Raw genomic sequence first — 71,612 nt, 5'->3', positions numbered from 1 at the left:
TCATTTTTAGAACGGTTAAAAAAATCACTATCCGGTGGAGATAGCGCTAACCAGCCTTCGTACAACCGGCCCCTTAAATTCATATTTTGGTTCACGTTTATATATACAATACAGGTGGTTTTGTTTAGCAATGGTAAGCCCTTTGGTAATTTGTATAATGGCCGAAATCATGTCACGTCACTGCTTCTTTTGCTGTCGTAGTTACTTGCATCGCCATCGGAGTCAAAATTATCCGAATAACTTGACTTCGATAAAACTTCATCAACATTAGAGTCTAAATTTTCGGAAAAAGTTGCATTCAAAACCTTGCCAATTGGCTGATTGATAGGCCTAGACTTTCAAGGGATAATCTACTGCACAATGAGGATCTACCAGGCGATTCTTTGCTGGATCCTTCATCGTTACTAGGAACATTACCACCTGGCTTATTCACTGAAGCGAGACTCCCATCTGATATTCTTCTGCCTGATGAACCAGATTCCTTAGTGGATCCTTCAGGGTTTACGTAAATTTGACCGCCCGGCCCATCACCCATATTTAGACTTTTTTCTGAAAATCCACCGTCAGAGGAAAGAGCCCTTTCTTGTAATCCATTATCATACCTTTCCTTGTAAGTGTATTTTCTGTTTGTTGCTATGGACACCAAATCTGATACATTTGGAACCTTACCACGGTCTTCGTCACTGAATAATTTATAAGCGTCTTCAATTTGATTTGATGTGGGAGTAGCACTTGCATCGCGAATTGCATCGTACTTGTACGTAGCACCTAAACACCGATGAAATACGGGGTATAAGTATATTGGGTTTTTGCTTCAGATGCCAAATACATTCCGGGCTGGTTTGATATACCTGGAAATTAGTCCCACACAAAACGAATACACAGTTATAATTAGGGTCATGTTCACCTGTTGTCCAACCAGGTTTTAACTCCCCTCCCTAAATCCAGCAGATGTTCATATCTGCAGGGGGGTGGTTTAAATCCGCTGTGACACAGGTATCATGCTCAAATTTGTGTGATATCTGTGTGACCAGTTAAGGTCATTTATATATGTATAGTTCTATTAATGGTTTATGTAATTATGTAAATATATCCACAGTTATTCATGTCCCAGTGCAAAAGCTATATCGACTTCGATATTCAATATTCCCCACAACCAAACCCCACATATCCATTTCACAAAATATCCATTTCGCTGAATACTTAGTTAAATGGGTAGAGTGTAGAGTGGAACTCTTGAAATGCAAGAATGCAGGTTAGAACAAAATAAAAATAGAAAAAAATGGTTGCTAGAGGTTTGGCTACACTATAATTGGACAAAAAGCAATGGTTTCTAGGGATTTGTCTACATTATTATTGGACAAAAATACTATACAAATAATACATACCTAGGCCAATATCATTACTTACACCATTATCAATACCATCAAATAACATGCCTTTGCTAAGACATTTTTGTTCTGTACTAGAAAAATTATCATCACTCATTTTAACTTGTATACCAAAATCCTGATATTCCAATTCACTTTTCTGCATCATTGTTGGATTATTTTCTCTTGATATCTGCTCAGCTTTCTGTTCAAAATGCTTGGCATATGAGTCATTTTCATCTTGTTTTGAACCATGTTCTGGCAACAATTTTCCAGCAGCAACATTTGGTTCCCCTATTTCCTTTTCAACCAGTTTAAAATTTTTCTTATTCATAGCTTCTCTTAATTTCTGAGTCCTAGTTGTCCCATATTTCAGTGAACTTTTTTTAAACTTTACAGGATGTCTGGAGATCAAAACACCTTTTTTAATGGGCATAACTGGTTTAGACACAATGGCACCCTTTCTGAATACTGGGTGTGATGGTTTCTCTTTCCTGCCAGATTTCTGTGTCTTTGGAATTTTTTGATCTTGTGGATAGTTTAGGATGACATGATCTTTCTCGTGAATCCTGACTTGTTTACTTTTATTAGGTGGTGTGCATTGTTCATGATTTTGTTCAGGTAAACTATCATTTACATATTTGGTCCTAACTAAGGATAGTTCATCAAGCAATGCCTCAATCAGAGGCAGGCTTAATTTTTTATCATGTGAACACTGAGTTGAAGCATTACCTTGATGGCTTTCAGATGTTTGTACGGATGCATCAATATATCCTGGCCTGAAATGCATTTCATCTTTAGGATGTTTTACTAATTTTCCTGATGATGTAGGCACTACTCTGGCCGCTGTAGATTCATCACTGGGGTTTTTAATCTGTCTTTCTGAGGACTTTAAGACTACTGGCAGTTTGGTGAATGCTGAAATGCTGTTGTAGTATAATGGTGGTGGTCTTGTAATATTATGATGTTGAATACTTAATAACTCTGGGGTGTTCAATTTTTCATGTAGTTTCATATTTTGCCCTATACTTATGTTAGTTTGAGTATCAGCATCAGCTAGCATAATGTGAGTGTGTTGTACTATGTTGGGTTGAACTGGAATCTCGTTGTCACTTGCAATGTGCTCATTTTGCTCAGGTGATGCCCTTATATCACCAATATTAGTAGCTTCCTCAGAGAGTGTCTGAGGTTCAGTTGGAATACTTTCTTTCTTCTTTCGCTTAATTTGCTTCGAAAGCGATTGCTTCACATGCCCGGTAATACCGACGCCAAAACTAAACATTCTGAAAGCTAGCTTTACCGTAGCAACACAAGAGCCCATTAAATTGTACATCTCGTATTCTCCCTTGTCTCCTGAAACAGCAGGCATGTCAAATCCATTATTTTCAGTATTTGCGCGTATGTTTTGAAAGGAACTTACCAAGGAGATAGTTGTACTCGCCAGAAGTTTGGTATTCGTGAAGGAGGCGTCCACCAGCATGATGTACAAAGGTGTATCTCGCAGTCTATCTCGGAGAATATCTGCACTCATTTTGAAAAGGCACGACTTTCCCGATTGAATTTCATACGATAGCTCGTTTGCATGGAATTCGCGTTCCGAACGTATAACAACTGTTGGGAAATCAAGTAGGCGAAAAGCTACAGCTGGCTTACGACAGGAAACATAAATATTATCAAGATTTTCGACGATAACTTCGAGGGAAAACAAACTTTCATCATCAGCCATTTTGAAATAGTTCGCGCGAAAATTTGGCGGGAAATACGAACGGTACACTGGCCTGTATGCATAAACTGGAGGTAGGCATCTAAATGCCCGTTGCAATTCTTTTAATGGACCTTTTTCATAATGACGTCAAACGCGGAAAGTCTGATGTTACACGAAGTTTGATTGGCTCGACAGTTTTGTGGAGCCAATTAAATTTCGTGTAACATCAGACTTCCCGCGTTTGACGTCATTATAAGAAAGGTCTATTGAAAGGGCATATATGCCCCTTTCTCCTCTAGGGTATAATTTCGATTTTCGATGCCACTTAGAGACACCACTTTTAGATATAATGTCTACAACAGCAATTCAAAGACTTGAGCAGAGCTGTTTTAAAATATAGATGTACTTTATAAAATCACATACAACAGTTCATGACTACAATCAGCATTATATCGAAAAATATTTAACAATTTTACAAAGCTCGAGTCGTGCTGCATTGATTCCATAATTTTTGTGTGACCGAATTGTATAATTGATATAAATATCGTCTCCACTATGCTATAAACGCTTTACGTGCTATATAGCTTAATGTAATAGACTTTTCGCATAATGACGTCAAACGTGGGATGCAAATGTGACACGAAGTTTGATTGCCTTCGCAGAACCGTGACAAAACTAACAGGCGAATCAAACTTTGTGTGATATCAGACTTTCCGTGTAACGTCATTATAGGAAAGGTATATTTTTCAGCACTAAAACCATATCATTTTTAGCTTATAACCAATTACAGCTGAGCCACCTCCCATATCATACTATAAATACTTTTTTATATTTGACAATGAATGATCATCCCACTACGTATTTGGCATGGGCCACAATGATTATTTCGCTACTGGAAAATTTCACTCATGACTGTTGCAGTGCCCTCCAACGAAGTTATATCACTTGCACTAACAGATCTCTTAGAACTACCGCTTTTATCAAATCTTTTCTCCTCCAAAGAGGACAATTCGAGATCAGATACACAGTGTTTAAGTTTTCGGGAAACAGATGGCATTGTTTCTTGCAAATATGTTCCCAGCCTACGTATTCGTGGCAATTTAAAATATTCCCAGCTCTTCGCAAAGCAAAAGTTGTCCCAAACTGAGCTCACATCTTGATGTAGTAGGGGTTCAGTTCTATCTGACGGCACGGGCCCATTTTCGGTAAATTTAGTAGCATTTTGTTTTAACCTATTCTTTTGTGAATTACTAGTCGCTTTCTTATTTACTATTTTTAATGATGTTGTCTTGCTCGATTCTCCTTCTTTTTTCGCCTTATTTACGAAATCTGTTCTTCGACGTTTTCTAACGTGGGTTATCCTAGTTGGTGAACTTTTCCTAGCCATTTGAATATCACTAAATGACAAGCTACCAGTTGTAGGATCCCTTACGGAGGCATCTGTTATATTGCTAATTGCTTCTTCCTCCATACTCGCAACGTCTTCAATGGTGTTAAACTCGGATTCATCGAATCCATCATCGATATTTTCGCCGATAATATTCACTTTCTTTACCCGTCTTTGAACTGTCTGAGATATTTTCGGTTGTTTCCTATGCAACCTTAATTTTACACGTGCCACGCGAGTGAAACGGTGCCTTTTAATTTCACTCGATGTCGACGGTACATTCTCCGGTACACCCATTTCTTCTTGCACCAGTTGTGATGGTCCTCTGGGATTCAAACAGACCGCCTCAACATTTGAGACTGGAGTGCCGCTAACAACTGACGGTTCAGCATTGGAAACTGGAGTGGTTGTGACTGTTGTGACTGCTGTTGAAGTACGTACGGTATTCAATTGTGAGGTGCTCGCGGGATTTTGGCATTGCACATTGTTAACATGTCGACGTTGTGCAACACTACTTGTAGTTGCTGAGGGTTGAGTTGTACTGGGCATAAATTGATTGATGCAAGCCGAGTAAAGCAGGGTAACAGTTATGAAATTTCCCAGAATGCCAAGAAAAGAAAACAATATTGGCCAGTTGAAAAAAAGATATCTGGTAAACGAGAAAAATGGTTATCAGCACATGGCGCGTTGTTATTTACAGCCTATTATGTTTAGTGCCTAGCCAAGGTGTAGTGGGCGTTGTCAAGGCGCATGCGCCAAAAAAATTGGAAATAAGCGTTTTGCAAACGCGTTGGGGGGAGGGGAATGTTTCTTAAATTTGAATACATGCACACGAAATATTAAGCTACAACAAACTTTTCGAGCGGCATGTTTAATCTAGTATCACATTATCCCCAAAAGTACTCAGTCGCCCGCTCCTCCCATTTAAAGGCTAGGCCTTATTTTAAAACTGTTCCGGAACACAATTTTCTAAGATTTTCATGCAGTGTGTACCTGAGCCCTGTAAATGAAGCTTGAATACGAAGCGTTGACGAGTAGATTTCAACTTGCTTCGTCATAATCACAACCTTGGCTTGAACTACGGGATTGTACTGAAATGAAAAAGCGTGTAAATACACACGATTAAAGTAATCAAACGTTGTTGAAACATCTTCAGGCTTGAAGGTTGGAATCACTTTCAATTACTTTAAAATTCTTCCATGCCCCAAAATGTTTGGATTCAGAATTTTCAGAACATTAAATATTCACTTTGAGAATTACGGCTTCAGTTATGGATACTGAAGCTCCGCTTACACTACACTCAATTTTTCGACACGGGGCTTAAATTTACTATTCGGTAACATTGAAGTACCTGCAGTACCTGCAATTACTGATAGTTACTATATTCGACTATATTAGAACTATCCCAACAAGCTCAACGTAATTATTCAACTGACCGAATCATCGATGTAGTCATCAAAGAATTTAATCTCCACTTTCTGTTTTTCCTCACTGATTCCAAGTGTGAGAGGAAGAGAGTAAAATATTGTTCGGAACAATCGGACAAGACTGGACTCATAATGCAGCATGCACTGAAACATAAAGAATGATGTTTGTGAACAGAAATATCAAAGAAAAAACACAAAAGGGAAACAGATGGGATAGGAAGGAGAACCAAGATACGCCTATTCAAGACCTTAGTTCGACCGGTCGTGCTATATGGCTGTGAAAAGTGGAAGATCACAAAGGCAGACGAACGAAGACTGAACAGTTTCAAATGCCCATGTCTGAGACGGATACTGAGGATTACATGGCAGCAAAGAATATTAAACAACAGAGTAGTGGAGATGGCAGATATCAACAACATAATTTGTGTGATACGACGGAGAAGGTGAAACTGTTTAGGACATGTACATTGGAAAGAGGACGAGAATGATTGCTTTACAACATTAGTGTGGAAATCAGAGTGACGAAGGGCAAAGGGAAGACCGAAGACTTCATGGAGAAGGACAAGTCAGTTGAGAAGGAAAGAGAGCAAGCAGGATGGAAAAGCTGGAATGTGGCACGCACAGAGAGCATTGGTCACGGCCACGAACAGAGAGCATTGGCAAAGTAGCGTGACGGCCTTATGCGCCTACTGCCGCGATGAGACAAGATGAGATGAAATGCGGAAATGGATAAGAATTAAGAAAACTGTTCCATGTAATTTGTCCATAAGTGTGGAAAGAAAAAATGCACTTACTGAACGAGAGGAGCTTTTCAAGACCGTCCCTTTGGAAGATAAAAATTTTACGTTTACCATGAACATACCTTGAAATAAAAAGAAAATATACAATAGTAGCCGAATTAGTTCACTGGAATAAGCAATTCGGCAGTGTGAATGGCTTGCGAAAATCTTTAATTGCAACCAATCCCGAATATTTGTTCTCACGTCGCATCCTATTTGGCATGTGGTTGGATCGCGTGGACAAGTTTAACTAGTGGAAAATCATAAGTTTAGAAACGCAAATGCCTTTCAAAGACTCTATACTAGCCTCTTTTTTAAACTATACGGCTGAGACGCTGAGCTTTCCTTTGGCTTCACGGTATAAATTTGTCTAACTAGTATATGCAAAAATCTTAGTTCCAGATGAAATTCTGTTTCTTTTATTGCATTAATAGGAAGATTGAGTGATGATTGAGCAGAAATTTTCAGTGACTTACCCAATTTTTCGTTCGTAGGTGATGGGGGCATTTCAAGATCTAGGAAAACTTTATATGCTTGTCCACGCATTAACATCTAAAAAAGAATTCATCAAAAACCGATGTTTAAACACATTCGCTAAGTCTCTCGTTATTTAAGGATACATATATAGAAGGCAGTAAGCCGAAAGGATTACTCAAACTCTGAGTGTAATTGTCGATATCAAAAACAAAGATGTCACTTGAATTTTTAATTATGTTTACAAATGTTGCATGCAAATTAGTCTTATGCTTGAATATAGACCAACATACATACAATCTTTGAAGCAAAAACTAAAGGTTTTTCTTTCGTTTTAAATCATAAACATAGCTGCTGAACCGATCAAATACGGTGCTAAAATGGTCCTAATTTCTGGCGGGAAATGGGTTTGAGTTTCAAACAAAATTTGTCCACGAAATCTGGCAATTCACTTGTCGTGCAGGAACTTGAATTAAACCGTGTGCTTATAAACCGTCTAGCTATTTATCAAAAACTTAAGCTGTCAAAGTGTAAGTCATATAAACTACAAGCAAATGATGATTGTCATGAAACTAACCCTTTCTTCATTCGCTTTGCTGGACGAAGTGAAAAATACATTTGCTTCGGGATATGTACACAAAGCCGTCGATTCCTCTTGCCCTTGGCAGTCCGAGCTACACAAACAATAGTTCACGGGAAAAAATCAGCACTCGGAATATTGTAAATGGATAAATCAGTTTCGTTGTTGTTTCCCTACCTGAATTGAAGATATACGGGTTTCACATGAGACATTACGGGCATATAGGCTTGGTAGAACGTGGCGAACATTAAAATAGCGATAAATAACAGTACAAGACCGGTTAAAAACGACGAGATGACACGATAAAATACATATTTGAACAACATCATAGCCACGGAAAAAATAGACTTCATTATAGTAAAAAAAGTTGACATTTTGTTCTCTGTTTTTATCAAATTTTTGCCTTTCTTGTTCAGCAATTCAACTTGTCATCGGCTTGTCATCGTTTGTCAATCGTCGCGTCCCGGTAAACACTGATCTTAGAAGGTTATAGGGACTACTGGATTAATTAAAGTTTATTAATTGGCATTCAAGATGTTACTTTTGGCGCGAAAATATCTTATTCTTAGCCGTAGACTTCTTTATTAAGCTTAATCCTTTGCCAATGAGTTGGCAAGTCAGTGATTCTGCAAGCTATATCACTTAAGCATTTCACATCGATCATTCTGCCATCTGGAAACTCGTTACGTGATTGCATCTGCAAGAAAATCGGCAATCAAATCTTTACCTAAACCAACGCATATAATAACTTTGTAAATCAATGCATTATAAGCTCGGCATATCCTCTGCTAAGATGTTGTTCCCGACGAAGAGCTCTTATATCAGACATTATACGAAGATCAGTGTTACCGTGAAATGAAAGTGGGCATAGCCGTGTTTTGTATTGCAAAATGTCACATAGCCACCTGTCTACGCAAGTAATATGTATGATTGGCAATCTTGATTAAAATAGTATATTGTTAAGAAGTTGTTGACTTAAGATATATTATTGGATATTCATGAACACGAAACTAACGCGATGAACAATAAATCGAGGACGACAAAGTGTTGGAAAATATTGAATTACAGAAACTGTTAAAACCTCATTGATTTCGAATCGGTGCACTTGTTCCATAAATTAGGCCATTTTGCGAGCATGGAGACCATGCCCGGTAACAATCATTAGTTATGCAAAGCATATCTCTTCTCATACCTAATTTACCCTACGTTTCGTCAAGTGAGGCCGACCAAGACTACACATGATATGTTATGTTAAAATTGATCAACAGCGGCATGTATTGTGAATTTTATTGCAAACAAAAACATCAATTTTCCCATTATATTCGATGACTATATTTGAAGAAAGCTTTCGTGTCTTGTAGGCAGGTAGCGAGTTCGTGCGTTCTAAGGCAAAATTAGAAAAAAAGCCAATGCCGTGCAGAGGCCCTCTGTAATTTTCAAAGCAAAAAAGTTTAAACTTATACATATGTATTATTGTTACTTTCGAAGTTCGGTCATTGGTGAACATCAAAACGGAAGATAGTCGAATGTCATGTAAGAAAGATGTATGCCACGCGCTATATGCCAATATGGCCTCATAAAAAAGGCAAGCAACTTAAAGGGATATAGGCACCGGAGGTGATAAACTGCCTAATATCATGATCGTTACTTGACTTCACTTCGGCGTAGCTGATCTTGTCGGGGACAATAATGGTAATGATGTGCAAAAGACGACACGAATTTTGCATTGTTATATATATAGTTTCTTGACGTGGCTTGTGATTAGTATTTCGAATGAAATGATTTAGCGGGATAAGGTATCTAAGGAACAGGTCAATGTTTACATGGCTAACAACAAGATAAATATACTAGATAATCCATCGTTGACCAATCCTTTTATTTAATCACAAAATTTTCCCCGTACATTGATGACTTTTGAAGTGCTTTCTTAACGCTATTGGACTTGTAAAACTGCGGAGGAAAAAAATGAAAAATTGCCCGCGTCAATGCTGGCGACGATAATTTAAAATAATGCTTGTTGTCAACAGGGGGCTGGCTTGATTAAAAAGTCATTTGAATAAAGCGATTTTATAGTCCAATTGTGGAAAACCAATATTCTCATATCACGCCATCAGCTGAGCAGCTGAGGGCTGCGGCAAACATAATGAAAGCCCGCTCGAATAGTTCGGTCAGCTTCAAGTTGCTCTGTTCTTAATTGATTTCCTGCCTGAGAAATATGGGGTTTACCTTCGAACCTGAATGAAAAAACGCTCGTTTGCCATCAGCAGGCATTTGATATAAAAATTAGCGTCGACTGGTAGCACCTCACGCGATATGTTCACGAGGATCCCGACATTTATCCCATCCGAAGGCTTGGAAGCCGTAAATGAACAGCCAATTCCTAGGAAAGAAGCGAAGAAGGCGACTTACGGCGTTAGCCAAGCACGTAGAAAGCGAACGAAAGCGATAAGAAAGAGAGTTGGGGTGAAAAAATCGGACGCTGATCATTGTGAAGAATTACCCGTAATATCAGGCCGGGATAGCAGAGCTCATACGTTACAAACACCAACGCGATTTAGCAAGTTAAGGAGTAGCAAACTTTTCGAAAGTCGTACACCCGCTCCGTATAGCCCACCATTTCAAAGTAAGGAAGTAATCTGCGAACTTAACCGAAGGGCGCATAAAACGTCGGAACAGTCTAGTCCAATGACAGCTGGAGTTGTTTCAAGTAGCGGAACGGAGTTGTCCGAAGAAAGAGAACTATTGACATACCCTACAGTACACACAAGATCTAGAAGGAAACTAACAGACGATACGCATGACACACGGGTCAAAAAGCAAGCAAAGCAATTGCTTTATCACCAAGAGGAAGCAGCGAGGATGGATTGTTCATCAAGACCACTGGATCATTCGCCGTTTAGCAAGGGGGAAGGAACTTCGGGTACCGAATCGAAGACGCCTTTGCTTATTGAGAATCACTCGCATTTCAAAGGTCCAAGGCAGACTCCTCATGAAAATGACGTGTTTAAAAGTTTCAAATCGAAGATCCCTGTACGCTTTCCTGATATACAGGAGAACAAAGGCCTTCACGAAAGCAGGGTAAAATACAGTCCAAATAAGCAAAGTACAACACTTCCGCCGATATTGAACCTGAATAGCAGTAAGGGCTCGCCTGATCAACCCGGACATGTGACGCAAGCAACGCTGTTCGATTATCAGAATATTGTTGAGCAGGACTTTAAACGGCTCGGAGAGAATTTGGAAAACACTTTTAGGCTATTACAGCAGTATATCAAGTGCAATACAAACACAAATACATTAGCATAAAGAGGTGTTAAACAGGCGGCCTAACTTATAAACCGTTTAATAAAAGTATGGTTTCTCATTAGGCAAGTAAGATGTATTTGTTAGGGAGGGATTTAAGCCGTAAATAAAGAATGTTTATCCTTTATTTTGACTTCTACGAGCCAGCATATTTGCAACAATCAAAATACGGAAACGCCATGAGATTATTTGCGAGAAGTATTTATTATGTCGCTTGGGCAACAGATCGGAAAGTTGCATATAGAATTTAGCTGTCTTGATGGGTGCAAAAGTCTTAAAAATACGGATGTCGTTAAAAACTTATTATTCGGCTAATAAATTTAAAATGGAGAAACGCTTGAGCAAAGGGAATTCAATAACTTTTCATAATACTGCAGACAATGAACGCCAAACGTTGCAAATTATTTATAAGTCTAACACAGCATGACCCCAAAGGATTCATGCAATATAAAAATTAAAAACAAGAAAAAGCCGTCTCCATGCATGAAAGGCTCTTCTTGTGAGATGTTTCTTCCCTCAAAATGATCTTACTGCATTTTCTTCCAAGGGCAATGACAATAGCTAAGTGCAATAACGCTATGTTGGGTCAGTATAAGAAACTTTGTCGACAGAAGTCAACACACAAATCTTTTGAGTTTTGACACGTGTTTTTATTATTCATAGTTTACTTTCCGCGAAATATGTAAACATACGCTGCAATGTCACTCCCCTTTTACGGTTATACACTATATATGAGAGAGAAATGATCGTCTACTAATTTAGTTCATGCAAATGAATCTTTAAACGGCATATATATTATTCAATTCGCACGTGCGAATTTTCACAATTCATCTTACTACGGTCTACAGAAATAAATAATTATAAGTGGTTTTCAACCATGCAACGTGTTACTGTTATCGACAGGTCGACCTGTAAATTATGAAAGCCGCTGGTATCAAGTCATATAAAAAGAATAAATCCATTTCAGGAAGATCTCTAAAAAACATCATCCACTATTTAAAACAATTGGAGCTTTCATATACTATGGGAACTATTCCAGCTGCATGTAAATATTTGTATTCGTTGCATGCACGATAAAATATGAAAAACAAAAGCCTTGTAGAATTTAAAATGAAAAACCAGTTGGATATCGCAGTCTGTTTTCTTAAATAAATTGAAGGTATATGTTTACAGGAGCTTAATATTACACATAACCAAAGCCACGTAATTAAACAACGCATGACAAGTGTCAAATGTTACTTTGATTGGAATGACTGAAACTCTTCCTTGGATGGATATTACTCTGATCATATCTTATCATCGCAAAACTTAAGTTTAGAACATACAAGAAATAGGCCAATGGGATATAGCCGGTTCGTTGTTTTGAATATTCGGAGTTGAATACATCACTGAGCTATATAATACTGCTGGAGTGATACTGACGCAAATACAACTTTTAGCAGACACTCAAAAACGTATATCTAGTAACTGATAGAAATATATATATAGCATTATCAACATTCCACCAGAGACTAACGCACTGAGAAAGTTACGATTGTACGAGACTCCAATAAAAACATTAAGATTCCTTAATCTTTGGTCTTGTTTAAAAGTAATAATAGCATGCTGGACTTTTGCTGTCATGTAATTATTTGATAAGAAGTTCCATAATTCATTTGAGACAGAAGACTTTACTAAACAAAATATGTAAATCATGTAGCTATAACCTTTTCAGATCTCCTAACGCGAGCGAGCTTAAATAATAAATGAAAATTAAAGCCCACTACACCGGCTAGTTCTACAAAAAAAGAAAATTACTTCCCACAAGTATTAACAACATACGCCACTGTGCATTTGACACAAACATTGCATTATATTCCAGGTTAATTCACGCTATGCCACAGCTATGCCAATCACGCTAAAGGCAGCATGATTTCCCACGCGAAATCTAAGGAGAGATCAGTTTTCCCGCTCAAATATGTTCAATGAATACGACAAAGGGGACGAATATTATCATGTCAGCGTTTGTTAGCCGGTTTTTTCAGACAGTGAAATATTTAAGAAATCAAGATGCTAGCCAAATGTGTTTGCCTTTCAGAATAACAAATTATAGGTTTAGACTTTTGACCCAAATTTACAATTTCACAATTTACATATACTTCATGTTATTCAATTATAAATATTTTCATAAATACTATTATGTCACATCTTTGTCATTTTCAGACTTTTCGAGAATGTTTAGGCTGAACGATCCAGGCTAAAACGTTTGCTCATATTAAAACCTTTTGGAAGGGCCCTATTGATTACTAATTATACGAATTTATTTTTATTTTTCTTTCTGTGATTCCAAAGAAAAATAATTCCCGAGATAAACAAGCCCACAAAATGCCCCACCATTGCACCAACAGCACAGGGTATTGGCCAAACCTAAAAAAAATTATTCTTGAAAAGTGGCTATGATGTCTTATGACACAACATCGTCTTCACATACAAAATGCCTGAATTTGACAGAAATGTTCAAGTATGACCCTTACTTGCCAGTCACGATCCCAGTCCAATGGTAGGGTGAAGGCTCCAACCCAGGCTCCTAACAGAGTGAGAACCATTGTACCACAAATACAGGATGGAAAATTGATTCCCCTCCTAACACAACACAATAGCAAGGCTACTTCAAACTAAATATTGTTAAAGAATATCTAAATACATTCATTAAACTACATACAAGTGTAGCAAGTAATTAGCTTGTCATAGGAGACATACTTCTGGTAAGTATTTGCCCAACCTCGTACCCAGGGTAAAGACGCTGGGTACGAGGTTGGTATTTGCCTAAGTTTGCTTGTAATAATATAAATATATTATTAATTTTATTAAACTAAATAAAAAACATACCCTTTGCCTTGAAGCACCATAAATATATTATCCGCTTCAGTCAAGAGGAAAGGAAGTACAACTAAAGTCGACATCATGGCTGACCACATAAATGTTTCCTCTAAATAACTAAACACAAATATATATATATATATATATATATATATATATATATATATATATATATATATATATTAGCCCAACATTTAGCACTGCTACACTTTACACTTAGCATTTAAGCATTTTGCTCTGTTTTATACACCACAAACAAATGTGACAATTAACAAATACAGTCATACAATGTCAGTCAACTCACTGATAATCTTTTTAGTAGCATTTTTGATTACCTTAGGAGTGCAGCACCATATAGAACAGCAAGACAATGAAATGTAAGCACCCCAATAAACCATTTCAGCAAAGACATCAGAATAAAATTTCCCTGAAAATAGAACTAATTCCTCATTCCATCCCTTCAGTAAATATAAAGAGGATTGCAGGTTCAGCCATTTTAGAGACAAATTTTGAAGGCGCCTTGTGTTACATCTGGATTTTTGGTACTTCTATTTCAGTGTTCTCATTGTCTAGATATTTCAGTGTCACTGAACTATACGTACATCAATAGTCCAAGAACATATCTAGCCATCAACATAGGCATACAGCCTACTCCCATTTCACAGGTTTTCTCACTTTTCTGGACATGCAATCTAGGTTCATTTTTAAAACTTCTAAACTCTCGCTATTCAACACTGCCATTTTCTAGCTAGCAGGGAATGTACTAAGTCACTGACTAAGTCAGTCTATAAGACTAATTAGAGTATAGGTAATAGGTATTCTGATACTATTAAATAGTATTATGAAAATCATACTATTTCATAGTTTTTCTGCTGTAGCTCACTGTTTCCTCAAACGTGGCTACGGCGACACGTTTCTACAGCTACGTGCGCATTTATCTAAACGAAGTGAGATGAAAAACCAGTACCTTAGTTTGTGAAGGTGACAGCAGCGTATTTGCAAAATTTTGGCCACTCATGAAAAGTAAAATATAATAACCTAAAACATAACTCGGGCAGAAGAACTTCAAACTGGTCACTGGTGACTTTATCAGCCCTATGTCATTCGTGAGGAAATTTGAAATGGTGAGAGAAAATATGAAATTTATTAAAAGAATTCCAACGACTTTTAGGCATGTCAAATCGTCCATATTGAAACCACGCGAGGTCAGGTGTGATTCCGCGGAAATCGCGGGAAGCCCACACTCCACGCGGAGATGTTTATTAATAAGACAAAAGGTAGTGTCGCAGCTCCTCACAAGAATGATTTTCATTGGCTGAACTTTACAATACATTTCTGTTTCAACCAATAGCATAGCTTCGTTCTTTAGAAAGCATAGAAAAGCATTATCCAATTAGACGAAAGCTTCCGAGAGCTGCGACATGTCCTGAGACAAGACAAAAATTGTAATCAGTCATCATTTTGTAAGCTCTTTTTAACTAAAAAATAGTTTGTTTAAGGCAGGTAATTTCACAAAAGTGCCATCATTAACGCTTTAACAGTTTTTATTGTTTCAGTTTAAACGCTATAGTTTATTACAATCAGTGCAAGGCTTTCATTTATAAATTATAACGTCTTTATATTCTCTGAATAGAATGAATAACGTCACAGAGTTTGTTGAAGTGCGCATGCAATTTGCAAAATGTTATATTATGTCTCATATTAAATCAATATAAAAATGTTTGTATGAAACGCTATTCAAGGTTTGGTGCTTAATAATTAAAAAATATATCTGTGCACTAAAATTGAGAGGTGCACTAATTCTGCCTTTAAATCAGTGAGGTACATGTGAGTGTGCTTTCTGAATAAGTGCAAATGGAACAACTAAAAGATAGCAAAATGTACATTATACCACAATACATCGCGAGCAACTAATAATTATAACGTTCGTTTGTCTTTCGAAAACCGGCACTAAGTCTCTTTTTTCAAAGAATTCTGACAGGAACAACGATGTACTCTGGCAAAATGCACATCGGTGCAATGATTTATTATTATGGTGCAATGGCAGGTGAATGTTCTATACACATTACAAAACAAAGGCGGATAAAAATCTCGCTTCTTCAGTCTTCACGGCACTATTTTGTCCGACAAAGTTCAAAAGGCCATCTATAACTCGCAAAATTTGACGTTGGCGCCATAAGGGATGTCGAGGAAATCGAGGGTTTATAGTATGCTTGATAAAGTGATGCGGGATAGGAATAGAAATTTGTCCATCTTGGTACCAGGTTATCCAGTTGTGATGTATACTGTACCGTAGGCCGTTGATAGCACATCGTACTCTGGCATGACCATGGAAGGTATTCAACATTGTGTAGCCTTGGTTTGCCATCAGTTGCAATTGGTGATTTTGTTAAGGGTTTTCCCTGGACGGCAATACATTGTTGTTCCTCACGTCTTTGTTTGGCCCGACGGTTCTGGAACCACACCTGTTTAAAGGAGATTATTAGAAATAAGACGCATTATATCATAAAGTAGACTTATAGCATACGCCCATCGAAAAACGATCGAAATGGATACTTTTACCGCACTTCCGGTTTAAACACAACCATAGATTAGACGAGACTTATAAACACATTTTATGAACAAACATGCATTGATAGTTTTACAAATGTTTAACTGCAAACAGTGACACTTGGGTAAAGTTTTGTTGGATTTTTGCTAAAAGCCCAAGAAATACGATAGCGATCGAAAGCGGCTGTCAATATTTCATGCACATCAAATTTCTTTATAGTTTCGCGATAGTTGTATATTCAAGTTAATTCAACACCATCCTACTATATGGACGTCGTTATTGTCAGACGAAAGACTTGTCTTTTGAACGATTGCGAATAAAATTCGCATGTTGTTGAAAAAGCAGTGAAGACTGATGCATGCGCGCTTTATCAGTTCAAACCAAAAATTACAACAGCACGATATGTAATGAAAAAAGAATGTATTCAAAGGCAAATTTACGAAATAAATTTCATGTAAAGACGAAGTGAGCAAATGGAAAAAAAACTGCCGGCGCTGATACGGTTATTGTATAGCTATATATATATAACGTCACGCAAGGCTTATATAGTCCTAAAGTTCAAAAGTCTAAAGTCCCTTAGTCCAAAAGTTGGAATAGTGGGGGATGTGGGTTGCATGGAGCGTGGGTTTCCGAAAATAAAATATTGGGTAGTTTTTATCATACTAAAATAAGAAGCGATATACTATATTGGCCTTTTCTGTTACCAAAATAGCATGTTTATGCCGGAAGCCGCAAGCCATGCAATCTTCATAATTTCTACATGCAACTTACTACGATTTCATTCACAGGCTAAATGCATCGGCTACGTTTATATCTATACGTTTTGTTGAATTTTTTTTAAAAGCGTATGGCCGAAATGTGAAAACTGTGAAATCATGTTTTTCAATTCATTCCGGCATTCCGTGAGGACGGTGTCTTAGTTTGGTCGTCTATAACCGCACGTTTACTAAACATCAATCCTTTTACAAGACCGTTTGCAAAACATAGAAGTAAACAATGTGTAATTCTCACGCAAGCTTACTGACCTGCACTCTGCCTTCCTCCAAATCCACTTTTTTTGCCAACGAATCTCTGGCCTCTACGTCTGGGTATTGCGAGATACGATAGGCAAGCTCCAGCTGTTCCAGCTGATAGCGAGTAAATACTGTGCGATGCCGTCTCTTCTTCTTTTGAATTTGCTCGTACATATCGTCGTCCGTTCGCTTCCTCTTACACAGAACTAAAGAAGCATAATCGAACGTAATTAAAGCTCACAAGAGCGTTATTAAAGGCTGAAGATCAAACTCCACCTATATTCCTCAACGTTAATCCGGTAAATGTGTAAAATCCGTGAAATCGTCACGTCTTAACTAGTATAAGAATTTCCGTGTGTAAATGTCAAAAAAGCAAGCCGCCAGAGTTTATCGCGTAGTTGAACAAGAACTTCGTGTTTGGCCTTAATGATTCTTATATGAAATGTTTGTTACAAACAGAAGGGATTTAAAAAAAGATTTTAGACTTAATTTACTGTAAATTGTCAAGACGCCGAATACAAATCGTAACGATTACGACATAATCGTTTCTGACCTGTCGAGTTGTTATAATGCGTCTATAATCATATTGATCAGTTTAATAACTGATGGGAATATAATCGTATTACCATGCATTAATATCGATAATTAGGTCAATATCTACAAAGTTGATAGCTGTGATAACTAATTTCTTAATTAGGCTCTTTGCGTAGGATGAATTAGTTCTAATCAAGGCAGACGTCTCATGCAAAGGTATTAATAAGAGCATCTGATGTGTCCATAGAATTCTATTACGGGAATTGATGTCTTTATACGATAAAATCATTGATCAAATTACTCAATAACTCTATATATTGAAGTAAACGTTACAGCGTTCTCGCGCTGTATTGACAACCAAATATTTATATTATCAAAATATAGTGCATGTCGAATTAACATTGCGCAGGAGGAAATTATCTAATAGAGGATGTTGTCACGCTTGTAAAATCACATATCGTTTAGCTGTGTAATAAAGTATAGAGATAATATTTGGACGATGAGCTGTAGGCAACATAAAGGACATATAAGACTCACCACTCATAGGCGCACATGATAAAGTTGGACTGATAACTGGACCGCGTGATTGTGCAATAAATTGACCTGCGTCCATCACAGTAACGCCGTTATCTTCTTCATTTTCGCTGAATGCTGTCATGGTGAGTTTATTCCTCAAATCTTGTGCTACGTTCTTTGCTTCTTCTCTGGCTCGAGTCTCGAAGTTGCTTTGTCGACGGCTTGCTTCAAAATGAACTGCACAGTGTGTTTATACAACGGGTTAATTGCGACAACTATTTGTTTAGATTTCTTTGTCAGGTAATTATGCCGTTCGTTAAATATTCAACACATAATTTGCCCCGTCAACACAAATTGTCACGAAATCTGCAATTATCATTACGATACGTTCGAATCGATTCTAAAGCAACCAAAATAAGCTTGGCTATATTACGGAGAATTTTGGATGAGAAAAAGACCTATAAGGCTTTCTTTGACGATTTTTTTGACGTAGGCTTGTAGCTTCATAGCTACTATATTTTGTTGCTAAACTATAGTTGCTGCTAAGCAAAAGTAAACATGACGCAGAAATAGCGTGCACGATTTCAAAACTTTCATCGGCTCAATAAAAACATCTACATGAACCACACAGACCACGAAAGCCTTCCTAGGCTAAATATTCCCCTTGAAGCATTCAGACCTTCGCTATAATAATAATCAATATTCTCGCAGTTAAAAGATTAAATTTAATCAATTTAGGCCGTACGGTATAGAGTAGTATATTAGCCCCACCTAGAGCTGCAAAACAAATAAATATATGAGTTGTTTTAAAACTATATACCGCTGTCTTTGCACTTTGAAGAAGCGGTATGCACGGTGAGGGACCAAAGCACTATGGTCAAAAGGATATTTTTTGAAGTCATAAAATACGTCGCTTTCCGAAAGCGTCACGCTATAGGCAGCGCAACCGCAATACCAAGTGCTTGCGTGCGACATATCCGCGCCATGCATGGACATTTTGATTCGGCGATGCGTATTCCAGATGCCGCCTAAGGGTCGACCGGTGCATTCCGCTGTCCCGCAGCACAAGCGTGTTTTGGCTAGAAAAGATGTTAACGTTTATGCTGTAATCATTAAAACCAAATTGAACATAATATTGATGCACAGGCTTTATTAGCAGCCGTTGGTTTAACTCTAGCAAACTGATTATTAAAAAAGCATTTTTAAATTTGATAATATCGATCACAAATATAGGGTTTTTTTTATATATCCCTCAGAAAATTTATATTGAATAAAGAATGAATGAGCTGGCATTTTCATCGTTCAACATGTGAACAACGGCGTTATTTATATAAAACAAAACGGTACATTATATCTTTTGGGCATTTCCAGAGCGCCATTAGTGCGAAATTCTTTCAAATTAAGACTGCTTAGAAATTACTTTTCATTAGCAAGAGTTCAAAGGGTATGGCCTAAAGGTCACGTGTCTTTGCACAGGCTACTCTCTACCGGTTCGCGGTAATGATGAATATTTTAAAAGTTGCAATACGTAATTAGATTTGCGACTTTGTTTTTTTATACTATAAACTACGGTAACTACCTCTAAAGTACATTTATTATACTTTATCTCAAAACCGGTACTATAAGAAATCGCTAATGATATTATTAATTTGACGTCATAATGACATTATTACTGCTTCCATTTGAAGTTGGGCTAGAAACGGTGCAAGTTAAAGAAATTAGCGGCTATGTGGAAATAGCTAACAGAAAACCCCGCCTGGATTTATTGTGTACAAACTAGTGCACGCGGTCGTGTTCGTCTACTTCGTACAACAAAATTACAATAAAAACTAACAATAAATCTAAAAATCGGCAATTACAAAAAATTACAACTAAACTAAAAATTACAATAGAGCTAAAACCGACATTTTCGCCTCTTCAAAGAATATGGCGTCGCAAAATTATTTTTATTTTGCCAATTGTGGTTTCAAAGAATGCACGAAAAATATGGAGGTCACAGCTTGCTTTTTGCCAACACTGTGCCAGATTATTTTGAAATGAATTTCATACACGCGTGCGTCACCATAGCAACGGATGACATGCTGCTATTGTCTGTTACTAAAGCTTTCAGAGATCCAAGCGAGACAGCAATATATATACATAAATACTCCAATAATCAATATATCTGCTAAGTATCGGAAGGGCTGTTTACATGATCCCGCTTAGTCGAGATAGTAAAACGAGGCGTGAAACGACTTTGAGGTATTGAAATGATTATATAACATACCCTGGCAGTAGTAGTCATCCCAACAAATAAAGCGTGCACGTACTTGTTTTGTTTCATTCAAATGAAAGGCCTATTTCAATGCCTCGAAATCATATCACGCTTTGTTGAATCCCGGGTAACCGGGCTCATATAAACAGCCGCTAGAAGAATTATTCAAAAAATATTATCGAACCGTTTATCAAACTACCTTTACAAAGTCAAAGGCCAAATGGGACGAAATCGGGTGTTGAAAACGATTAGACACTACGGTGAAAATTGAACTGAATGTGAAAGCAATCAAATTTTAAAGGCAGAATGAATGAATGCAAAGTTTAATTAAAACTAATTTTCGGCATAGTTCAGGCGCTAAAAGGAAAAAAACCGCGGAAGCCGACAGGCGCCTAATTTAAAATTACGTGCAGTCGATGTTTAGAATTCGCCATAATAAAAAAGATGGCGACAAGTCGATCTGGAATGATGCATATGGTTTGAAAATGCTGAACAGCCATTGGCATTGCTGTTGACGCGTGATATGTTTATATTACATGACGGCCTGCTTACTCGCAACTTGCAAGCAAACCGCGCGTGATACTCATGTTCATTGCTATAGCAGACGGCTACACCTGCTTCGTCGTGAAATAATAAATGTAGTAATTAAGCAATTATTGGAGTGTAATTTTACTTCAAACGTAAGAGAGACTTGTTATCGTCTAGTGGATTTAAAACTTTTTCGCTTTTAACTTTTCATCGTATATGGCATTTTCTTATTCTAATTTTCTTAACTTTTTTATTTTAAAATTTAACAAAATATGCCGCGGTAGAATTATTTCGGAAAAAGGCACTTGAGGTTGAAAAAATAACTCGACACATATCATCGACTCTATCTTTATTTTGTGGTATATAAGAACACAATATGTCCATTTTAGGAATATCTTCAAGATATGACATAAAAAATATTCATGAATTTATGAACACAGCCAGACTTGTAAGCTTAGCATTTGCATCTTCAATTTTCTCTGTATACTTATAATGATTTTTCTTTATGTTTTAATAATTTTACACTGTGCTGACTATAAGCGGTGGACGAACTCTCGTTAGTACTGTGCGGTACAACAGCCACAGATGGTCGCACACACAAGGGTTCGTTTTATCCAAACAGCGTCTTGTCCACACCGCCACATGCACTCTACTTGACAAAAACATCTCCCAGGCAGTCGAGTCGTCTCAGGGCCTGTCTACACTAGTGCGTTTTCGTTTGTATGCGGTTTCGCAAGACCGAAAACGCATCGATCGATTCGCGTTCACACTACCGTTTTCGTAGCGTATTCGACTGTTCACACTAAAACGCTTGAATACGATGAATACGCTTGATGCGCGGTTATTTGTGAAGTCAACACGATGCATTTGACAACAAACCACTAACAATGCTCGATATAACAACATTATGCTAAAAACTAATATTGCAGTATATTTGCGTTTGTTATATGGACAGTAGTATTATATTGAAAAAGATACCATATACGTGCCACTATATATACAACCGGGTCACGGTGCAGGAATTTTACGTATGTCACATTTGGGAGTGCATGATATGACGAATTTCAAAAATTTCCCGCCATTTTCATTGTTATTGTCGAGAAAATACAAATGACCTTTGGTTCTTATATAAAACAAAATAAACGTGCATGGGAAATAAACATGAGATTTATGTTTACGCTATAATTTAAAAAATATTCGCTTTTACAATGGTCTCTATTTATCTCGTTTATTGCATTCGCCGGTTGGAAATATATAGTTTTATTGCTGAACTGGTAAAACAACGGGATCTGAATCACTTTACATAGGGCATATTCCCGTATTATCAGTATCAATTATATATACATTATTTTCGTCTATTATTCGCATTATGAACAATTGTATAGATTCAGCCGCCTTATTCATCGACACGCCATTTCTCAGCGGCTTCGCGCCTAGCGTCCGGTAAAATTTGATTACGAACTCCGCCAAGTACATTTGACGTTGCTTCAGTCGCTAATATGATTGGTTGAACGACGGCTGAGGGAATATGACGTAATACACCCCCAACAGCGCCGGTCACACCTTTATTTTCGTGTTCCTCTTTTGCCACTTGCACGATGTTCGACGCTGTTTTACCAAAGCCCTGCAAGAGAAATAACTCGTGCATGTCGAATATGTTTATTTCCATTTTTAGCTTCCCCCCGGTTTGCAATGATGCTTCAAAATAATGTCCCAAGGAACTGGAATTCATCGTAGGCACAGAGTACTACACAGAGGTGGAACTCGCGGCAAATCTTGTCCCCCTGTTTTTAATGCGCACGCGCTAGGCTCTGGCAAGTGTTTTTGCACTTTTTAATAAGGAAAATTCGATTTTTTAGCAGAAAAAATGCAATTTTAAAGCCAAGGGTCTTTTGCTGTTCGTTTTTTTGACAAATTTTATTTATCCATCCGACATTGCTCCTTTTGGATTAAAAATGACTGGGATAATACGAATTCAAACGGGAAAAAAAGGGAAATACAACTACGAGGAGTGCGATTTTCACACGAAGCTTCTAGAACTGCCAGGTAAATATTCAAAGTTTGGTATTTCATCTAATAAATGTAGGTCTATCTGACTATATTTCGCCAACATGCAGTCGTATTTTTTTCTAGATGGCGAAACAATCTTCTCAAAGTCAGTTAACTTTTGAGCGGACGACATATCTACTGTTCAACAAGATAGCAAGTTACGTGGCTATTAAAAAAGTTTTACAACGCATACGTAGTTTACTGATATTTGTGAACCCTATTATGTCTCCTATGTGTATTATATTCACATCCAAAATTTGGAAAATAGCTTTCAATCTTCTCATAGAAGCCACACAGCATTGCATAGATTAGATTGGAAATTGATCTGCATGTCCTTCATGAACTGAAATTAATATCTGTTAGCACATTTACCATTTGTGTCAGTGTGTGAAGTTGGATTTATACTCATGTAAAAAGTATCGGTATATATATATATATATATATATATATATATATATATATATATATATATATATATATATATATATATATATATATATATAGGTATATATATATAGGTAAAATTTGCATTTGTTTATTGTAAATCCTTTGAATTCAAGTTCAAGATTCGAATAAAAAACATGTAGTTTTTGCTAGTTTTATGGCAAAATAAATTATTTTCAAAGAAATTTTTTCGTGTGTTTGAATTTTAGAAATAACACATCAATCATGCTTGTTTTAAGATCAGCTCAGATGTTTTCTGGATGGAAAAATAACTGCCTAATTTATAATCGGCGATGATGTTGGCAATCAACTTGATATTTATAAAGAAAATCATTCGTGCTTGTATTTCTTACCTCTTTAACCTAACGCATATATTTTTTACAAAAACACAACCATTTACCGTTTGTTTTTAAAATTTAGGCGCAAAAATGGAGGTCGATAGAGCCAGCTTTAAAATATTAACATTTTTCGTCTTTCGAACACCTTTTTCCCTTACTTTAGAGTCAAAATGCACTTGCCAGAGCAATTTGCGTGGCGCGTGGAATGGCGTAGGCAGGGGGACAGCAACATCAAAGGGTCCGCCGCGAGTTCCATAACTGTATATCATTAAACTGTGTCGTAGGGCATCGCGGAGTGAAAGTGGAACTTTCCAGAGTTCGAACTATTTCGTAAAGTATAAAATTCATACACAATAAACTCACCTCGGTGACAACGTTATAAGCATTCGCTATTCCTTGTCTAAAATCTGCTGGCTCGGAGTTAACACGTCGCCTGACAAGTTTACCATGTGATCCTGGAGCTAAATTATTCTCTGTGGGACTGACTATATCATACGCCACCTCGGCAGCGCCCTTGGGCAAAAACAACAACAAATGCATATGACCGAAGGAAAAGGAGTATACTACTTCTGAATCATCAATCACCTTTTTCAAAACATTCTATTATTCAAATCGAAAGCAAATGAACTGAAATAAACTTTATCTCATTAACATTAGGTTCGGCGCATGAAGTTTCACGTTTGAAGCGGGCCTTAAGGCTGGTTTCCACTCAGGAAAAAATCTCCTTTGGATCGGAACGGACAGAAAAATTTCCTTTGTTGGTGAGTTCTCAGGCGGCGTTTATACAAAGGAATACAAAAATACTGCTAATGCCTAATAGTTGTATAAACACAAGCTTCAGTTGCGATCTTTTTTAAAAACGATAAGTTGCACTCTGGTTAAGAAACATGCAACGATTTAAACTTACATGAACGACTTGAACCAATTTATTGGTAAGTTCAATGAATGCCATTGCTGAAGAGGTCGTGAACGAGCTGGCTCCACGTTGAAGCCCTCTCATAATCCGACCATCTCGACGATATTGTTCCACGGGTAACCAGAATAGATCCTTCACTCCTTGGAATAACTGTACCAATGAATATGTCGGTCCGACTCCTCCAAGGATACCTATATACCACAAAAAAAAACAGAACGGCAAAAATTTTAATCGTTATACAAACTTTTTTTAATGAGAAAACAAATTTCTAACTGTTCTACTAATTCAGAAGGGGTATAGCTAAATATAGCTAAATTTATGACCCTATTGCCAAGGCTTGTTGAAAACGATTAATGTGGTAGACATATTTGTTCATCAAAATAAACAATTTACAAAAACCTATAAATATATGCAGTTGTAGATAAAATGAATATTTTTCAATGCATGGTTTGTTCACTTCAAAGAACTATGAAGTAATCATCATGTACGTTTCATACTTACGCCAACCTTGAAAGCGCGCGAAAAATAATATACATACCTGGAATTTGTCTTTTCTTGATATCATTCGCCCATTCATTAAGGACATAACTAAGAACTCGATCAAAACCCATCAGGCCACTTCTGTGACACAATCGTCTCAGCGTGATTTCAGAGCAGTTCAACTGCGCGAACGCGAACAGCACTCCAGCCAGACTTCTCTGAGAAATGAGGGGAATGCAATAATTAGATAAGCGGTTATTTTCGACTAGAACATCGCGATTATCGGCAATACAGTATGTATACAACTAACTAACCTGCCCCATATCCATGCCATGTTTTCCATGATAATCAAGTCTAATGGGAACATCAGGAGAAAATTCGACCAGTCGGAAGAAGATTGGCGCATCGCTGTTTTCTTCCATGTTTCTATCAACAGAGATATCTTGCGAAGTTGACATCGACATCGCCACTTGAGGTTCACTGTCATGTATATCTAAAGTAAGAAAATTTCAAATTTTGAAATACAATCACTAGTTCAGATATGGTAAGATTGCCTGTTTTTTGAAAACAACAAATAGCAAATAAATGTTATGTGTTCATAAAAATCACTGAAACTTACTACCATCATCTGTACCAGAAAGGTCTTTGCAGAAATTAATGATAAACTGAAGGGTATCCTAAAATGACAAATTTATATAACACAACTTTTAGTGAAAGTCATAAGCCTGAAAATGACATGCATGGCCGTGATGATCTTATTCGACGTTAACCAGACCTTTTCTAGAAATAAACTGTATCGCTATTCGCTATTATATTCCCTATTTTTTTTCGATACTGCATGAGGAATAGTTTGGCCCAAAATCCAATAACCGCGTGCATATGGCTTTTGTATATAAAGAAAGAAGAAAGGCCTATAATTTATATAGTCTTCAGTATGAGATTATATTTATATAGTAAATTTACCTGGTCAATGTTGAGTCGTAAAGGTTTCAAGGACACTCTCAAACAACCTTCTTGTGAACTGAGACCGTCATCTGGTCGAAGACCAAGCATCTTTATGGAAATCTGAAGAAAGTTTACAAATTTTAATTATTATCAAAAAGAGAAGCTAATCAATCTAGTTGCTGCTCTAACGTAAAGTTAATCCGTCACAAAGGAAAGGAAGCGGAGGGGAGTGGAGGGGAGGGGAGGGGAGGGGAGGGGAGGGAGGGGAGGGGAGGGAGGGGAGGGGATGGGATGGGAGGGGAGGGGAGGGGAGGGGAGGGGAGGGGAGGGGAGGGGAGGGGAGGGGAGATACAACCTGAAGTTTACTAACGTACCATATTCGAATGAGTCTGTCTCGGCCGTGCTTCAGTTGAGTACTGATACAAAAATTTGTTGATTTGCGAAGATGACAGTCGGTCGCGTATTTCCACATCCTGAACAAGCAGAACTTGTCTCCACGCCTGTTTAGTTTCGGCTGGATAATCTTCATATTGAAAACGAACCTGCGGAATATCGAAAATTGTCAACTATCGTTAGCAATATCTAACTTCGGTCGGTTTATTAATTACTTACTTTGTTCAACTGCACTTCGACTAAAGTGTTAAGGTCGCGTGACTCTCCCCCGTTCGTCTTCCAATTTATTCTTGTACTGGAACTTCTCTTTCTGTTACCATGGTTACCGATGACGACAGGATCATCGTCCACGTTATCATCCTCATGATATTCACGGTCATTATCTGTAGTATTTTGACCGTACTGATTGTTCCTAAGAAATTTTGGACAAATTCAAGGTCGGGTTAATAAATAATGCGAGTTCATCAAAATCTAAAACCCTTGTGACTATTCTATGATCTACATTCCTTTAAGTGTTTAGACCTCGATCTGAACATTTCATTTTTGTCGAATCAGTAATTTAGTGTCTACATTTGAAAATGCCTTGCTCTGCCGTGGGCTAGAACGTATGTAATTGAATAGACCAACTGCCTAAAATAGACAAAACACTTCTCGACGTTCCGACCTGAAGGGCTTCGTCAGGAGAGTCAGTATGCCTTACTCTTACTAACTCTCCTGACGAAGGCCCTCAAATCGAAACGTCGAGAAGCGTTTATTAAGGGAGCTGTTATACCACATTTGATGCTTAGTTGTTTGGAGACGCTGCCACGCTGCTCCCTGGTTATTTTGGAACGTATGTAGTTGAAATCTAACATTGATTTGTTTTCGTGAGGTATACTGATACAATGGCGATTTTTCTGAGTGATACCTACCTTGTCCTCCTTTTGTTATTTCTCCTCGCTTCGAAATCGCTGCCTCCAAAAAGTTGCCAGATTACAGACATTTCTTTTATTGTGTAGCAGAAAAGCGGGGTGGGGAAATTACTGGGAGGCTTTAGTTGGTCTACACCGCCAACCTTTAAACACAAAATAATTATGTTAGAATCAGAGAAAATGTTGTGCCACAAACGATCAGTGTGCCGTCACTGCGTTGCTCCTCGGGGCATCGGTAAAATGTCTGATTACTTTATTAATACGGGTCCGTTCATAAATCGCAAGCACTAATGGAGAAAGGATCAGATTTTTTACTTAAACGTGAATTTGTCTATACTAGAAAGTTTCGTATAAGTATAAATGACAAAAACATATGTTTAATATACACATAAGCATTGCCATTGCAAAGAAGTCTATGAATAAGGAAGGCTGGTGCGTAATAGAAACATCAAATGCCGCCTAAAAACGCAGCTAGAATTAAACTACCATGGACTCACAGGTATTCGGAAATGATCAGGGATTATCTTTATTTCATCACAAAATGACGTAACTTCAGGACCATCACAAACCACCTAAAGTTATTAAAGGGACGTAAATTCAGGTTTCAAATGCATGCGCACACATTCCATCTCTATAGTTAGACTGGAATTGGATGAAGCAGAGTTGAACATGCAGTAATTGTTGAAATTGGTGAAAACACAAAGCCACAGGCAAAAGAACCGAGAAAGAGCAATTGATCATCTCATATGCATAAACATTGTTGCAAAGGCCAAAGCGAATATCGCTCGACCTCTATACTCAATAGTCACCGATTTTCGAGAAAAAACGGGTATAAACAAAGAGGTTAATTAAAAATATTAACAAAATTAGTGAAGAAAAACAAAACATGGCTGAATCATATAAATGTATAAATTAACGTGGGAGTGAAATCTCTTTATGTGTCTTGACTTCAAAACGATGCAACTAAAACTCGATAAGTACATACACAACTCAGGGTGACGGATACGAATCTAAATTATATTGAAAAGTGTATACACTTCCATATTCATGCTTGATACTTTACGAAAAAAGCGGAAAAACCGTAATGCAAAATAATTGTGCCGCTAATACAATTATTTGGAAGCCATTGTCAAGTTGGCGCCAGCTTGTCTGGCGAAAGGCTTCAGTTCGTATCTTGGAAATCTTTCCTAATTAAACATGTTGCAAAATCTAAATCGAACGCAGCGAAAACAATCAAGTCGTTTGATTAATTTATATCTGTAATCGCCGCGTGAGTTTTGATTTCATTATATACGAGCTTAGATGTTTTTCCGGGAATATATTTAAGAAAGCTTATATAAGCAATGGACGTTTTTAGCAACACGGACGTCAGGCGTTCATGCATCATTAAACGGTAAATTCTTGCATCAGAAGTCGCTATCTTAAACAAAAACGACCGTCGCCATCGAAAAACAGCTCAATTTACTTCCAGCCTGCGTTCGTGAATCAGAACGTCGCTATTTTAAGCTCACTATTCCTACGTTTATTACGCGATTTTCTATTGGCAAACAAGAGAACTGTATGTAGATAGGTCCTACTTACATCCTCTTCTTTTTCGGGGTGGTCTAAAATACAGAACTCCTCGTCAGACCACTCGTCAGCAAAGTCCTCTTTACCCGGTGGGTGAATGTCTCCATCTGGAGATGAGGCGGCGATTTGCGACTCATCAGGAAAATGAAAAACGTCAGTTTTTGATTGAGTATCATCTTTGAGAACCTACAAAATAACGCTTGATTGAAGTTATATAACAAACGATTATACGAGGTGGTTTGAGTATACCATACCAGTGTTCACATGGTCACCATACCTATGGGCCATACTGATACCATACCGGTGACCATGCACACAACCGCCATACCAATTACCGTACAGTCACAATACCAGTGACTATATGGTCACAATACCAGCGACCGTACTATTACAACGGTCGTGACCATACCTCATTTTCACCATCAGCGAAATCAGGTCTGTCTTCAAGACTTTCATCCATAGCATCCGACATTAGATCATGAAGACATCCATCTTCGGCGTTACGCTGTTCGACCGGAGAATCATCGACTATTTCTTTACCTTCCTAAGAAGTGCCAAAAAACTGCTTTGTAAAACTGATCATCGCCGTTGAGCGTATACCTATATATACATTATAGCTACACATACATTATAGTAATTAAAGAGAACTTTTCTATTGAATTTGGACTTACGTCGGTGTTGAGAATGTGATTTGATTGAACGGTGGTATCAATAGGTAAATCCCCATCAGACACAATATAACGAACAATGTCGAGAACAGCCGACAGCGAGTCGGAACAGGTTCGGACATGCACGATATTATTCGACAAAGTCAGCGTACGCTTCGGTGACTTCTAAAGGGAGAAATTACAAAAAGGTATTTCTATTTTCAAATCAATTCTATTTCGTACAAGTGATGAAGAGTTTGCGATCATAAATGGAATAATGGAAAGTTTCTTATACGTACAGTATGCGATAAAGGTATAATTCCATCATTTAATATTATGTAAGAATATAACCATAAACAAGTCTAGAAACATCAAATACATGCACAGAGAGAAATGAACGAAAAGTTAACGAGCAATTATTACCATTTCCTCATCATTTACTGTGTTTATTGACAATTCTAATAAATCCACGTCCGCAACGGATACATAGTCTAATATAGATGGAAAAAAATTTAGTTTGATTGTTAGCCTTCCAATCGAATAAAGACAACATACTAGGGTGAAATGCAATTATGATAGCGAAAAGCCAGAGTATTTATATTTTACATACTCAATGTGAAAAGTTGATTTGTGAATGCCACAGTTACAGGAAAATACTTTCTAATTGTTAAACGTATTTACCAATCTAGCATCAAATGTGGTATAACAACTGCCAAAATAGACAAAACACTTCTCGACGTTTCGACCTGAGGGTCTTCGTCACGACTAACTCAGGTCGAAACGTCGAGAAGTGTTTTGTCTATTTAGGCAGTTGTTATACCACATTTGATGCTAAGTTGTTTGAAGACGCTGCCACGCTGCTTCTTGGTTTTATTGGTATTTACCAATTTAGCTTTTCGTATGTACCTACCTTTAACAACATTCGTTGTTTCATTTTGGTTATTTGAAATGAGCATAACCGCATTATCGATGATAAATCTAGACAGAAAAGTATTTGAAAAAGGTAAGAAATGTTGAAATGAACAAAATATTATATTTTAGCATTCTATCTGTTGTATTCTCACCTTAGAATGGAGGTTTTAGAGTCCACCGTAATATTGCTCGAGATGCTGAAACCTTCGATCGTGATCAATACTTGATATGGAATATAGATTGGTCTAAAAACAACAAAAAGACAATGTATACTGTCAGTTGACAACTTTATCAGCCCACGACAATGCAACACAAAAAACACGACACGACAACACACGACACGACACAACACAACACGACAACACACGACACGACACAACACGACACGACACAACACGACACGACACAACACAACACAACGCAACGCAACGCAACCCAACGCAACTCAACTCAGCGCAACGCAACGCAACACAACACAACACAACACAACACAACACAACACAACACAACACAACACAACACAACACAACACAACACAACACAACACAACACAACACAACACAACACAACACAACACAACACAACACAACACACACAAACACAACACAACACAACACAACACAACACAACACAACACAGGAAGTTAAATGCCACACAAGCCGAACTATCACGCACCTGTAATAAAGAGCACAGTCCCAGAAATGAATATGCAGCATTGTTACCACCACAGGAGGAACGAAACCAACGACCTCCTCATCAACTACCCCAAAATAGTCGATCATCTAAAATGTATGACAAAGATATTAATTAAACAAGGAGTCTAGCTTCATATTCAACTGTGGCTAAAATACACGCCAAAAAGCGCTTCTGCATTATGACGTCTTCATAAAAAAATAGAGTTGGCAAGAGAGAAACAATAAATTATATGCAAATTAAGCCATCAAAAATGACCCTATACTCCATAGTAATGGCTTTGATTTCTTTCGAAACCCTGCTGACAGCTACTTCTTTCTATAAACATGTCCAATGCTACACATTCAGTGTTATCACATTGTTACCTGCAGTATCCAGACTTGTCCTTCGTTTACCATGCGATGACGTAATGTACCGCCACACAATGACAGCGCAACAACAATGTCCTATAAAATTGAACACAGCTGGATGGATTGCTCTCCTATCTCTAGAGATCTCGTCTTAAGCTAAGTTTTAGACGTCAAACACTTACCTTAGAATTTCTCTCCATGTCCCAGTAACTTTTGACGGCTAATGACAACATAGCTCGATTATTATCCATACTCGTTTTAGATCCCGTCACTTTGACCCCGGAGTCAGACTCGTATATAGTTGGGTACAAATCGCCGGGTACAAAAACAGTATCATCCATATTTCTCTCGATATCGTCAACGTGGACGGCGTGGTAAAGCGAACATGTCTGGGCCTGGGTGCTAATGTAGCACAAGTTAGGCTGTCCCTTGTAGTCCAGCACATAGAACAGCTGAGCGTTTTCGAAATGCAACAGTATTTTACCATAACCATTTTCGTTTTCAAACTAAAACGGGAAGAAGTTTTCGTTCAATCAATAAATTAACTAACCAAAACCATCATGCTTAAAAAGTCAATAGTGTAAAGGCTAGTTTCCACTCAGGAAAATTCTCCTTTGGATCGGACAGGGCAGGAAAGTTTTCTTTATGTAAACGGCGCCTGAGAACTCACCGACAAAGGGAATTTTCCAGTCCGTTCCGATCTAAAGGAGATTTTCCTGAGTGGAAACTAGCCTTAACACTACTGATCAAGCACTATACTTTATAGTAAAGGACTAGTCTTTAAAAATACCCAAAAATATGCCCAACCAGTGTACTATTACAACATCGTGTTGCACTCCTTCACTTTAACTGGGCTATGTTCAAAACTCTGAACACTTAGATCTTTTTCAGATGCATACTGTGATATTGACAACTAACATTCTTCGATAATCCAGCATAAAGTAGCACGCACGGACCCTGAAATTCTTGATGCTTACCTTCGTCCTCGGAAACATGGCGATTCTCAACTTTGAAGAGTTCAAGGTTAGAGCAAGACTACTGCTCGGCTTCTTCTCCGTTGTATGTATGACCTTTTGTTGATCTGAAACATCGCTGTCGTCTTCCTCTGATGAATACGAGTCTGAATGAAAAATAAATGTCAGATTACTAGCTGTATCTGCACAATCGTATGCAAATTATAAATATACATATTTTTCTAATCGGTATCGGAACATTTAAAGTATACTTAGTTTGCCTGTGTAAACAGCGAAAGCATACCACATTTGACAAGCACGGTACGGAATCTTGGGAAGCATTCCTTTATACGGTAAAAACGGTCAGACTGGTCGTGTTATATGTATTTAAGTACAGGGGCCGGTTGTATAAAAACGTAGCTAACTTTTAATTACAGTTAGTGACAGAATTAACCAGAGTCATGTAATTCTGAGTTAACTACGATATAACTACGCAAATGTAGTTAGGAGTTTTATACAACCTGCCCCAGACAGATTATTTCATAGTGTTGCAAGAGCTCTGCATTAAAGTACATTGTTATAACAATAATTTTGTTTAACACAGGAAACGCAGCTTCACCGTTTTATTTCCAACGAAATACTCCATTTCAATTCAAAATGTAAACAGATTGACCATTTTGGCCGCCTAAAGGCGAGCGCCCTTGGTTTCCCGCCAAAACCAACAACAAAACTGGACAAGTAGTTAAGACAATATTTTAAGCAAAACAATACAAATACGTTGGACCAAAACGGGAATAACCTGAATACAATCTCCATACCTTCATTGATAACTGAGCGACACATTTGAAAAGTGCTTTGAACATTTTTGCCATCTTTTAACCTCGCAGCAACGTCGAAATCAATCCAGGTATTAGCAAGCACTGCGTTGGCGTCTTGTTGTTGGCTATCAGGTCCTGGTGTTGGTTCCCATAACAACAGGTCATTTCCAAACCTGAAGATAGAAAAACAATTGTGAATATGCTGGGTTTAAGGCGAAGAACGAGGAATATTTCTTGCTCACCTGTTATAAATCAGTTCGAAGAATGGCGGGTCTTGGAAATTTACATCGATTTCGGGAAAGTTCAGTTCCAAGTGTAACTTAGAGAAAACTGACGTCTTTTCTTGAAATTCTTTCATCTCTGAAGGATCACCGGGCACCACCAGCTGAAAAGAAAATCACAAATAAGTTAAAACACGGCAAATGTAAAATGAATTGTTATATAAATGAAGTCGTGCAGAAATAATTAATTGTCGAGTGATAAATTATGAAATCCACGAGTTTAAAAGAAAAATATTAAAAAGCACACTACCTCTTCTTTATCGTACATGACAGGTTTTGAAGAGAAAGGCGAAGGCTCTTGTTTGAACATTGGACACGTATCTGATAAACTGTCAGGAGAACTATCACCAGACGATTCTTCTTCCAGTACCGGGCCTGATACCGGTTGAGTGGAAATCACAATCCTGGAATAGGATAAATATTCAGAGATGTAACACTTTTACTGCATGTTAGGAGCTGATGAAAAAATACTGTATTTTATGATTTCAGTGCCAGCAAGGGAGTGTATATGAACAGATGTACGCGTCCGATTTGGTATCAATAGTTAGTCGTTGGTCAATTACAACACACCTTGGAAAATCGAAACCATTTTCATCGTCTTCATTACCAGAATGCCGTTGACTCACATGGATAAAATGATCTTCGGCGCTTTTCGCATTAGACTTCCAGTAACCTGTAAGAAATATTTCGGATAAACAATGAAAACATTCCGTAAGATATGTCTTATTGCGGGTAGACCACCTAAATTGCCTAGGGCGAAGCTGACCTACTACATTTTAGGACACACCATCAACACCACACTCCGGCCGCCATCTTGGTATAGCCAAGATTAAGTACTCTGATTGTCACTGATGTATGCATGCATTGCATGCTCTTAATGCTAATAATAGTTAAATATAGCGAACGTACCATCCATAGTTTTGAATCTCAACTCATACGTTTTAGCTGCCTGGCTATCTTGTAAACATGTCTCAAATGTGACGTCTGTGCAACGAATCAAACACATTTCATCACGCAGTCGTTTCTGCCATAACGGAGGAGTAACTCGCACGTCCGGGGGGCGCAGGTCCAGGATTGGAAACCTAAGAATGATTTTGGATACGGTTATGCTCGTTATCAGCATTTCATTAGGGCCTAATCCATTTCTATTCCGGAAATATTCAATAATACCTGACTGACGCGGAAAAACATGAACATTGAACATGAACTTGAATTTTCTGCTCACAAGAGGAACCATCGTTCATAGTTCTTGAGAATAAAGCCTGTTCGTTCTAAATGCAAAATATTCGGTCTTACACCCATGATGGCAATATACCAGGATTTCTTTGTTAAAAACATTTTCTAGCGATTGATCGTAATTGTTAAGCTAGAAATACGCAAAAATCCATATTTTATTCTGTCCTGCACGAAAATGATTGTCCCAAACGAGTTAACGATACTGCTGTACTTACTGCATCAGTATGAAGTGGAGCAGAGGCGAAATAGTGCGACGATGGTTTGGGTTGACCAGCAGATGCAACCGTAGGGTAGAATACGCCGTGTAGTCGGTCTATAAGAGTCACATCGACCTCCACTTCCACATCACCCAACTGAACATCAATTTCGGTTCTTGGAATAACACTGTGACGACCCTGAATAGACGCCTGTAACAAAATTAAAAGTAGATATATACGTATGTACTGTATATAACCGAACATTCAAACTAGGGCTCAAATTTTGCTTAAAAACGTTAATATAAGGTCGGTTCCGGGAATGTATTCATCATCAGTATTGCACTTACAGGTGAACAACTCCGTTGTATGCTCTTGTATTTCGCCTTCAGACTTGGCTTTGGTACTCTGACAAAATTACCCATGCGAGATTGGTTCTCATTGCTCCCAGAAACGCTAAGAACCTGTAAATTCAACAACATAATTAATAACATACAAAGTTTTGAAAACTGACGTTCGCACAGTCGCCACGGGGCTGTGCTATACTACCATTTACAGAATGTATTATACCTGCGTTAGATTGTGTTTGACTTTTTCGTTCGTGTCGTCAACTAAACATTCTATCAATCTCGCCGTACCAACAGATACTTCGGTGGTTACATTTTGACACGCGGACGTACTGGACAGTTCGGCCGATACGCTCACAGTTGTAAGAAAACACCTACAAAAATCAATCAATAAATCGTGTGTTTAAGGAGTAGATTGCATTTTCCGTGAGGAACAAGACAGTATTTCTAAAGACCGATGTTTTTATACATTAACTCCTAATTCTTTATAAATTCAACACCATTTTAGTTCCACATTTTCTTTTCAATTGTGACCGGAATCAGCTACGATCGAATTGTCACAATTGAAAAGAATATCGGACGAAAAATTCCGCCTAGTGGAAAACCGGCCTTAAAGACTAGTTAACCTTTAACTGTAGTTATGGACAGAATTGGCCAATCAGAGTCGTAGATTGATATACTTAACTAGGACTTAACTATGCAAAATGTAAATAAAGAATTTTATACAACCGCCCATGGATGAACATTATATGAATATTAAGTTCGGAATAACGTTTCTACCTAAGATGACTTTGAAGACAAGCATCGTTGAATTTCTTCTGTATCGTTTCCAAATCTTTGACGCCAAAAGCCGTGGATGACATTCGATCGAAGAATCTGTCCGCGATTTTACACAGAACATGGTTTTTAGATTCGTCATCACGAGACTGGCCAATAACGGTCGGCGATGGTGGATCTTGTAGCAGCAAGGTTACAGACAATCCGCTCAAATCCAGCTGCGCTTTTGTAAGATTATCATCATCCAGACCTGGTACAGCTGCTAAACCAGGGTTTGGGATGGACAGTTTTGGCATTAACAGACCTAGAAATACAGAATAAAAGATTTTCACACCATGAAGTGATGTGATGATATAAATTCATACTCTTCATGAAAAAATTTGAAAAAATTTGAAAAAGTAAAAAAATTCTTCCAGAATAGCTTAAGAGGCTTTATAAAATAACATGTGTACAACGTGTATATTAATTATTGGTTTCGCGCGCTTTCCTTAACTCTCGCAACATTCCCGCGCTATCCAAACATACTTATATAATTTTTGGTATGTATTTTATGCATGTAGTACATGCATAAAATCTCAGTCTGAAAACAGTGAAAAGAATTGTTTCATAACTTTTTCGCATGATTTTTCCTCAGTTACAACTACGAAAACAGGTGCGACTTTTGAGTACTGAAATTTTCCGAAATGAGAAAGGAGAGTTTCTAGAGTCACGGAGTTACTATTTGCTGAATATCACGTTCTACGCGGCCTGGATGGCAAAACAATTGATTATGGTTTTTGATATGTGTTTGATTAGACGTACCATTTTGACGCACATCACCAGATGGGGAAACACCCATCGGACCAATCCCAGCCTCTGAAACCTTCTGTACCAGTCCTTGTGTGTATCCTGGGAAAATATTCGCTTTTAGGGGCGATTCATTGTTGAGTATTTCATCGCCATTTTCAGTCAGAGAATAAAATGTTTCCTCGCTGGTGGCCGTTCCCTGCGACGCGAGAGAAAGTGGCCCATCAGCCTCGTTATCGAACTGTGCGCACCACAGATCGACTTTGGAATGTTGTTTTCGTTCGTTCACCATCTGTTCGTGAAGCTCCTTTTCGATTCTTTGAAAATCGCCCGCTTTCATCGGTTTGTTTGTCATTCCTTCATGTTTAGTCGAATATGGATCTATAAAAAGCCGCAAGGAAAAAGGGCTTCAGGGACTATTCCTTATACCTCTTGACGTTCCCTTTTGAATGGAACACAACACAGCACGAACACGTCTACAGTTAGCGCCGTTTGCATATATATGTGATCGTTGTATACCTTTTTCATATTCATTTTTAAGCACAAATGATTTAACAAAACCATTTAGAAATACCCCATGGAAGATATTTCGTAAACCCAAGATTTGAGTTTCAAAACAAGACAAAAAGTTAACAGTAACATTCATTTCAAAGTTACTGTTAAACCAGAAATCTGTGATTAACTAATTCTGCGCTGTTTTAGTTTTGTGTAAAATTTTTTATGGATACTGGGATCAGGTTAATTTGGTCTTCACATGCATGGAAAAAGTCTTGACGGCTAAACCTTCAGCCATGTTTAACCTTCCCTTGCTTTGTACCGTAGTGTTTAGTTCGCAATCTCTTTTATCGCATTTGTTAGTCAAGTAAGACAGTCCGGTTATAGGAAAGGAAAGAATTACAAATATCAAAGATGCATTTGCTCAAAGTGCTTCGTTTACCTGCGTCGTGCATCCTGTTTATGTCTTCCATCATCTCCAACAGAACGTGAAGTTGTTTTGGAGACAGCAGGGCGTTCAGCGTGCCAAGAAAATATGAAAATTCAACCTAAATTTTGAAGGAAAAAAAGACTTTTTAGTTTAATTCAAAATGAATACGTACATACGATTTTCGTGAAATCATTCCAGTCTATTAAGATCAATCTAAACAACATACATCAATATTTTTGCTTTAAAGTAAATCAAATACAAATAATTTGACTGTGATAAAACTCGATATCTCAACTAGTACATATGTAGAAAGAGGCCAAGTTTTAATTTACTTGGAACATTTGTGCGTTTAAGTTGCTTAAGAAAATAGAGTCTTTCATTGACCTTTTTGACTACATCGTGTATACGAGGTTTCCGTGTTAATATATTGTTAATGGTAAGACCCAAGAGTTTAATTTTCGTAACAATTTCTAACTCTTTTCCGTTGGTTACAATTGAAAAACATAATTTGAAGCAGAGCACTTCTTTATCTGATTCAGAGAAAAAATTATTTAGGTTTCGGAGTGTCTAGCCTATTTGATAACCATGTAGCTACTTACCTTCGGACCTGCACTGGATGGATTCACTTTCCATTTCACGTTGGCCTCTTGCTTTCCGGCGCTTGAAAGTATGACTACAGGTGGCAAAAGTGATTGTTGGCTCAGTTGTTTTACCATCAAACTCTGGTTGAATATCGCGCTCTGGTACGGAGACACGGGCGGCGATGACGTCACACTATCTGGCGGAGACGTTGGTTCAGGCTTATATGGAGTATTGCGCAGAATAGTACGTGAGTTCTCGTGAAATTCGTCCATGCTCAAACTCAGGCCGAATATCTTCAGCTGTTTGTTTGCGAGAGTGGGTGGATCGTAGACGTCGAAACTGGATTGGTCACCGCAGGAGACATCGCTTGAAAGGTCTGAGTAGTTTATTCTGTAAAATGAATGAGATTATGGTTCACAATCATCAATATAAATAAACCTGAATCGCGCATGAAGCAAATATGCTGTTGCAATTTTGAATGTATGCCGCATGGTCATACAAAGCATTAAAGATTTTTGAAAAATCGAAATATCTGAATGTATGCCGTGTGGTGATGAACATTGAACGATATTGTCGGAAAATGTAAACAACTTTGGTTGAACGATGGTTCAATGGCAATAAAAATTTAGCCAACGCAAGAGGCAACGTGAAAGCGTAAGCGTCTTCTAATAATTTTGTCAAGGAGTTAGTAAGTTCTTTACTTTAGTTTGAAACGCGGGGAAGATTGTAATTGGTGTCTATGCGTGTTTCAGGCATTTATTACACCATATTAAATTGCAAAATTGCTCGTTTCTGCTAAGCCGCAGGCTCAGAATTTTTGGCGCTGTACTGTCTGATGTAATTTTTTACTAATTATAGACAGACGCGCCGATAGTTTTAGCTACAAAATACAGAAACCTAGCCACCACGCTGACGGCGAGCATACCAGAACACTGAACACACCAACGGCAAAATTTTGAATTTCGTTGACATTGGTCGCCATTTTGTATTTGATCGTGCAGTGGTCTGGTTCGAACACTGAGCTATAGTGAGTCCGAACTTTTGTCTAATTGTCTCGCTGGAAAACATCCGACGTAAGTACAGAATCAGCACAATGCCACAATCTTATTTTAAAGTCATGAGTATTGATGGAAAAACGTTACTAGATCTACTGTATATTAATTTGGCAATTTTTGTTTCCCGTAAATGTACGCCCTATCACTATTAGTTTCAATCTGGGCAAAAAGTCTGCAACCTAACTTCACAGACACAGTCATTGTCATTGGGCAAAAGCGGTAAGTAATTTGTATTTCCTGTTCTGGACAAAATATCAACTGTCTTCGAGCCAAGATGAGACAAAAATAAACGATATTATTATTAACTTTATATATGTACCGTTATACTGTAATATCGTTCAGGCCGCTACCTTCCGTTAGCTGCAGTTTCTTCGTTCAATGTGCATGTGAACGGAAATATGGTAAACATCTCATTTGTAGGGATTCACCTAAATTGGGTTGTTATAATAGAAATACCAACCTCTCTATGTGAAGTTCCAGACCAACACCTGATCTTTTGTGACGTAGGAGATGTTCAAAACGGATAAGAACATCTTCAAAACTCACCTTTATTCGGGACAACACTGAAAAATAAAATTTAAACACTTAAATATGTTGTCACGTTAATCCAGTTGACTGCCTTCTCTATCAAATTTGGGGAAGGTTGTATACTCTTGTATACATTCACATACTAGTACTGTGAAACTAGAGAAGGAACTTACTATTCATAATATATCAGAATTTGATATTTAATGAATCAACCTAATAATCTTTCTCTAATGAGGCACTTATTTTATGCCAGGGTTAATGCTGTACAGTTTCGCTCACACTCTTTTTTTACAGTTTTCTACTTAATATTATGTATGTCATATTATTCTAATTTTCAATCTCTGCTGTAGTTTCTAAGGAACTATGTTATCAGTAACCATACATCATCCCCAGTTGCCTCTTTTTCATATGGAGATCAGTGTCAAAATAATAATAGCAATCAATACTCAGCCTACAACCCAAATAGTTTTAGGCACCATGTTTAAAATTCTTCTTTCAAATTAGTCATGCAGGTACAATTTACCTGGCATGATCAATGTGTTCTGAATGTGTGAAAAACAAGTTGAGTTACCCTTTGTATTAAACTATTTATCCTAATGGTATAAAGCACATCTATTTTGCTCAAGTAACTAAGAAGGCAAATGTTACGAATGGTACCTGACTCAATAGTCTGTGCAAATGATTCCAAACCATCAAATGTTTGTTGAGATGTTGTTTCCTCCTCATTTGGTTCATTGTCTTTTAAACATTCTTGTGCAAGTTGTAAACTTGTTGTCATAGAACTAAATGGCAACGACTCTGATGTAAAACTGCCACCTAAAAATGTACAATGTAGGTATTGTATACCTAGATAATTTGAATGCACAAAGGTCTCAGATGTGAAATGCACCACCTGGTCATGAAATAAAACAGCCGAGTGGCTTAAATCACTTGACTGAAGTTGCTGAGGCTTAATTGCCGCTGAAGCACCAGTTTCAATGTTAATTAAGTCAGGGGTTGGTTGTATCAAGCCCGTTTAGATAAAACGGTGGATAAGTCGAAATTAAATATGCACTCTTACAACTCGGTTGAATGAGTCAACTTGAATATTATGCACTGAATGTGTAGTTGTAAACAATTTTTTTTTGTATTAAGGCTAAAAACATTTTGTTTGCTTGTTGAATAAAATGATAGACTTGATTTCTATTTTGAACTTATCCACCGTTTAAGCTGAACAGGCTTGATACAACCGCCCCCTGATGCCTAACCTTATAACAAACCATCCACAGATCAGTGAAAAAATCTAAAGCTAATAGTGAAAATAAAAAATCTACCACTCCTACCTGTAGATATAAGTGTTACTTACCCAAATCAACATTTTTCTTTATTGCCACAACAACTTCAAGTCCTTGGACTTCAACCTCACAATTTTCTTGCATGAGTGAACTCCATGGCACAGACACAGAGATGGTGTGAATGAAGCCATCAAGGATTTCCAAAGGAACATTTGCTCCCTCAAGTAACTCATTTAGTGCCTAAAAACAAAGCTTTAAGCTTTTATGGAGGATTCAAGATGTTTAAGCAAACAAATTGAGTGGCATAGCAATTATGAAAATGCATGTCAAATGGTGCTGATCTGAACATTATGTGCACCTTGACAGTATGTTACAGTTTTTAGAGTGGCATCTGTGCATTACATAGAGTTCCCTGTACCTTCTAACATCATTATCGACATCTATGCAAAGGCTTTTTTTATATTGGGTCAGAATTCTTCTTGAACTTCAAATAATTGTGACATATCATTGCTTTATTACATCAACCATCTAAGGGTTTCTTACAAAAGTAACGTTACGCCAATATCAGACATTTTATGATATCTACAACCACCAAAACAACCTCCAATTTTTTTATGTCACACTTGAAGAACTCAGTCTGGTCTGATTGGGTTCAGTGTGCATACATTTACACTTCATATACAGTGTATGGCAAATCTCAAGGATCTTTATATTAAGGAGTTAATAGAGTTTCCTCTTAACAAGAGGATGTACAAATTTCTGTCTTGCCATAATAAGTAAGACAATAGCTTCATCTTATTTATTTTTTAAATGGATTCCTCAGTAATATATTGGCATAATTGATCGTAAATATTGGTATACTTCGTAGAGTTTACATTTGCACTCGAACGTGTTTAGCGAAAATCCCAAAATGTTTATAAGAAAATTTAAAAATGTGCTATATACTATTCCAGTGAGCGTACTGCTAATGTAACATCATATATTTTCAAATGAAATTAGCATGAGTCAGCTTAAAACAGAATATAAAAGGAAATATTTTAACGACGAGAAAGTTATTATAGATGAAATAATTACAGTTTGAATCAAACATGTACATCAAAATACATTAAAGCTCTAACTATCGGTGAAATGGATTAAGTTAACTCACACAAACATCCAGGGGAACATCTTTTACAATGCCTTTTCCATTGAAGAGGTCGACACTCAGTTGATCCAACGTCAACTTTTCCTGTAAGAATTGGCCGACATAATGTTGCAGTAGATATCTACAAGCCCGCTTTTTAATCGAATCAGACCAGGGAAAGTACCATGGCATCTTAAACACTGCAACATTTAGTTTTGATTCGAACAAAAACGGAAAAAAACAAAAATACGACCTAAACGTAATATGTTGTCAATGTTTACATTTTTGTTATTATTGTTTCTGTTTTGGCAAACCGCGCAACTACCGGGGAGACTGGGACGGAGATGTCCGTCTCAGTGGTTCGTCTGTTTTTGTGTTTGTCTGTTCGTGTCGCTTGTCCGCTCTGGGTCCATTATTCTCTAAAAAGTGCCATGTTCCTTGTAGTGCCATATTCCTTGTATTTTAACAAGAAATTAACGTCAAAAGGCCTTGAACATTAAGAAATAGTCTGAACGGTTGGTCCTAGGTCAGGCTGGCGCACTTGCTATGTTTCACATGTTCGATTTTAAGTGATCGTATGATTGCGTTTAGCGGAAAAATCGTAAAGGAACATTGATGGCGCCCTCTGCGAGATATTAATGTGCCCCTATCGCTCGCCATTTCAAAGCACGCAATACATACCCTTTGGTTCGGCTAGGTTTTGAGGGGCATACTATTACAATTTCACATGTTTGTCATTTATTTCCCTCATTTATCATCATTTATCAATCATTAAGATTAGCATTGCGACGACAGGCTAATATACAAGGAATCAAAAACGTTAAACAGGGTATATAATTCATATGTATTCTTTTAAATTACCTTGTTTCCTCCTGGGATAATTAAACAATTTATGTAAGGTTGGTCAGTTCAAATGACATGTAGAATTATTGTTTCAAATGTTTGCTCCAGTAATTCTGTAATTGTTCAGGTGAACAATCGAATCTTTTGTGACAAACTGCTCTTTGATTAAAATCGTTTCTCTATTGAGCTAGCTGTATAACTGAACTTCGAGTGTTGTAGAAACGTGAGTAAAGATGTAACACTGGTGTTAAAGATTTGGAATGAGAATGACTTTTGAATCTCGAGATTCAGCAATTTGCAATTGCTGCAGTTTTCCAATTTTCCTTTTGAAACAATCTTTTGCGACGGCCTTTTTTCTTATCGTTTAGTTTGCACAGTTCATTAAACACATACGCGTTTCGTTGTCTTTCACAGGGGGCGAAGCCTCCCAATGCGTAAACATTGCGCATGCGCAAACTATATCGGTACATCACCTTTATATTCTCATTATCACTGAGACATAAAAATCTATTATAATGTTAAATTAAATTAATTGGTCTTTACTTATAGTGAAAATTATTGAATGACCGAAGGATAGCGTTATTAATACGACTTTATTATAGAACAATAAATAATTTCATTAGCATACAATTGGATTTACATTTAATTCCCTCAATCCTTATTTTATTTTTGTGCCTCTTGCACAAATTATATGAACCGCTCAATTTTCATTCATGACTCGCAAATGTGTAATTTTAACTCTGGAGCACTTGCAGCTTTTGTAAAGTGTCTCAAATGCCCTTTGTTTTAAGAGAAGCGGCAAGCTGGTACAATACAACAACACATCGTGTACTCAGTAGTTCAGATGTTGTGTACCCAAGCTGACGCAATATAGCTTGTTGGCAAACTTTGCTAATTTTACACGTCTTCATTATTGAGCAAGACAATTAATGCAGAGGGGCTATATAAAAAACGATTATATTGAGCACTGCTAAATTCTTCATCACAACCTCCAAGCAGAAGGACTAAACATTAAATTAGGTAAGAAAACATTTAACTGAATTGTATAGAACTCTATTAATTTTTTTGTAGAAAAAGGTATAAATATTTGTAGAATAGAGACATATCACCGGAATGTGATTGTCAATTTTTTTGTTCTGCCTTTGATTTTTCTTCAAACATGTTTGATCAAAGTACTTTTATGCAACTATTAAATGAGACAGATTTGATTTTTCTAGGGGAGAGAATGTTTTCGCCCGTCATCGTTACAGCTATATTCTTAGCGGTTTTCCCCGCTTCAATTCGTGGTCATGGCATGATGATGGACCCGGTAAATCGTGCGAGTCGTTGGCGCAAAGGTTACGGAGGTCCAAGAGAATACACCGACAACGAACTGTGGTGCGGTGGTAGAAACGTACAATGGGGGAAACACAAGGGTAAGTGTGGTATTTGTGGCGACGAATATGGGATCGCGAACCCCAAGTTTCAATATCCTGGTCCATTTGCAAAAAATGCGCCGATTGTGAGAAGCTACCAGGAAGGTCAACAAATTCAGGTTAAAATCAAAATCACCGCAAATCATTTGGGTTCCTTCAAGTTTCGCGTCGCCCCAATGACACAACAGCCGATCACGCAAAGCGATTTGAACAAGATCTTGCTGAGAATGCCTGATGGAAAGTCGGAGTGGAAATTGCCTCCTGGAAGCGGGGTCTACACTATCACCCTGCAGCTGCCCAGGGGATTGACATGTGAACACTGCGTGATGCAGTGGTGGTGGAGCACTGCCAATAATTGGGTATGTAATCACTTCGCCGTTAAACCTGAGTAAAATAAGAAACAAATTTGTCAATGATTTCTCAGGTGTTGTAGATATGACACGTGAGGGCGACAATTTGGGCCCAAAATTATACTAGCTGTCAGTTAAAGGAACACACAAATGACAACGATGCATCTGAAAAAATTATTTTGTGGATGAAAGTACACCTCGTGCATTTTCAGCAATGCATTTCGCCACGATCTGCAATTCAATTGTATTTTATCTTTTGGGCATTTGATGAAGATATGCAATATTTTTACTGCCATATATGCAACATTTTTTATTTATGAGAGAATACTGCTTTCATTGTTATAAGGTCAGCAGAATTATCAGCCTTCAAAATTATTCGACGTGACTTCGGCGGAAAGTGGTATAATTGGCTATATAGGAAAAAGTAAAAAAATTCCGGCCGTTTTCAGATATGAGACGCGCTGCTCAATGCATTTAAATAAACGTTTATTTCATTCCTACTTACTGCACAGGTAAATGACAAACCAGAATCCTTTGTGAATTGTGCTGATATTGCGATCCTTCCTCGTGGGGGAAAACCACGACCCACCGCAAAACCCAGGCCAACTCGCCCCCCAAAGCCCACCAGAAGACCGCGTCCCACGATGCGACCTCGGCCTACACGGCCTACCAGACCTACCAGACCTGCAGGAAAGAATTGCCATGCTTTACCCAACGATCCCCGACCTGCCATGGACAACTGGTGTCGGTTAAATTGTGCCCGTGGTTACTGCCCGGCAAGCCTTTGCATATGTGACTAGGTGTAGCTCAAACATTAATAAATGTGAATAATGTTGAAAAAAATCATTAGTAAATGTATAATGAAATAGCAAAAATTATATTATCTCCTTCACTCGAACTTATATATTGACGTTCAAAAAGGAATTTAGGTTCACGGGAGCCTAAACGGGAGATCTTTTTTAAATAATGAATTAAGACGCCTGTTCTGGCGTTAACGCCGCGGCGTGCCGCAATTACCCCAATTAAATCTATACCTAAGCGAACAGCATCAAAAGAATGGTTTATTTGTTCCTCTTGGAGGAATTGCCGTATAATGCGAGCGAAATCAAATCGCGCATCGAAAATTTAGTCAAAGTTTTCGAGCTGTGCACCACAACTCTTGGGAGAAAAAACTGTGACGTAGATAAATACGGTCACATACACTTTTCAAATACTAGTATATTTCGCACCAAAACACACGTACGACGAACGAAAAATAATAAAAAAACAAGCAAAATCAAAATAAAACCTAGGCGAATTTTCAACTCCGTCGCTGACGCCGGAGTAATAAACTGGTTTTGAAATTGTAACCATGAATTTTAACTACATGATAACTATAGGAATTGAATCGTTTCTCGTCCATTGTTGCCTCCCATGTTTTGGTATATATATAGCTCAAAGAAATTCTTATAGATTTTACATACATTGAGGCTGATATCCCCAACGAATGCATAAAAAAAAACTAATTACTCTAAACTAATGGCATTTACATAGGACTGGTTGAAGACGTGGAAAACGTTATGACATTTGCTCAATGTTCAAACTGATATTGCGAGTACATCATGTCAGTATATCAACGCTTCCCACCTTGAAAAAATACAAATCTCCTTTAATGTAAATATGCGTTGCAATGTTTCTTTTCTTTCCAACAAGAGAATGCGTGATTGGACTCTCTCTTGGTTGGACTAATAGCAGGGGTTAGTTGCCCGTTTCTACAAGTTAGAGATCAAACAGTTGAGTTTTTCGTACGCCCCTCCTTTTCCCCGAATTTCAATATGCGTGCATTCAAAGAAAGGTTTTGTGCCAAATTAGATGTGACGTCGCTTGTCAAATGCTTGTCAAATTGTAACGACGTCACATTTTACCATTGTGGTATAGCAATAAAATTATCATGTTAGATTACCGATCCTTCTTTGTTTGTACGTAAAGAATCTGAACAATGAGTAAATTATATTAATTTTGTTGTATAAAACTTTGCTATACGAGTAAAATCGGTTTTACTCGCACGTTGAACTATAGCTGCATAGATTTCAAAAAAGCCGTAAAAAAAGCCGAAGCATAAATAAGTTGGAAGAGCACGATGGAGTTAGATCAGTACTACTTTATTTAAAACAATAGAAATGAGATTTTATTTTTTGGCCTTAATTTAACCGATTATATAACTGTGATACTTGTATATATAAATTTTGACGACGTTAACACATAACACTGGATTTTCTCGCCACCACATCTTCGTTATCCTTTCTGAAACAAAATCTTCAATGCCTACACGCGTACAAAATTTGACCTGTTCCGGTGGCAATGGCAATTACTTATATAAACGGGCTTTATCCTACATGGTAGCTACATAAAATTGTTGTCCGAATGAAGAGAAGTGTTTTGTTAAGTCATCTTTTGTCTCCATTGCTGTACAGTTTATACACAGTTAAACACATGCACTCGCATCGCGAGGTCTCGTAGGCAATTATCAATTCCACACATGCGCAAACAGGAACGGTACATTATCTTTCGTTTTTCACAAGATCAGATTTATCGAATAATGCAAGGGTTTGATAGCGCATGCATGCATGACGTATGATGCTCTTAATATGCATTTTAGTAACTAGACAACGAGTAAATACAAAATAACAACCCACTATTGCTTGCTCATTTACACTTTCGTCTATCTTGAATTGATATTCGGAAGGATGTCTTTTTTGGGAATTTGTTTTGTTTCTTTTAATCATCATTGGTTCCCATGCAAGGAGGGAAATGAATTTGAACTATTTGAAACTCTCTCAAACACTGTTCAAATTTGTCCCTGTGTGATTGCTTAGCCTGCACAATTATTCATGATTCGTTTCAAATACAAGTATTTCGCCTGCTCGCTGTCTTAACAAAAACGGCAAGCTATTAAATTACAGCTGGACATCGCGTGTATTCAGCAGTTCAGATGTGTGGACATAATCTGACGAAATATATACTGTTGGAAAACTTCATTCAGTCATTTTACGTTTTATAAGACAAGCAAGAAGTCTTTATATTGGGAGTATATCTTAGGTGCTCACTTTGCTATCACAACAGCGTGGAAGGATCAAATCAGGTAAGAAAATTATGGAAATTGGTGATAGGTAGAAGAATTTATCATAATACGATTGTCAAAAATTGTTTTGCATGCAGAAATTCAGATCATGTAAGAAGAAGTTAATCATTGTTGCTTTATAATAATTCTTGTTATAATTGCATTATATTATAATATAATAGTATACTATCATAAAGTCTAAGCATATTAACGTACGTGTGTACTGAAATTTTTACAGAAATGATAGAATTTCAGCTTTATTAAACGGACTTTTGTATAATCATTTGCCATAATATTAATCACCTGTTTTTACACCTTAAACGCCACGTTTGGGTAGCTATAGTTGATGAAATAGTTCTAGAACACTTCGCTTTATCTAAATCAAATGATGGTCAAAAGTCATGACCGTTTATTACTATTATTTTATATTATATTCCATTATTTTGTAACTATAATCTTCGCAGTTTCACCCATGCAAGATAACTGTGGTATTGGGTTTTATTCCTTTTGCCTTGATTAAGATTTATGTTTATGTATAAAATAGCTGGAATCATGTATTGAAATTTCCGATCTTTCTAGGAACGACAATGTATTTATCTGTCATCATCATAGCAATATTTGCAGCGGTGTTTCCCGCGTCGGTTCGTGGCCATGGTATGATGATGGACCCAGTGAATCGCGCGAGTCGTTGGCGCAAAGGTTACGGAGGTCCAAAAGAATACACTGACAACCAACTGAGCTGCGGTGGTAGAAACGTACAATGGGGGAAACACAAGGGCAAATGTGGCGTTTGTGGGGACGAATATGGGATCGCTAACCCCAAGTTCCATTATCCCGGGGAGTTCGCAAAAAATGCGCCGATTGTGAGAAGCTACCAGGAAGGTCAAAAGATTGAGGTTAAAATAAGAATCACGACAAATCATTTGGGTTATTTCACATTTCGTCTCGCCCCATTGGCACAACAGCCCATCACGCAAAACGAGTTAAACAAGATCTTGCTGAGAATGCCCGATGGAAACGCGGAGTGGAAATTGCCCCGAGGAAACGGGGTCTACACTATCACCCTGCAGCTGCCCAAGGGAGTGACATGTGATCACTGCGTGATGCAGTGGTGGTGGAGCACTGGTAATAATTGGGTATGTAATCACTGCGCTTTTGGCTTGCGTTTGAACATATTCCATTGCGCATGCGCATGCTACTGACACGAGAGCTTTTAACCACTTAAATGATGACTGGATGTTATCTAAATCCATCCCAAGTAATCTCATTTTTTCTCTAAAGGTAAACGACAAACCAGAATCCTTTGTAAATTGTGCTGATATTGCCATCCTCCCTCATGGGGGAAAACCCCAACCTACCCGAAACCCCAGGCCAACCCAGCGCCCAAAACCCACCAGAGGACCACCCTCCACAATGCGACCTCGACCCCCACGCCCTACCAACCCAGCAGGAAAGAATTGCCATGCCTTACCTAACAACCCGCGACCAAACATGGACAACTGGTGTCGTTTAAATTGCGCTCTTGGTAATTGTCCAGCAAGTCTTTGTATATGTGACTAGAATGTAGATCTAACGTCATCAGATGCCAGTGATTAAAATTATTAAATGTGTATTAAAGAGCAAAATTAATATTTTGTACTTTGCGCACACGAATTTTGCTGACATAGATTGAGAGGCAATGGAAGCCTTTCTTGCTTAGGTTATTGCTGGAAGTAACCGTGTTTGGGGTTTCAATATAAGCACACGTGTTGAATAGCGCACTGTCCAGCTCTAAGTGTGAGATCAGCGACGCTATTTTTTTACAAGTAAGCGCGGTTATGTTTCAGTAATTATTTTTCCGCTGCGCTTCCCCCCTCCTGGGACAATCAACTAGTAGAACTTCGCGGTTATATGCCGAAAATGGGTTTAATCGGCCACTTAAAAACACTGGCACATTTTATTTTATCGACAGTTTTGTACACTCAGCGAAAAGAACTTTCAACAAATTACATATTTCCTCGAGAGAGTTGCTACGGAGAGAATCAGTATTTAAATTAATAAACACACACAACTGCCAAAAGTGTTCAAGTTTGAATGAACACATTTAGCTTTTCTCACGATGATGTTTTAAGGGTAGTTATGGAACATAAAAAGCAATATTTTTTAGAATCAACAGACCATTTGAAAAATAAATTCAGTCTTAAATTGAAGACAGTCGCCATTTCAAGGTCTTGCGCTTACGGTTTTGAAAAAAAAGTACCGAAAAAATGGCGGCATATTCAACATCGTGGGAAAGGGTATTTAATTTGGAAGTGCAACGTTTTTGACAAGTGAGGCAAGGATGTCCTTTAAATTAAATGCCCGACTCTCATCTTTTTGTAATATTTTACTCACTATAAACAACGTCGCAAATGACCAATATTTTGGTAAACTGAAGGAGTCTTTTTTACTTTGTTGCCGAAGTAAACAAGATTTTGTTGGTTATGATTTTAGATCTTTCTAGACGAGTGAAATCACTGTTCATGTAGACCAAAATTAGAGTGAGATCTCTTTGTTATTTTCTACCACGAATCATCCCACTTAAATCCTGCATATATGCTACAAGCATGATACAAATTTCAGGCAAATTTGGAGGCATATGCGATTTTTGAACTTATTTATCTATTAAAGTGCATGCATATTAAGATTTATATGACCGTAGCTGGCGTCTTATCTTTGGGAAGATCTTAATTGATAAAAAATAGAAGTTAACATAGTCGTATTCAACTTGGGTGTTGTGATATTTTGTGCTCCAAGCCCCCATCAGCAGCTGCATGCCTATACCCTGATTTATTTTACACTATACGCTACATTGAATTATCTGATTCGAAAGGTTTTTGGAATCATCAGACTAGCTAAAAGGGAAAAAACGGTATTCTTAATAAAATTAACGGAAAAAATTCTTAATAACGAAAAACAAGGAGTACTACTTTTGTGCGATAATATCATATGTTCTACCCTATGTATTTGAACCTAAAAAGTTTTTGTTATAAATTTAGTTACTTGGTATTTCAACTAAACACTATATTTGCTAAAACTAGTTTGTTTATTCAATATTTCAGTCCAATACTTTACTTATATTATTATTTAAATCAACAAGTGATATCTTTAACAAGTATCTGACTTCTACTCGTATTACAGATCTCTCTTCTTGTCTCTTTTATGTGCGTGTCATCTGCACACATGTAATTTACCTCCCACTTTACCTAATGTGCTTATTACTCTATACTTACAGTTAATTAATACGGGCTTACACAATGACGTCATAGACAATCCAGAAGACATTATCTTTTGGTCTATGATGACATCCATGCTTGATTCGCGCTCATACATTACATTTCTGCCACATAAAACACAATCATAAAATTCTAATATATGCACAACCCTATAAACTAACATTGGCGAATAAAAACTGGAATTTAGATTGGATATTAGATATGCTCTGAATGTACACTCTAATATGGCCTAACCAACAAAAAATGTAGTTGAAATTTTTAAATTGTTCTGATGCTCTTCTCTACAAATAATCGCTCCAAACTGGCGGTTTCCTTTGTATCTGTCCAGGGTTCGCCTTATTATTCAAAAGACCTTTTACCCGAGAAATATCGAGAGAATATTCAGCCATCTCAGGATGATCTTCTCCGAAGAGTTTTACTAGGATTTGTAGAGCTTTTTGTTTGGACTCTAATGCTGAATTGTAATCCTGCATTTCCTGTTGTGCGATCCCAATTTGGGTATAACTATCAGCTGTGTCGGGATGATGTTCTCCAAACAATTTCAATCTAATTTGAAGTGATTTGTTGTGCGACTCTAATGCAGATTTGTAGTTTCCCATTTCACATTGTGTGGCCCCAATGTTGCCGTAAATACCGGCAGTGTCAGGATGATTTTCTCCATGCAAATTCAAACTGATTCTTAGAGCATGTTCATGCGATTCTAAAGCAGACTTGTAATCTTTCATCTCGCGTTGTGTGATTCCCAGGCTGCCATAACTAAAAGCAGTATCGTCGTGGTATTCACCATGCAGTTTCAGTTGTGCTTGCACGACATATTGATGCAGGTCAAGTGCTGCGTGGAGGTTCCTCATTGAACGTTTTGTGACACCAATGTCACGATAAGTCTCTACGGTGTCGGGATGATCTTCTCCATATATTTTCAATCTGACTTCGAGAGCTTTTTGTTTCGATTCTAACGCTGACTTGTAATTTTTCATCCCATAATGTGCAAAGCCGATGTTGGAGTAACTACTTGCTGTGTTGGGATGATCTTCTCCAAATAGTTTTAAACTGATTTCGAAAGCTTTTTGATATGAAACTAATGCTGACTTGAAATATTTTATCTTATGTTGTATGTATCCAATGTTGTTGTAACCGATAGCTGTGTCGGGATGATCTTCTCCATATAGTTTCAATCTGATGTGAAGAGCGTTTTGATACGAAACTAATCCTGACTTGAAATCTTTCATCTCATTTTGTGCGTATCCAATGTTGCTGTAACTGTTGGCTGTGTCGGGATGATCTTCTCCATATAGTTTCAATCTGATGTGAAGAGCCTTTTGATGTGAAACTAATGCTGACTTGAAATCTTTCATTCCATTTTGTGCGTATCCAATGTTGCTGTAACTGTTAGCTGTGTCGGGATGATCTTCTCCATATAGTTTCAATCTGATGTGAAGAGCTTTTTGATGTGAAACTAATGCTGACTTGAAATCCTTCATCTCATTTTGTGCGTATCCAATGCTGTGGTAACAGTTAGCTGTGTCGGGATGATCATCTCCATACAGTTTAAATCTGATGTGAAGAGCTTTTTGATACGAAACTAATCCTGACTTGAAATCTTTCATCCCATTTTGTGCGTATCCAATGTTGCCGTAACTGTTAGCTGTGTCGGGATGATCTTCTTCATTTAATTTTAATCTGATGTGAAGAGCTTTTTGATGTGAAACTAATGCTGACTTGAAATCTTTCATCCCATTTTGTGCGTATCCAATGTTGCTGTAACTGTTACCTGTGTCGGGATGATCTTCTCCATATAGTTTCAATCTGATGTGAAGAGCTTTTTGATGTGAAACTAATGCTGACTTGAAATCTTTCATCTCATTTTGTGCGTATCCAATGTTGTTGTAACTGTTAGCTGTGTTGGGATGATCTTCTCCATATAGTTTCAATCTGATGTGAAGAGCTTTTTGATGTGAAACTAATGCTGACTTGAAATCTTTCATCTCATTTTGTGCGTATCCAATGTTGTGATAACTGTTAGCTGTGTCGGGATGATCTTCTCCGTATTGCTTTAGACTAATTTCAAGGGCTTTTTGTTTAGATGCGAGTTGTGAATCACGTTTAACCATTTCTGTTTGTAATTTAGCCTAAGAAAGTAATTGCCCTTTGTGTATATTTTTTTTTGGGGGGGGGGAAATATTCATAAATTCGTCTTGTGCCTCATTTATTTGTTTGGATAGGAATTGTTTTTACGCCTATTTCAACAGTAAGATGTAAAAATTTCTCCTCCCTCCAATTAAGTTCACTAGCTAGCTTCGTTTTTGTTTTAGTGTGTCATACGAATTTTCTCTTTAAATTCCTAGATGGAGTTAATACCTTAGGACCAAAGCTACAAAAGATTCCTCTAACAGACTCATCAGTTTTAAAAAAACAATCGCAAAATTTAACCTCCTTAAGTTTTCCTACCTCCTCATCTTTATTACCATTCTCCACATCACTAATAAGAAGACTTTTGATGTCGCTAACAGAAATATTCTTGGTCCGGGACCTGCGTATATTATGAATGGATGAAGTTAAAAATTACACTGTCGACTAAAATGTAGTACTATACTTCGAACAGTATAATTCTCTATTAAGAAAATTAGCGCGTTATTGCTGGGTCAATATATAGTATGATAATAAACCAGGCTGTCCATTTAAAATGGATGTCAATTAAACCCGTTCTGCGCATCGGTTCTGCTCACAACATGTTAGCGCACTTTATTTTAAAAATTAACAAAATTTCCAATGTTTCGTAACGTAACGAACCTAAATAGTTTTAGATATAAAGAGTTTGATGTTCAAAATGTAAACAAACCGTTTGTGTAAATACGGACTTGACTTCCGGAAGCACTTAACATCATTAAGGTCGTTTTCTCAAAGTTATTTATACCGGGTGTATCTAAACATTTGAGTTGACTCAGCTAAACGAGTTGGACCGCTTTGCTGAGTGACCCGCTTCTTAAATGTTTAACCCAAATGATTATAAATATTTGGATTACTTGGGAAGCGAGCGAGTTGTCTCGGTTCTAGCTTTCCGAGTCAACTTGCTTAGACGAGACAGAAATTGCCCACAACTGTAATCACTTTTTGACAAGTTGGCTCGTTGAAGCGGGACACGAAATGAGACTAACGAATGAGGTGCATGATTGGTCTGCTTACCCCGCGACTGGCATGTTGCACGCAATCTTACTTTCTAACTCGCACCGGCAAAATTACTCAACTCGCCTTTTGGTCGATTATATACCTCTTTTTTATGGCGTCCCTTGTCTCATTCACCTCCTCCATGTTTTCAATCTTCACTTTCAGTCCTTCCACTTTGATTCCAACCAGCGAAAGTTCTTCCTGCAAACGTTCCTTCATCCTTCCTGATTCGTAATCAGCCAAGACTTCCAGAAACCTTTTGTCAGTGAAACAATGTAACTCAAAATGCAAACTTCCTGGTCGAATGTCACGAACGTCCTGATCATCGCGTTCGCCACCAACACCTTTCTTAACTGCACCCTCGATTATTGGTTTTAATGAATTATAACCAACATACACAGCTCCCAGACCTACTCCTATTCCCAGTCCTATTCCCAGTCCTTGCCCTAGTGTTTTAGCTACTTCCACATTGTCAGTGGAAACACCGATCGAAAATATCCCGCCAAAGAGTGTTACACCTGCTCGTAGAACCTTTCCACCTTCGGATAATGCTTTTTCCATTCAGGGGTTATGTGAATCACTAAGAAGTCGCTACTCTATAAAAGTAGAATGCTTTATTAATTCCTCGGTTAGACGAGATAAACCAAAATATCGTAATTTGCAGGTGCTATATACGAGAACGCGAACCAATCGCGAATTTTTAAAAAAAACTTTTTAAATTATCTAGTAGCTATTTTTTTTGTGTGGCTAAAACTTCACAAGACTTTTGTTGGAATTTTTCTAAATAGTCTTAAAGTGCCTATACCATGGTTGCGAATGTTGAATATATCAAAAGTTTTATTGTTTTGCAATACATTTTATTATAATATTGAAAAAATTGCAAAAAATTCCTCGATAACTTTGCATTGCAAGTAATATATGTATAATATATTAATATACAATCCTCGTGCATCATTGGCCTAAATCTACTCACGCGATCGTGTTGTTATAGTTTAGGTTCAATTGTCTTGAATGCTCTTATTATCTCCTTCATGTGATTTTTAAGCGACAAAAAAGATATATTCTCTCCGGATCGAGCTTAGGATGATGATGAATCAATATATAAACAATTGTAATTTTCATTTGGAAATTTTGAACTTTGCAATGTATACATAATTATATATAATTTATATTAACTTGGCGAGATTGTAGCTTTAATATATCCCGACCTAAAAAGGTTTCAAATTACCCCAGCTCCCATGAAGGTCTAAACTATCGCTACGAGGATCTGATTTTGATTCGATCGCCAATTGTACGGATATTTCACCAAAAGATATTTGACGATATGTGGTCGAATGCAGTTGTGAAATTTGACCTATAATATATGTAACTATTTCCGCACATTTTTACCACAACAAGGTATACTACATTTTGTAACAAATATATAGATTGACTGGATGAATTTGGATTTAATTTCTTCTGAAATTGTGTAGACAGAGCCTAAGTAACATGTAATAATGATATATGTAAGATACATATATGCCTATATAGTAGTTCTTCGCAATGGTATACTGCATTTCGTGAAAAGCTCTCGAAAAAATATTTATTTCCGCGCAAAGATTTTGAAATTGTGCACTCTTAATCACCAATGCAGCAAAGTTCAAATTCACTCACCACCCAACAATTTACATGCATCCTTAAAGAGTTATCATGCAGAACGACCAAATCATAGTATGAAGTCGCTACGATTTCAATGAAATGGCCCATATTACCTGTTTTAAGACCCGAAATTCTATCAAAGTTTCTAAGCCATACTATAGGGTCTAATATAATTATAAGCGTTCAGGCTTTAGCCTTTGCGTGGTAAACAACCGTTGACAATATAATTCACAACTATTGGTGCAAATGTAACGTCCATTTTGCATATTGTTGCATGTATACAATCTAATAGTCTAAAAGTATATCACTGTTAATTTGAATCTTAACTTAATTTATGTAATACAGGAGCCGTTCACTCGGTATACCGGATTACGACCGCGGAACAGGTCAAATTTTGAAGTTAAAAAAGGCAGTGGAGATTTTTAAAGACCGAGACATGAGTAAGTATATAGCTACTAAATCAACCAAATTAGTAAACACTTGTTAATAATACGAATCCGGTACCGTTTGAATCAACGCATGCAGCCATAGCGAAGGAATTAGTCTTTATATTTAACAGGACTAAGGACTTTTAGCATCTTGTCGTATGTTAGAAAATCCAGCGTGAAACTAACTGCTCTACATCTACAACCCTTGCTGACATATTGCAGTTTCTTGTTTGGAATTGTTGCGGCTTAAAACCGCTTTTTACGCATTTACCAGAATCAGCAAAGGAATAAAGAAAGTTGTCTTACCTTTAAGGGATAAAATGAGGCGAAAAACTTTGAACAAATCCGTGCCTGATACCCTTTCTAGTCACAATTACGACGTCGCTGTACTTGGAAGATGCAAGAATAATTGTGATTCTTAGTAATACTTAGCATTTTCAATAATGCATGCACTTTCATTGTGTTGTAGATGAAACAAAATTATGTGGGGAAATATGTGCACTTTTAGTATATTGGTTCAAGATTTTCAACACCTTATACACAGAAAATGGTGTTTTATTCTCTCACTAATCGCAACAGCTCGCAAGTAATATTGTAATGGGAAGATATATACAAATGTCATGCCAGCAAGCATACATTCCTTTGAGGCACCCAAATGCGCTATTTTGATGTTATCGTTATTATTAATATATAATTTCATACCGTAGGATCGTACAAGAGGGTAACCTATTTACATGTACAAGTTTGTCGTTATACGGTTCTCTCTATAGGAGAGCTTAGAAATTCTAGCTAAATTATAGTGCTACAAATTATGTTAACGGCTCCTGCATTGAGGCTTGATTCACAGCTAAAATCCTGAGAATCGGGGATCTAGTTGCCTGTCGTCATTGATATCTAAAAGGCTTTGTTCGTCAGCAGATATTAGAAAATATATCACATGAAAGTGCATATCACATTGTTACCATTTTTCACCAAAAATTCGTATCAGGCGATTCGAATGATATGTATCATTCCCCGGTCGGTTAAATCCTTCTAAGGATATTTTGGATCAAGCATGCCAAAATATAGGTTCTTTTAATAGTTGGCCGGTAGAAAAGAACTATAATTAGGGTTCTGACGTCATACCGGGCACGAAAAGAAATCGACTAGCGTCACATTACAAAAAATATATATCGTATGGGCAAAAAAATTGTATACTTTGCGCTGCAAAATGCCCGCTAGACGTGTCCTATACGATGTTCCAACACACCAGGTGCTGAAAATCAAATAGTCCTACATCCGATACCGCATCAAATAGTCCTACATCCGATTTTCGCCCAGAGGCAGTAAGGAGACGAAAGAAATGAATAGACTTCGAAAAATTTTGCTCAAAGCAAGCATTTTTTTTCTTAAATCAAGAATGACAATTTTTGCTGTGTAGCTGTTAAATTACAGCTAGATATCGTGTATTCAGCGGTTCAAATGTCATAATCTGACGAGATATATGCTGTTGGAAAACTTCATTCAGTCATTTTACGTTTTATAAGACAAGCAAGAAGTCTTTATATTGGGAGTATAGCTTCGGTGCTCACTTTACTATCACAACAGCGTGGAAGGATCAAATCAGGTAAGAAAATTATTGAAATTGGTGGCACGGTAGAATATTTTTATTTATCCTAATATGAATGTCAAAAAGATCATGTCTAAGTTAATCATTGCTGCCTTATAATAATCCTTTTCATAATAATTATTGCATTATATTACTATCATAGATTCTAAACATATTCCCGTGTGTACGGACTTTTGTACTAATAAGAGTACTAATTATCTGTTTTTACACCTTAAACCCCACGTTTGGGTAGCTATAGTTGATCAACTAGTTCTAGAACACTTCGCTTTATCCAAATCAAATGATGGTCAAAAGTGATGACCATTTATTACTATTATTTTATGTATATGTATAATTGAAATTTCCGATCTTTCTAGGAACGACAATGTATTTATCTGTCATCATCATAGCAATATTCGCAGCGGTTTTTCCCGCGTCAGTTCGTAGCCATGACATGATGATAGACAATGAATCGCGCGAGTCGTTGGCGCAAAGGTTACGGAGGTCCAAAAGAATACACTGACAACCAACTGAGCTGCGGTGGTAGAAACGTACAATGGAGGAAACACAAGGGCAAATGTGGCGTTTGTGGGGACGAATATGGGATCGCTAACCCCAAGTTCCATTATCCCTGGGAGTTCGCAAAAAATGCGCCGATTGTGAGAAGCTACCAGGAAGGTCAAAAAATTGAGGTTAAAATAAGAATCACGACAAATCATTTGGGTTATTTTCACGTTTCGTCTTGCCCCATTGACACAACAACCCATCACGCAAAACGAGTTAAACAAGATCTTGCTGAGAATGCCCGATGGAAACGCAGAGTGGAAATTGCCCCGAGGAAACGGGGTCTACACTATCACCCTGCAGCTGCCCAAGGGAGTGACATGTGATCACTGCGTGATGCAGTGGTGGTGGAGCACTGGTAATAATTGGGTATGTAATCACTGCGCTTTTGGCTTGCGTTTGAACATATTCCATTGCGCATGCGCTTGCTACTGACACGAGAGCTTTTAACCACTTAAATGATGACTGGATGATATCTACATCCATCAAACTAATCTCATTTTTTCTCTAAAGGTAAACGACAAACCAGAATCCTTTGTAAATTGTGCTGATATTGCTATCCTCCCTCATGGGGGAAAACCCCAACCTACCCGAAACCCCAGGCCAGCCCAGCGCCCAAAACCTACCAGAGGACCACCCTCCACAATGCGACCTCGGCCACCACGCCCTACTAACCCAGCAGGAAAGAATTGCCATGCCTTACCTAACAACCCGCGACCATCCATGGACAACTGGTGTCGGTTAAATTGCGCTCTTGGTAATTATCCAGCAAGTCTAGCTTTGTATATGTGACTAGAATGTAGATCTAATGTCATCATATGCAAGTGATTAAAATTATCAAATGTGTATTAAACGAGCAAAATTAATATTTTGTACTTTGCCCCCTCCCTGGGGGGGAAGGGTACTCATGTGACTGATAGAACTTTTCGGTTATATGCAGAAAATGGGTTTAATCAGCCACTTAGAAATACTGGCATATTTCATTTTATCGGGAGTTTTTTATAAGCAAAAAGAACCTTTTACAAATTACATATTGCCCCGAGAGAGACAATATATGTAATTTGTAAAAAGTTCTTTGCATACATATTTAAATTAATTGTGCCTTAAAACTGCCAAAGGTGTTCAAGTTTGAATGAACACGTTTAGCCATTCTCCCGAAGACGTTTTTGGGGGTACTTATAACAACATGAAAAGCAATATTTTCAGAATCAACAGACCATAGGAAGAATAAACTCTGTCTAAAATTAAAGACAGTCGCCGTTAGGAGGTCTTGCGCTCACGGATTTGAAAAAAAGGTACCCAAAATATGGTACCCAATAAACTCTTCATGTAGACCAAAATTAGAGTGAGATCTCTTTGTTATTCTCTACCACCAATCATCTCACTTAAATCATGCATATGTGCCACAAACGTCATACAAATTTCCGGCAAAAAGCGGAAGCATATGCGATTTTTTAACTTATTTATCTATTAAAGTGCATGCATATTAAGAGTTATAGAAAAGCCTCCTACATGTTTTGTGCAACCGTAATTTATGACCGTAGCTGGCGTCTTATCTTTGGGAAGATCGTAATTGATAAAAAATGGAAGTTAACATAGTCGTATTGAACTTGGGTGTTGAGACAATTCGTACCCCCATCAGCAGCTGCATGCCTCCCTGATTTATTTTACACTATACGCTATATTGAATAATCTGATTTGAAAGGTTTTTGGAATCCCACTTAGATTAGCCAAGAAGGAAAAAACGGTATTCTTAATAAAATTAACGGAAAAATTCTTAATAACGAAAAGCAAAAAGTACTCCTCTTGTGCGATAATATGATATGTTCTAGCCTATGTATTTGAACCTAAAAAGTTTATGTTACAAATTTAGTTACTTGGTATTTCAACTCAACACTATTTGCTAATACTAGTTTGTTTATTAGATATTTCAGTCGAATACTTTACTTCTATCATTATACAACTCTATAAACTAACATTCCCGAATCAGAACTGTATAATTATACTCTAATATGGCCTAACAAACAAGAAATATAGTTGAAATTTCTTTAAATGTTCAATTGCTCTTCTCTACAAATAATTGCTCCAAACTGGCGGTTTCCTTTGTATCTGTCCTGGGCTGGGCTTATCATTCAAAATACCTTTTACCCAAGAAATATCAAGGTAATATTCAGCCATCTCAGGATGATCTTCTCCGAAGAGTTTTACTAGGATTTGTAGAGCTTTCTCTTTGGACTCTAATGCTGACTTGTAATCCTTCATTTCCTGTTGTGCGATCCCAATTTGGGTATAACTATCAGCAGTGTCGTGATGATCTTCTCCAAACAATTTCAATCTAATTTGAAGTGATTTGTTGTGCGACTCTAATGCGGGTTTGTAGTCTCCCATTTCACATTGTGTGGCTCCAATGTTGCCGTAAATAACTGCAGTGTCCGGATGATTTTCTCCATGTAAATTCAAACTTATTCTTAAAGCATGTTCATGCGATTCTAAAGCAGACTTGTAATTTTTTATCTCGCGTTGTGTGATCCCCAGGCTGACATAACTAAAAGCAGTATCGTCGTGGTATTCACCATGCAGTTTCAGTTGTGCTTGCACGACATATTGATGCAGGTCAAGTGCTGCGTGGAGGTTCCTCATTGAACGTTGTGTGACACCAATGTCACGATAAGTCTCTACGGTGTCGGGATGATTTTCTCCATATATTTTTAATCTGACTTCGAGAGCTTTTTGTTTCGATTCTAACGCTGACTTGTAATTTTTCATCCCATAATGTGCAAAGCCGATGTTGGAGTAACTACTTGCTGTGTCGGGATGATCTTCTCCAAATAGTTTTAAACTGATTTCGAAAGCTTTTTGATATGAAACTAATGCTGACTTGAAATCTTTTATCTTATGTTGTATGTATCCAATGTGGTTGTAACTGATAGCTGTGTCGTGATGATCTTCTCCATATAGTTTCAATCTGATGTGAAGAGCGTTTTGATACGAAACTAATCCTGACTTGAAATCTTTCATCCCAATTTGTGCGTATCCAATGTTGCTGTAACTGTTAGCTGTGTCGGGATGATCTTCTCCATATAGTTTCAATCTGATGTGAAGAGCTTTTTGATGTGAAACTATTGCTGACTTGAAATCTTTCATCCCATTTTGTGCGTATCCAATGTTGCTGTAACTGTCAGCTGTGTCGGGATGATCTTCTCCATTTAGTTTCAATCTGATGTGAAGAGCTTTTTGATGTGAAACTAATCCTGACTTGAAATCTTTCATCTCATTTTGTGCGTATCCAATGCTGTGGTAACAGTTAGCCGTGTCGGGATGATCTTCTCCATATAGTTTCAATCTGATGTGAAGAGCTTTTTGATACGAAACTAATCCTGACTTGAAATCTTTCATCCCATTTTGTGCGTATCCAATGTTGCCGTAACTGTTAGCTGTGTCGGGATGATCTTCTCCATATAATTTTAATCTGATGTGAAGAGCTTCTTGATGTGAAACTAATGCTGACTTGAAATCTTTCATCCCATTTTGTGCGTAACCGATGTTGTTGTAACTGTTACCTGTGTCGGGATGATCTTCTCCATATAGTTTCAATCTGATGTGAAGAGCTTTTTGATGTGAAACGAATGCTGCCTTGAAATCTCTCATCTCATTTTGTGCGTATCCAATGTTGTTGAAACTGTTAGCTGTGTTGGGATGATCTTCTCCATATAGTTTCAATCTGATGTGAAGAGCTTTTTTATGCGAAACTAATCCTGACTTGAAATCTTTCATCTCATTTTGTGCGTATCCAATGTTGTGGTAACTGTTAGCTGTGTCGGGATGATCTTCTCCGTATTGCTTTAGACTAATTTCAAGGGCTTTTTGTTTAGATGCGAGTTGTGAATCACGTTTAACCATTTCTGTTTGTAATTTAGCCTAAGAAAGTAATTGCCCTTAGATGAGTTATTTGTATATTTTTTTCGGGGGGGGAGGGGGATATTCATAAATTCGTCTTGTGCCTCATTTATTTGTTTTAATAGCGATTGTTTTTACGCCTATTTCAACATTAAGATGTAAAAATTTCTCCTCCCCCTATTTAAGCTCACTAGCTAGCTCCGTTTCTGTTTTAGTGTGTCATACGAATTTTCTCTTTAAATTCCTAGATGGAGTTAATACCTTAAAACCAAAGCTACAAAAGATTCCTCTAACAGACTCATCAGTTTTAAAAAACAATCGCAAAATTTAACCGGCTCAAGTTTTCCTACCTCCTTATCTTTATTACCATCCTCCACGTCACTAATAACAAGACTTTCAATGTCGCTAACCGAAATTTTTTTGATCCGGGACCTGCGTATATTGTGAATAGAATAGAATAAAAATTATAATATCGACTATAATATAGTACTATTCTTCGAACAGTACAGGGTGTCTCAAAAAAAACGCAACCACTTAATATTCTGAAATTCATATTGTTCATAAGCTCAATAGATTTTATGCCTCCGGGATTTTAAAATGGCTTCTAATCGTACAGTTGAACTGCTAATAGTCAATATCGTAGCTAGAGATTTGCCAGGCGGAAAACGGATTCTTTTTATAAATATGAGAGCCCAAGATATAACATTTAAGAAAGCCATCAAAACAATTTAAAGTTTAAGACTACGTTTACACTACTCCGGATCGGTCTGAAAACGGTGCAAAAAAGTATCAAAACGGGGTTGCGTTTACACTGCACCGGAGCGGATTTGTTCGAAAACGCCACCTTTGCCGTAGCGAAACGACCACACTTTCTAAACGTGGTCGAACGAAAACGGAGCGCTACACGGCGATGTGTAAACACTACACCGTTAATATTTCGCCACACTTTAGATACCACTCCGTTACAATGCGTGGCGCGTTAATTGTTGCCGTAATTCAATATAGCGAGCAACTTTCCAACAATTTATCAACAAGCACCTTTCTCGCTATCGGCGGTATTATTTTCATTGTTTTTGCGACCCACGACTACAGATATAAACGTCAAGTAATGTTTCAGAAAGAAATGGCGCAATTTCCCGCGAACAACTTACGAATGTTGACAGCGAAGAACGCTTGTGTGTAAACGCTAACGAAACTGTATCGGAATTCAAACGGAGCAGTGTAAACGCAGTCAAATTCTGCCGTCACTTTCTCGCTCCGGAGCTGTGTAAACGTAGTCTAAAAGTAAATATATTTGTAACGTTTCGTCTTTAACCTAAGACATCTTCAGACAAGTGATATAAAATTACATGTGATTTGAATATATATAATCTATTTACATATGTAAATTAATGACGGATAGGAAGGTATAAGATAGTACATGACAAAACCGCACAGACGAAGGGACATAAACACAATACAAAACTATGAAAACACGTTACAGAAGATTAAGTGGGATTGAACTGCCCTGGATGTTAAGTGAGGGTTTGAGTTTGGAGATGAGGAGGCTTTCATGAATCATAAGTTCATGTTTGTCAGAACATGAAGAAAGAATTCTAAAATCATCAAAGTCGGCACAGTGCCCTGCAGTGGTTATGTGGGAGAAAATGCTGGACAAAACTGGACTAGATGACGGTTTTCCAGTTATAGGGGAAATTCCCAAGTGTTCCGATACTCTGGTGTGTAGATGGCGTGTGGTTTGACCCACGTACGATGCGGAACAGCATCGAGACTTGAAAAGGTATACAACACCAGATCTCAGAAACTTGGGAACTTTATCCTTAAATGGAAAAAAGAAAGAAATACATGCGGTGGAGCGAAAAACAAAGCGAACCGTGCGACTGAACCAAGTGTTTGGAGACAACCACGTCATAGCGCTAGGGCACAACATTGAGTGGCCACCTCGCTCGCCGGACTTGACGCCGTGCGACTTTTTTCTTTGGGGCTATGTGAAGAACAGAGTGTTCTCCACGCCACCCGAGAATGTCAATGTTTTACGTCAGCGAATTCTCGACACATTTGATGCATTAAAGGAACAGCCTGAAATGATTACACGCGCTGTGCAGGCTATGCAAAGTCGAGCAACGCTTTGTGTTGAGCGAAACGGTGGACATGTCGAAGGGCATGGTCCATGATAACTTGAATGCTAACTGTCGACCTTGTAAAATAAATTGTAAATAAAATTTTACTCGTTAAATACTTTCAATTCAGCTCGTTGGTTTACGCACCCGACTTTGTTTACCGACAATTGTGCCGCTAGAATATGATTACAAACTTTCTCGCATTCCAGGGGCCAAACGTCTTTTGTGTTGTAGAACAAAGAGGATATTCATGAATATTAAGTGGTGGCGTTTTTTATACACCCTGTATAATTCTCTATTAAGAAAATTAGCGCGTTGATAATAAACCAGGCTGTCCTTTTAAAGTGGATGTCAAGCCCGTTCTGCGCATCGGTTCTGCTCACAACATGTGAGCGCACTTTAATTTAAAAATTAACAAAATTTCCAATGTTTCGTAACGTAACGAACCTGAATAGTTTTAGGTATAAAGAGTTTGATGTTCAAAATATAAACAAACCGTTTGTTTACATACGCACTTGACTTCGGGAAGTACCTATAACATCAGGACAGTCGTTTTCTCAAAGTTATTTATACCGGGTGTATCTAAACATTGTATAAAGATACTTTAAAGCCAAAAAATAGCGCGGCAAAATGAACGCGAAGAACAGCAGGAGAAAATAATGGTCAGACGTGAAAACGAAAGATTCAAGAGAAACTTGGGGTAATAAAGTCATTCAACACGTTATGATTAGTAAATACACCGAAAATAAAACAAAAACAAAACGCATTTATGACATGATTACTCGATGACCTAAAACATTATCTCCAATTCCCTCTTTTCCTCAACTAAGCCTTGACTATTTGATTTAATTGTTGCTTTTCTGCTTTGTTAATACCTGCCATTTAATTTTGGGCGGTTTTAGGATTTTTTGGCACGCTAGCTAGATGAGAAAGAAAAATGCCATGTAAACACACTGCGGTGCCAATTTCTTTTTCCTGCATGCGTTCCAAAAATCAGGCGTGAACAATTTGCATTATGTCATGCACAATTTGTGGTTATACCTTATATCAGAGTTATTAAATTGTGAGACGGTTTAATAACCGCGGCGGTTCGATGCACTCGCAACGTAATTCTGCTTCTACGAAATGTGCATTACTGAAAATTCATTGTAGTGTAAAAGCAGTGTGATAAACGCAAAACTTCCGCAATTGCCAATTATAAATCCATAAAATTCATGAATTGTATTGCAAGTTGCATGAAAATTACACGGTGTAATATGGCCTACAAGGAATGCGCTAAAGATTTGTTACTTGGGTGGTTCAAAATTTCAAATCGGAGTTTCTTGTGACTTCTAGCTCATTAATTGTTGTGACGAATTCGAATATTTCAAACAAAAAAACCGCTCGTGCCACAATCCCTAAAGACGAGGATTTATATGGGATGTGTCCGAAGAACTAAAACTATTTCTTACCAACTGCTGAAACTAAAGATTTCTTTTACGATTCGTACGCACACTCTCATGCATTATAACAGATGAAGACTAATATCTGCTTTTCTAATATGCCAAACAAAATTAAAAAAACTTTGAGAAAATGTTCTACTCACCCTATGAAGACCAGGAGTATATATGTTCTGTTTCATATTGCGGTCTCGGAAATGAATTTTGGGGTCGATTACATGAGGCGAGTTGACCCAGCTAAACGAGTTGGACCGCTTTGCTGAGTGACCCGCTTCTTAAATATTTACCCTAAATAATAATTATATATATTTTTTCTTGCGGTTCGAATTCATATATATTTTAGCGTTTCCTGCAATCTGATTTGCTACGCGAGCGGTCTGTATGAGGTCGTACGGACCGCGTGAGATTTAAAAGCAAAGAGCCAACGCTAAAAAACGAATTCGGGCGTAAGAAAAAAAAACTATTATTTACCAGTTTAGTCGGTTCGTCTACGGAAATATTTCCCATACGGACCTCCAATCTGGTAAATAACATATAATGATTTATATATATATATATATATATATATATATATATATATATATATATATATATATATATATATATACAGGGTGTATAAAAAAAATGTCCCAAATGTAAAATTTTCGTTTTTCAGGATATTTTGTAGAATTTGGCAAATTTCTGTGTTCCTAGAGATAGTTAAGACTTATCTGGTACACCTAGGCCATGTTTGATTTTTCATTAACAAAATTATGTTACCGGGGGGGTGGTTCCTTTCCACTGATATTGAGAGGGCTTGCGCGCGAAATTGTGAAGCTGAAATTGAGATATTATTTAGCTGTCTAAAAGTAGGAAAGCTTTTTAATAAACTGTCAAAGTTTCAGGAAAAATAATGCATAGTGGGAGCAACGCGCGACCCCCAAAGGTGACAAATATTCCATTGCGCGCAGTGGATTAAATGCATCGTTGATTTTAGCGTGACCGATCTCATGCAAGGCTGGGCGAATGACTGAACAAAAATACGAAGCGATTTAATAACAAATTTTTTATCTCTTTTGTCTTTTCGAACAACAAGATTATACTTATATATATATATATATATATATATATATATATATATATATATATATATATATATATATATATATATTTGCATTTCATAGGAAGCGAGTTGTCTGGTGTTGTCCAGGACCACGGTTTTAGCCTTGCAAGTCAACTTGTTTAGACGAGATATAAATTGCACACATCTGTAATCGCTTTTTGACAAGTTAATGGCTTGGCGAAGCGGGACACAAAATGAGAGTAACGAATGAGCTGCATGATTGGTCTGCTTGCCCCGCGACTGGCATGTCGCACGTAATCGTGCTTTCTAACCCGCACCGGCAAAATGAGTCAACTCGCTTCTTGGTCGATTATATACCTCATTTTTATGACGTCCCTTGTCTCATTCACCTTCTCCATGTTTTCAATCTTCAACTTAAGTCCTTCAACTTTAATTCCAACCAGCGAAAGTTCTTCCTGCAAGCGTTCCTTCATCCTTCCTGATTCGTAATCAGCCAAGACTTCCAGAAACCTTTCATCTGTGAAACAGTGTAACTCAAAATGCAAACTTCCTGGTCGAATGTCACGAACGTCCTGATCATCACGCTCGCCACCAACACCTTTTTTAACTGCATTCTCGATTACTGGTTTTAATGAATTATAACCAACATACACAGCTCCCAGACCTACTCCTATTCCAAGTCCTATTCCCAGTCCTTGCCCTAGTGTTTTAGCTACTTCCACATTGTCAGTGGAAACACCGATCGAAAATATCCCGCCAAAGAGTGTTACACCTGCTCGTAGAACCTTCCCACCTTCGGATAATGCTTTTTCCATTCATGGGTTATGTGAGTCACTGAGAAATCGCTATTCTATAAAAGTAGAATGCTTTATTAATCACTCGTTGGACGAGATAAAGCAAAATGCTACGAGAAACACCGACAAATCGCGACTTTTTGAGAAAACTTTTTAAATTATTAAAAAATAAAATTATTTTAAATTACCCAATATTTTTTTTATCTGGCTAAAACTTTCAAAAGACTTTTGTTGCAATTTTTCTAAATAGTCTTATTAAAATAATATTGTTAATAATTATTTAAATAGTCTTACTATACCAAGCTTGGATCATGAATGCAGCAATCAATGAACTCAGATTGTACATTAAAAGTGTTAGAGACTTTATCTTTACACAACAGTCTCTAATCTTATAATACATTTCAACAGGGGTTATGATAGATTTAAAAACAGTTGTCGTTATATACAAGAGCGTAGGATCTCGTAACGGCAATTGTTTTCAATCCGAGGCTAAATTTATTATTTTAAGGTTCTGTTTAAGTTTTTAAGCCGAGATTCATCAAAGTGTGGGATTGACTTTGAGTTATTGAAAATTGAAATAAGTGTTTATGAGTTATGACACTAAACAAGCACATGCTATTGTAAAGGCCGATTTGGCGCATGCTCGGTGACTCGAAACTCATCGCTAATCAATCACTCATCACTTTCAAGGCGGCCGTCAACGCGCAAGCGTACATGCGATTTCAGCTCGTATGAACGTGCAAGTGGAGACAGGCCTTTAGGATTACTACACGTTTACCAAGATCGTGTTATACAACCCCCCCCCCTTTTGAAATGAAGCTTTTGTTGGAATTTGAATGCATGCTCAACGCAATAGTGTGTAAATAGCATAGTTATTAGGTTTGGGCATTCAAATAAAGCGTCTTGCTTTCAATTGAGTTTATTATAATATTATTAAGGCAATTCGATTCTAAAAAAGGCGTGATTTCAATAAAAGGGGCTTTTTTTTGAGACACCATGGGACTCCCAGGGGCCTACGATTTTTTCTTATTGAATAGAAAAGAGCATGTATATGAATATTGAGTAACTGCTGGGATTTTTATACACCCTGTATACATGATTAAGGCTAGTTTCCACTCAGGCAAATTCTCCGTTGGATCGGACAGGACAGGAAAGTTTCCTTTGAATAAACGCCGCCTGAAGGTTAGTTTCCACTCAGGAAAAATCTCCTTTGGATCGGAAAGGACAGGAAAATTTCCTTGTCGGTGAGTTCTCAGGCGGCGTTTATACAAAGGAAACTTTCCTGTCCTGTCCTGTCCGATCCAAAGGAGAATTTTCCTGAGTGGAAACAAGCCTTGAGAACTCACCGACAAAGGAAATTTTCCTATCCGTTCCGATCCAAAGGAGATTTTTCCTGAGTGGAAACTAACCTTTATATGTATTTATTATTAAATAATAAAGGAAGTTAATGTTATACGGGTCTTCGTATCGTAGTGTCGCGGGTCCTAGGACGCTTGTCCGGTCGGCTACTTGCCCCCTCCGGTGAGTACAAATATGAGCCCAGTTTGCCTGATCGAGTTGTTAGTTGCTTGCGTGAATCGATGCCGTCACAACCTTGTCCAACAAAATCATTTCGCTATAATGGCTCAGGAAAATATGTCTCTTCAAGGAGTTGCTTTGAGTTTAACGCCAACTAGCTCACCAGTCGTGTCTGCTGTTACAACTTCAACAGTGGCATCGCAGTTGATCGCTACGGCTCCCCTTGCCGTTCGCTCGTCGCCATCACGGCAATTTCAGCCAAGTTTACACCAGTATATTGCTTCACCGTTATTCCCAACTCGTGTTCCATCGCCGGCTATTGCAAATCAACAAATCGTCAGTGTTGCTTCTACTTGGCCATCGAGTCATCCAAGTTTGACACCATTTTTCGCTCAGCAGCCACCACAACCCGTGTTACTTCAATCAGCGACGCCTACGGTTACCCAACAACAAGATCGTGCCGTAGCTGGACATTGGCAACCGCCTCAACAGACGCTGCAGCAGCCGTTGTATCGGATTCAAAATCCTGCCCCTTCAGGTACGCCATATTTGTTTTCTTCGTCTACGTCCCCGGGCCCCGGGATGGGGTTTGTTTCGCCGGGTGTTTTTAGCCTCTGGTGGTATTGCCTCGCCCCCTCGCTTCCCTACGCTTACCGTATCGGCTTTTTCTCCCTTCGTGGTCGGGCCTGGTTTCCTCCGGTATCCCCAAAGCTTATGGCATCAATTTTCAACGGCAAGTTGGTCGAGTTGGCCTCTCTTATCGAAGAAACTTCAGTTCATGACGCTCCTTCGTTTACCATCGGGGATAACGAACTAGTTTTGCGACCGTCAAAGCGCCCTAAGGAAATTACAGATATTATGACTTGGCTCCCAGCCTTTTCTGTTTATATCCTCGTGATGACGAATTTTTGGCCGTCTCGCTCCCCGGATTTGCTTCGCTACCAGCTACTTATTTTGCGTTCCGCTCAGAAGCATCTTGGCTCGGGTGGATCGCGTACGATCGCGCTTTTCGTCGCCATGCAGCTGCTCTCCGCCTCACCGATTGGTTACAACTCCACCCGGAGCTGTATAATTTTCATATATTCGGCGCCGGGAGTTTTCTTCTACTCCTGCTTCGCGGGTATCTACTTCGTTTTCCTCGTCCTCCAGCTCCCTTGAAGCGCCCGGTACCCCGTCGTCGTCCATTATTTGTCACTCTTGGAACGCTGGTCGGTGCTCATCGCAATTCCTCCGGTGTCGGTTCCGTCATGCCTGTGATTTTCCGGGTTGTCCTGCAATCCATCGTCGTAGCGTGGCCCACCAGTCTACACGTCGTCCTCGTTCACCATCTCGCTCGCAACCCGCGAAGTAGCGTCTATCATCAGACACCTCGCGTCGTTAGCTAATACGTAGTGGTCGGTTCGTTTGTTCCCGTTGTTCCGGACGTTAACATTGTTCTGTGCGCTATTTTAGTTTGTTTTTTTTGTAATTCGTGTTCGGTTATGAATTTGCTGATTAAAATAGTTATCTAGCTTCACTTGTGATTTAGTTGCGCACTGTTCGTACCGTTCGCACCGTTCGCACCGTTCGCACCGATCGCACTGGTCGCACCGTTCGTACCGTTCGCACTGGTCGCTCCGTTCGTACCGTT

General features: G+C 37.8%; 6 protein-coding genes and 1 long non-coding RNA gene across 7 annotated transcripts; 2 read left to right on the top strand and 5 right to left on the bottom strand.

Annotated features, from left to right (window-relative positions):
• Window positions 1-47: 47 nt before the first annotated feature.
• On the bottom strand, window positions 48-3,096 carry LOC114532933 (microtubule-associated protein 10-like). The gene is made up of 2 exons (XM_028554521.1): window positions 1,389-3,096; window positions 48-768 (listed from the first exon to the last, which is right to left on the bottom strand). The coding sequence occupies exons 1-2, from the start codon at window positions 3,094-3,096 to the stop codon at window positions 299-301; spliced, it is 2,178 nt and encodes a 725-aa protein (XP_028410322.1). The 3' UTR covers window positions 48-298.
• A 312-nt stretch (window positions 3,097-3,408) lies between these two features.
• LOC114532977 lies at window positions 3,409-8,161 on the bottom strand. Its single transcript, XM_028554559.1, has 7 exons — window positions 7,900-8,161; window positions 7,720-7,816; window positions 7,145-7,220; window positions 6,684-6,751; window positions 5,899-6,033; window positions 5,456-5,553; window positions 3,409-5,111 (listed from the first exon to the last, which is right to left on the bottom strand). Exons 1-7 carry the CDS (start codon window positions 8,094-8,096, stop codon window positions 3,965-3,967), a joined length of 1,818 nt encoding a protein of 605 aa, XP_028410360.1. The 5' UTR covers window positions 8,097-8,161; the 3' UTR covers window positions 3,409-3,964.
• Window positions 8,162-13,450: 5,289 nt separating this feature from the next.
• LOC114532952 lies at window positions 13,451-15,071 on the bottom strand. Its single transcript, XR_003688003.1, has 4 exons — window positions 14,852-15,071; window positions 14,220-14,311; window positions 13,894-14,001; window positions 13,451-13,647 (listed from the first exon to the last, which is right to left on the bottom strand). It is a non-coding gene; the product is annotated as an uncharacterized LOC114532952 (long non-coding RNA).
• Window positions 15,072-15,451: 380 nt separating this feature from the next.
• On the bottom strand, window positions 15,452-19,508 carry LOC114532944 (retinal homeobox protein Rx-A-like). The gene is made up of 3 exons (XM_028554533.1): window positions 18,520-19,508; window positions 17,461-17,654; window positions 15,452-16,349 (listed from the first exon to the last, which is right to left on the bottom strand). The coding sequence occupies exons 1-3, from the start codon at window positions 18,638-18,640 to the stop codon at window positions 15,999-16,001; spliced, it is 666 nt and encodes a 221-aa protein (XP_028410334.1). The 5' UTR covers window positions 18,641-19,508; the 3' UTR covers window positions 15,452-15,998.
• Window positions 19,509-21,684: 2,176 nt separating this feature from the next.
• Window positions 21,685-43,109, bottom strand: LOC114532885 (autophagy-related protein 2 homolog B-like). Its single transcript, XM_028554473.1, has 38 exons — window positions 42,831-43,109; window positions 41,755-41,923; window positions 41,067-41,225; window positions 40,342-40,444; window positions 38,844-39,216; window positions 38,257-38,362; window positions 37,335-37,700; window positions 36,537-36,837; window positions 35,980-36,130; window positions 35,760-35,873; window positions 35,431-35,622; window positions 35,150-35,250; window positions 34,889-35,061; window positions 34,550-34,652; window positions 34,230-34,383; window positions 33,941-34,083; window positions 33,699-33,871; window positions 32,905-33,047; window positions 32,110-32,433; window positions 31,943-32,023; window positions 31,560-31,666; window positions 31,037-31,129; window positions 30,883-30,950; window positions 30,396-30,463; window positions 29,997-30,158; window positions 29,735-29,869; window positions 29,338-29,511; window positions 28,254-28,328; window positions 27,757-27,899; window positions 27,065-27,257; window positions 26,827-26,994; window positions 26,471-26,572; window positions 26,127-26,184; window positions 25,822-26,000; window positions 25,566-25,725; window positions 25,019-25,218; window positions 24,475-24,624; window positions 21,685-22,904 (listed from the first exon to the last, which is right to left on the bottom strand). The coding sequence occupies exons 1-38, from the start codon at window positions 42,996-42,998 to the stop codon at window positions 22,677-22,679; spliced, it is 6,060 nt and encodes a 2,019-aa protein (XP_028410274.1). The 5' UTR covers window positions 42,999-43,109; the 3' UTR covers window positions 21,685-22,676.
• Window positions 43,110-44,874: 1,765 nt separating this feature from the next.
• On the top strand, window positions 44,875-46,312 carry LOC114532917. Its single transcript, XM_028554503.1, has 2 exons — window positions 44,875-45,423; window positions 45,927-46,312. Exons 1-2 carry the CDS (start codon window positions 44,875-44,877, stop codon window positions 46,212-46,214), a joined length of 837 nt encoding a protein of 278 aa, XP_028410304.1. The 3' UTR covers window positions 46,215-46,312.
• A 2,191-nt stretch (window positions 46,313-48,503) lies between these two features.
• Window positions 48,504-50,137, top strand: LOC114532958. The gene is made up of 3 exons (XM_028554546.1): window positions 48,504-48,535; window positions 49,094-49,650; window positions 49,796-50,137. The coding sequence occupies exons 2-3, from the start codon at window positions 49,102-49,104 to the stop codon at window positions 50,072-50,074; spliced, it is 828 nt and encodes a 275-aa protein (XP_028410347.1). The 5' UTR covers window positions 48,504-48,535; window positions 49,094-49,101; the 3' UTR covers window positions 50,075-50,137.
• Window positions 50,138-71,612: the final 21,475 nt, after the last annotated feature.

This window comes from Dendronephthya gigantea, unplaced genomic scaffold (assembly GCF_004324835.1).
Source record: "Dendronephthya gigantea isolate DGI-Jeju-01 unplaced genomic scaffold, DenGig_1.0 000082F, whole genome shotgun sequence".
In the NCBI taxonomy this organism is placed as follows: domain Eukaryota; kingdom Metazoa; phylum Cnidaria; class Anthozoa; order Malacalcyonacea; family Nephtheidae; genus Dendronephthya; species Dendronephthya gigantea.
The sequence above is the reverse complement of the archived record's forward strand: the minus strand, read 5'-3'. Positions and strand labels throughout refer to the sequence as shown.

What these genes read in the sequence shown, in the direction of transcription:
- LOC114532944 (XM_028554533.1), bottom strand. Translation starts at nt 18,640, where the DNA reads ATGACAGCATTCAGCGAAAATGAAGAAGATAACGGCGTTACTGTGATG. An exon ending in ATCATGTGCGCCTATGAGTG is followed by an intron (nt 17,655 to 18,519) that starts GTGAGTCTTATA and finishes ATGCTTCTTTAG; the next exon opens with TTCTGTGTAAGAGGAAGCGA. An exon ending in TGGAGGAAGGCAGAGTGCAG is followed by an intron (nt 16,350 to 17,460) that starts GTCAGTAAGCTT and finishes TCCTTTAAACAG; the next exon opens with GTGTGGTTCCAGAACCGTCG.
- LOC114532917 (XM_028554503.1), top strand. Translation starts at nt 44,875, where the DNA reads ATGTTTTCGCCCGTCATCGTTACAGCTATATTCTTAGCGGTTTTCCCC. An exon ending in GGAGCACTGCCAATAATTGG is followed by an intron (nt 45,424 to 45,926) that starts GTATGTAATCAC and finishes CTTACTGCACAG; the next exon opens with GTAAATGACAAACCAGAATC.
- LOC114532933 (XM_028554521.1), bottom strand. Translation starts at nt 3,096, where the DNA reads ATGGCTGATGATGAAAGTTTGTTTTCCCTCGAAGTTATCGTCGAAAAT. An exon ending in AAGTAATGATATTGGCCTAG is followed by an intron (nt 769 to 1,388) that starts GTATGTATTATT and finishes ATCGGTGTTTAG; the next exon opens with GTGCTACGTACAAGTACGAT.
- LOC114532958 (XM_028554546.1), top strand. Translation starts at nt 49,102, where the DNA reads ATGTATTTATCTGTCATCATCATAGCAATATTTGCAGCGGTGTTTCCC. An exon ending in GGAGCACTGGTAATAATTGG is followed by an intron (nt 49,651 to 49,795) that starts GTATGTAATCAC and finishes TTTTCTCTAAAG; the next exon opens with GTAAACGACAAACCAGAATC.
- LOC114532885 (XM_028554473.1), bottom strand. Translation starts at nt 42,998, where the DNA reads ATGCCATGGTACTTTCCCTGGTCTGATTCGATTAAAAAGCGGGCTTGT. An exon ending in TGCACAGACTATTGAGTCAG is followed by an intron (nt 40,445 to 41,066) that starts GTACCATTCGTA and finishes TTTATTTTTCAG; the next exon opens with TGTTGTCCCGAATAAAGGTG. An exon ending in TACGACTCAACATTGACCAG is followed by an intron (nt 26,185 to 26,470) that starts GTAAATTTACTA and finishes TTGTCATTTTAG; the next exon opens with GATACCCTTCAGTTTATCAT.
- LOC114532977 (XM_028554559.1), bottom strand. Translation starts at nt 8,096, where the DNA reads ATGTCAACTTTTTTTACTATAATGAAGTCTATTTTTTCCGTGGCTATG. An exon ending in ACCTACGAACGAAAAATTGG is followed by an intron (nt 6,752 to 7,144) that starts GTAAGTCACTGA and finishes TTTTATTTCAAG; the next exon opens with GTATGTTCATGGTAAACGTA. An exon ending in TGAAAAGCTCCTCTCGTTCA is followed by an intron (nt 6,034 to 6,683) that starts GTAAGTGCATTT and finishes TTTATGTTTCAG; the next exon opens with TGCATGCTGCATTATGAGTC.